At 39.9% G+C, this 72,089-nt stretch overlaps 3 protein-coding genes across 4 annotated transcripts in view; all 3 read right to left on the bottom strand.

Moving 5' to 3' along the window:
* LOC118839795 (zinc finger protein 260-like) overlaps window positions 1-16,056 on the bottom strand; it is an 18,845-nt gene extending 2,789 nt beyond the window's left edge. The window contains exons 1-3 of the mRNA XM_036747317.1: window positions 16,026-16,056; window positions 15,635-15,730; window positions 3,965-4,107 (exon numbers count right to left, since the gene is read on the bottom strand). Coding sequence (XP_036603212.1) covers window positions 3,965-4,107; window positions 15,635-15,675 — 184 coding nt within the window. The 5' untranslated portion in view covers window positions 15,676-15,730; window positions 16,026-16,056. The remainder of the gene's footprint in view (window positions 1-3,964; window positions 4,108-15,634; window positions 15,731-16,025) is intronic.
* A 9,542-nt stretch (window positions 16,057-25,598) lies between these two features.
* LOC118839796 (zinc finger protein OZF-like) lies at window positions 25,599-51,626 on the bottom strand. Of its 2 annotated transcripts, XM_036747318.1 has the most exons (5): window positions 51,560-51,626; window positions 51,056-51,132; window positions 38,622-38,748; window positions 38,236-38,331; window positions 25,599-27,965 (listed from the first exon to the last, which is right to left on the bottom strand). In XM_036747318.1, the coding sequence occupies exons 2-5, from the start codon at window positions 51,086-51,088 to the stop codon at window positions 26,671-26,673; spliced, it is 1,551 nt and encodes a 516-aa protein (XP_036603213.1). In that variant the 5' UTR covers window positions 51,089-51,132; window positions 51,560-51,626; the 3' UTR covers window positions 25,599-26,670. The 2 variants fall into 2 exon arrangements, 1 of the variants encoding a protein (XP_036603213.1); XR_005009638.1 differs by lacking the exons at window positions 25,599-27,965; window positions 38,236-38,331; window positions 38,622-38,748 and adding exons at window positions 40,537-45,927; window positions 47,926-48,072 and having other exon boundaries at window positions 51,560-51,624.
* A 16,069-nt stretch (window positions 51,627-67,695) lies between these two features.
* Window positions 67,696-72,089, bottom strand: part of LOC118838508 (zinc finger protein 184-like) — a 15,612-nt gene continuing 11,218 nt past the window's right edge. Inside the window, exon 4 of the mRNA XM_036745823.1 lies at window positions 67,696-68,659. Within this exon, the coding sequence (XP_036601718.1) occupies window positions 67,785-68,659 (875 nt within the window). The 3' untranslated portion in view covers window positions 67,696-67,784. The remainder of the gene's footprint in view (window positions 68,660-72,089) is intronic.

The raw sequence follows: 72,089 nt of genomic DNA, 5'->3' as shown, positions 1-72,089 counted from the left end.
CTCTTTGGGGTACAGGCTTACAAGTGATATCATTGTGTAAAAGGATAGGCACAATTTAGTGATTTTGTGGATATAGTTCTTAATTACTTCCCAGAATGGTTAGACCAATTTGTAGCCCCACCAACAGTACATCGTTGTGCCTGTCTTCCTGCAGCCCTTCCAACAATTGTCATTTTCCTTTATTTCATCTTTTTTAATCTGATGGGTATGAAGTGTCAATTTTCATTTCTCTATTAGTGATTTGGAGCAATTTTCTTATGTTTGTTTATAGCATGAGTTTCTTCCCTTGAGAACTCCCTGTTCAAATCCTTTGACCATTTACTTATTTGGGCATGGCTGTCATTGTTATGTTTGAATCAATTTGTTATATATCTTGGATATCAAACCTTTATCAGAGAAACTTGCTGCAAAGATTCCCCACCCCAATTAACTACCTTCTCATTTTAACTGCATTTGGGCTTTTTTGTGCAAAAACTTTCCAATTCTGTATAGTCAAAACTGTTCATTTTATTCTCTGTGATCCTCTCTATCCCATATTTGGTCATAAACTCTTCCTCCGTCTATAGTTATAAAAAGTATTTTCTTCCTTATTTCCTTGGGGCAGCTAGGTGATACAGTGGATGAGATGCAAGACCTGGAGTCTGGAAGACTGGAGTTAGCATCTAATCTCAGACACTTATTAGCTGTAACCCGGGGCAAGCCTCTATTTGTCTCATTATTCTCCTCTGTAAAATGGGAATAATAGTAGCACCTATCTCCACAGTTGTTGTGAGAATCAAATGAGATAAGGTAATTTGTAAAGCACTTCGCACAGTACCTGGCACATAGTGAGCACTATAGAACAACAACAAGTTTTTAATGAGTTTTTTAAAATATATATTTAGGTCATTACATTTAGAGCTTCCTGTGATATGTAGTATGAGAACGTAGTCTAAACTTAATTTCTGCCAGACTGCTTTTCCATTTTGCCAGCACTTTTTGATGAATAGTGAGTACTCATCCTGTTATTTGGGGTCTTTGGGTTATTGAACACTGTGATCATGTCTTTTGCTTCTGTATGTTGTTTACCTAATTTGTTCTACTGATCAACTTTTCTACCTTTTAACCAGTACCAAAAAAAGTTTGATGAAAATTGCTTTGCAGAATTCTTTGAGATCTGTCCTTGCTAAGCTTCCCACTCCCCCTGCCCCATTATTTCCTTTGAGGATTTTGACCTTTTTTTTGTTCCTTCAGATGAGATTTGTTCCATTTTTTCCTAGCTCTCTAAAAGTAATCCTTCAGGTCATCCTGTTGAGGGGGCTGCCAAAACAAGATAGCTACAGTCCATTCAAATCCTTATTACCCATCTAGCAAAAACCTGATGTTTGTGCCAGACAGAATGATGATCAAGAAATGCAAGTAGAAACTACAATAAGTGACATCTACCCCACCACCACCCAGAACAACATAGAGACAGCCAGCACCCAAGCAAGGGATAAAGGACCCTCCTTGTGTGACCAGAGATAGGACATTTATAGCCTGCAAAGTTCTATGTCTAGAGTCAGTGAGAACAGAGGATTCTCCTGAGAAAGCCTTTGGATAGGGACCCTGGGAGCCTAGGGAAGCAGCACTGAGCAGCAACCAAAGGGCAGCCAAAGTTTACGGGTTCTGAGATTCCCAACCCTCTGTCCTGAGATGCCTGAAAGGGCCTTGAAGAACTTATACCCAGTGGGGTGACAGAAGGGAGGGCTGACTGGGGAATAGGTCAATCAGAATATATGCCATCTTGGAGTGGGGGGAGGGTAGAAATGGGGAGAAAATTTGTAATTCAAACTCTTGTGAAAATCAATGCTGAAAACTAAATATATTAAATAAATTTAACAAAAAACAAAAAAAGAACTTACACCCTCAACCTCTTAGCGAAGAATTGTGTCTCAGATTTTCCTGAAAACAACTGAGGCCATTTGCTAAGAGCTGTCTGTTCTCTCTTCCTCCTCCTCATGTCATATCACCCAGATGTCTTCAGCCACTATCTTCTCCTTCTCCTCTGTCTCACAAACAGGCTGCCTTTCTCCTTACTAAGCACACCTCTCTTCATGCACAAGTGATTCCACTCTATCCCATTTTCTCCAGCACACTGTCCCCTTCATCATCACCATCCTCCAACTTATCTTCAATCTCTCCTTCTCTACTGCTTGTTTCCCTACTGCCTACAAACATGCCCATGTCTTCTCCCATCCCCTAAAAGCCTCATTTGATCTGTTCATCCCCACTAGCTATCATCCCATGTTTCTTCTCCCTTTTGTGGCTAAACTCCTTAAGAAGGCCATCTGTAATTGATGTCTCCATGTCCTGTGCTCTCATTGTCTTCTTCACTCTTTAGAATCTGGCTTCTGACCTCATCATTTAACTAAAACTGCTCTCTCTTCACACTTACAAATGATCTCTTATTTGCCAAATCTAATGGCCATTTTAAAAAACTCATACTTCTTGACTTTTCTGTAGTCTTTGACACCATTGATCACCACACCCTCTCTGATACTCTCTTCTAAGTTACACTATTCTCTCCTGGTTTTCCTCCTAGCTATCTGACTACACCTCAGTCTCCTTCACTGGATCTTCATCCAGTTCACATCTGCTAAAGATGCGTGTCCCCCAGAGCTCTGTCTTGGGCCCTTCTCTCTTTGCTCTCTATGCTATTTAAAGTCACGGTTCAGAGACTAAAGCTTAGCACAGTGTTAGGCACCCAGTGGCCACTAAATGCTTGCTGAAAGCTAGAGAGATGATTAAATCAAAGAAATCACCAACTAGTAGTAAAAAAATACTGCAAATCTGACTCCATAACAACTACAAAAGAAAGCATGGATTTTCCACAAGAATTAAATGAATACCTGGAAGAAATGAAACAAGAAATTAAAAGTGGGATAAAAGCTCTGGAGAAAAGATTTAGAAGGTGTATACAAGCTTTAAAAAGCAAAGAGTAAATCTCATTCAAAAAGTCTCTGAAAATAGACCAAGTAGAAATCAAGGACTCCATGAGAGAGCAAGAAATATCAGAACAAAATCAAAAGATTGAAAAAAATAGAAAAAAAAATAAGATATCTGATATAAAAAAAAAACTCACCTGGAAAGCAGATTAAGGAGAGATCACTTAAGAATCATCAGACTTCTTGGAAAACATGATTTTAAAAAACCCAGCTAAATACTATTTCAAAAAATCATAAATTAAGTCTGCTCAGATTTATTAGAGCCAGAGGGCAAAACGAAGACAGAATGTACTATCATCTCCTGGAAGGAACCTCAGAAATGTCATAGACAATATCCAGACCTCCCACATGAAAGAAAAAATACTGCAAGCATCCACAAAGAAGCAATTCAAGTACCACAGAACTATAATAAGGTTCACATAAAACTTGGCAGCTTCTACTAAAAGGGGAGTAGATCTCAGAATACAATATTTCAAAAGGAGAGAGAGACAGGTTTACAAGCAAGAATAACTTACCCTGCAAAGCTGCATATAATCTTACCAGGGGCAAAATGAACCTTAGATGGAATAGTGGACTTTCAGGCATTTTTGACGAAAAAAAAAATCAGGGCTAAGTAGGAACTTAAAAGTACAAACAAGAGTCCAAAGGAAACTGGAAAAAGTAAATCCATTTGAGTAACCAGGAAGAACGATATCATGATATGTTATAACATTTTAGTAGGAGGAGAAGAAACAAGTATCCCCTCAGGACCTTAATGTCTTCAAAAAGTATTGAAAGAGTTCAGTAAGAAAAACAGAGATCTTGGTGGTAGATTGGTTCTGTCCTATGAGTTTTAATAGGGGAAGAGAAGGGAGTGTAAAAGGAGCAGTACACTAGTGTAGAAAGGAAGAGAGAGATGGCTCATGTTACTATTCAAATCTGGCATGCTTGAGAAGAATATATAAACATGGAAGACAGGGTGGAGAAGAGAATAGGCATCACATGAATCTCACTCTTACCTGAAATGGACAGCGGAGGGTTGATATCACAGGTACACAGTTTGGTGGAGAAACCCATCTGATCCAACAGGGTAACAATTGGGGATAGGTAGGAGGAGAGTAAGAAAGAGGATAATACCAGGGAGGGAATAGTCTCAATGATCCTGAAGGGAAGATTAGAGAAGGGAAGGGTTAAAAAGGAACTAGAATCTATGAGGGTGCCTTAGATTGCCTCTTAGATCACTGAATAATCGCTGTGTGAAAAAATTTTAAAAAGACAACTACACTTAGTGCCTGCTTTCCTTTTCTTGCCCTCTCTTCTAAACCTATTTTGAAATTGTTGTATATAATGTAATAGAGTATCATTTTATCTTAGGCAGTGACAAAAAGAGAGGATTTCAGAGAATCCTGGGAGTAGGAATTGATGCGGAGTGAAGTGAGCAAGACCAGGAGGACAGTTTCTACAGAGACAACATTGTAAAGAAAAACACCTTTTAAAGACATAAGAACTCAGATCAAAGCTATGACCAACCATGTCTCCAGAGGACCTATTATGAAGCATATTAATCACTTCCTAACAGAGGAGATATAAGGTGCAGAGACAGACATTTTTGACATAGCCACACTATGGATTCATTTGGCTTGCTGTGCTTATTTATTACAAAGGTTTTGTTTTTTCCTCTGGGGGAATTGGGATAGGGAGGGAAGAAAAGGAAGTTAGCAATAGCGATCTCTTCTCCCACTTGCCCCAAAAAGGCCACTGTACCAGTTTTTTAAATGTACACAGGAGTACAGAAGGAAGTTCAAAAGGAAGCACAGTCAAGTAAGGCAGCTTTGAAAATAACATGTAGTGACTTACATGGAAATGTGTTTTATATGACTACACATATATAACATGTCAAATTGCTTGCCTTCTCAATGAGTGGGGAGGGAAAGGAGGGAGAGAATTTGGAACTCAAAATTTGAAAAAAAGAACGTTAAATTGTTTTTACACGTAACCGGGAAAATATTCAATTAAAAAAGAAGAGAACATGTAGAATTTATTATATATATATACATATTTAAAAAGCAGTGTAAAGTAGATATCCAGTTTAAAGGAGTCCTCTTTTAATGTTTTGGTGTGTTTGGAAATGCTCTTTTTTTATTGGTTAAGTTGGTAATTAAAAAAAAATAATTCTTTGGTAGTTTCATTGGCCTGGCACTAGATAAGTAAATTAATTTAGGTAGGATTGTTTTATATATTAGCACAGCCTAACTACAAGCAATTATTTCTGTAAAAGTGCTTTGTAATTGTGTCCCTATAGTCCAAAAGTATCTCAGTAACTAAGCTTCCTAAACAGTTTATAAATTTTGTAGTTATTTGAAGGGAATTTTTCTATCTTGTCTTGCTGAGTCTTGTTGGTGCTGCTGGTTTTTTTAATAGCAAAGACCTGGAAACTATAGGAGAGCCTAGAAGTTGGGAAATGGCTGAACATATTATGATTTATGATTATAATGGAATATTATTACACCATAAGAAATGGTGAAAGTTTCAGAAAAATGGGAATTTTTCTAATGCAGAATGAAGTGAGCAGATCCAGAAGAATAATGTACTGTATGCAATAAAAATGTAAAGAAAAAAAACTTGGAAAACTTAATGACTAACCATGACTCCAAAGACTAAGGATGTAGCATACTACCCACCTCCTAACAGAGGAGTGATGGACCCAAGGTCCCAAATGAGACATACATTGTTGGAGACAGCAAATTATTGGAACCCAACTATGTTTATTTGTTACAGGGACTGTTTTTCTCTTTTCTTTTTTTCCCTACTGTAGGGATTTGGGGACAGGAAAGGAGCTATCAATAGTGTTTCCAACATAACAGAAGAAAAGAAAGATGTTATTGAAATCATTAGGTCACTGAAACATTTAAAAATGCACAGAAGAGAACAGAAAGTCCAGAAGAAAACAAAGACAAGCGAGACAGCTTGGAAAGTAACATGTTGAATTTATTATATATTTTTTAAAAAGCAAATTATGTAACAAGTGATGTTTCACCTATAATCCCTTTTGTTCTACTTTGTAAATGGAAATGTTCTTTTTCTTTAGAGAGTTTATGTTCAGAATTTTAAAAACAAAATTTTTTTTTGAAAGAAAAAGGCATTTAGCCCTTGGAAGAAATAAAATGGAAGTAAAAGGGTTTTCTCTGTTTTTGCCGGGCTATTGCTATGTGACAGTGGATATGCTTTATCTGTAGAATTTCACATTGCACTGTTTGAAGAAAGATGACTCAGAGAAATCCATCTGAATAAAGATGAAGGTTTGGAAACCCAATGCACAAATGAAGGGCAGCTGTACTTGGTGCTTCTTCTTCTTGCACTCGTTTCTACACCCTGTATTCTGACCTCCCTCAAATGAAACTGGTCCCTTCAGAATTACCACTGATCTAATTGTCAGTGAACTTTTGTCAATGCTCATCCTTCTTGACACTGACTACTGATGCTGCTGATCAATCACTCCCTCCTCCTGGATACTCTCTAGTCTCCTGGTTCTCCTCTCATCTCTTCAAATCTTCTCCGTCTCCTCTGCTGGATCTTCATCCTTTCTCTGCCCCACTTACTGTGTGTACACCCCAAGTGACCTTATGAGATTCCATGGGCTCAATTATTACCTCCTTTGCAACTTCCAAATCTGTGGACACAGTTCTAATCTCTCTCCTGGGCTCTAGTCTCATCACAGGCTCATAGAATTAAAGCTCTAGAGTGAGAAGGGCCTTTGAAGAGCAGTTAGTTCAATCCTTTCATTTTATAGAAAGGGAAACCAAGGTCCAGAAAGCTTCAGTAGCTCTCAATTACCACTGGGGAACAAAAGAAGGCTTGGCCTTCAACGCTGCTCAAAATCTACTAGTCCACTTTTTTTCCAGACTGATTACACATGATTTTCCCTCAGAGTCAGACATTCTACCTTCCATCTCTGTAGGAGCAGTGGCACCTGTTTTATGTAGGTCAGCCTAGTCCTTGAAGGGGGAAAGAGGGCCATTTTGCTTCCTCCCTGCCTAAGGTAAGAAATCACAGCCCAGGGGAAGTTAGGGTCAGAAACTTCTCTTTGCTTCTTGCTCCTCTTTGAAGAATGCTTTCCAGCCTACTGACTCTGCAAGAGGAAGTGAGTATTATTTTACTTTAACCTTATGTCTTTTCTGATCATTTTTGATACCACGTTAATCAAGTTGATTTTAATTATGTTTTGTGTTCCCCAAGGATTTATTGTACTCTACATCTGGAAAATGCTTTAGATTTGGCCTATGATAATTCATGCTTGGCACACTCTTCCTCTTCATCTCTGCTTCTTGGAATACCTAGCTCCTTTCAAAGCTCAGTTTTCTTTCAAGAATTCTTTATATTTTCAAAACAATCTGGTACTGGCTCAGAAACGTAGTGGTGGATCAGTGGAATAGATTAAGTACACAATACATTATAGTAAATGACCATAGTAATCTAGTGTTTGGTAAACCCAAAGATCCAAGCCTTTGGGACAAAAACTTATTATCTGACAAAAACTGCTGGGAAAACTATAAAACAGTATGGTGGAAATGAGGTATAGACCAACATCTCACATTGTATACCAAGAAAAGTTCAAAATGGGTATATGATTTAGACATAAATGGTGATACCATAAGCAAATTAGAAGAGTATGGAATAGTTTACCTGTCAGATCTACGGAAAAAGGAAGATTTCAGGACCAAGCAAGATACAGAGAGCATTACAAAATGTACAATGGATACTTTTGGTTATATAAAATTTTAAAAGTTTTGCACAAACAAAACCAATGCAACCAAAATTAAAAGGAAAGCAGAAAACTGGGGGGAAAGTTTTTGCAGCAAGTATCTCTGATAAAGGCCTCATTTCTCAAATATATAGAGAATTGAATCAAATTTATAAGAATACAAGTAATTCCCTAATTGATAAATGGTCAAAGGATATGAACCAATAGTTTTCAGACAAAGAAATCAAAGCTATCTATAGTCATATGAAAAATGCTCTAAATCACTATTAATTAGAGAAATACAATTACCACCTTACACCTATAAGATTGGCTCATATGACAAAAAAAGAAAATGATAAATGTTGGAGGGGATGTGGGAAAACTGACACTAATACACTGTTGGTGGAGTTGTGAACTGATCCAACCATTCTGGAACTATGCCAAAGGGCTATAAAACTCTGTATACTCTTTGATCCAGCAATACCACTACTAGGTCTGTATCCAAAAAAAGTTTTTTTTAAAAGGAAAAGAACTTATTTTTACAAAAATATTTATAGCAGCTCTTTTAGCAGTGGCAAAGAATTGGAAATTGGAGGACGCCATCAATTGGGGAATAGCTGAACAAGTTGTGGTATATTATTATAATGGAATATTATTGTGCTATAAGAAATTACAAACAGGATAATTTCAGAAAAACCTAGAAAGATTTACATAAACTAATACAAAGTGAAGTAAGCATAACCAGAAGAACATTGTACGCATTAACAGCAATACTGTATGATGAAGAACTGTGAATGACTTAGCTATTCTCAGAAATATAATGATCCAAAACAATCCCAAAGGACTCATAATGAAACATGCTATTTGCCTCAAGAGAAAGAACTGATATTGTCTGAATACAGACTGAAGCATACCTCTCTCTCTCTCTCTCTCACACACACACACACACACACACACACACACAGACACACACAGACACACGAACACACACAAACTGACTAAAATGGAAATGCTTTACATGACTGTACATGTATAACCTGTATCAGATCGCTTACCATCTCAAAGAGGGGAGAGGAGAGAGAAGGAGGGATAGAATTTGGAACTCAAGACTTAAAAAAATAACAAATATTAAAAACTGTTTTTACATGTAATTGGAGAAAAAATAAAATATTATTTTTAAAAAGAAGTCTTTACAGATTGCCCAAGCTGTTAGTGTCCCTTCCCCCATTTCTTGTGATTTTATATATCACCTGTATTTAATTATCTGTGAAGCTGTAGTAAACAGTAGCTCATTCCTTCATGCAGAACCATGTCAATTATATGTTTCTGGCTCCAGCACCTAGCACAGAGTCTGGCCAAAAGAAGGTACTTAATAAATAGTTGCTGTTGCGCAAGCCTGCTAAAGGCATGTCATGGTAGTGATGGGGAATGTCAATGATCTAGACACCTGCTGAAGCTCTCCTTCTGCCCAAAGCAGAACCATTAACAATTTCTTCACTTGTTTAATAATGTTACCCTTCAAAAACAATGGGCCAGAGGAATGGAATTCTGGATCTGACTCTCAGCAACAAGGAAAATCTGGTTCCTGGATGGGAATGACAGGAATCTTGGTGGAAATGACCATTTCATCTTAAAATTTATATCAGAGAAGTTGAAAAAACCCAGAAAAAGTCCAACATACATTCTAGATTTGGTAAGAGCAAATTTCAAAAGGATCGAGAAAAGAACAGGCAGGATCTCATAGTTTAAAATTCTATAGAGGAAGTGGGTTCAGTATGGGTGAGAAAAATCTTGAAAGTCAAATTCTGAAGATATAAAGATGAACAATTCAAATGTAGAGGGAAAAAATATGGTTGTCCCAATAAGTCGATGCACAGGAAATTCACTAACCAACTTGTTTTTAAAAGATGTACAGAAAATAGGAGGAAGGGTAGTTAACAGAGGATAGAAACAAAAGCAGACAGAATCCCATTAGAATTGTGGGAGGCATGCTGAAGTGTAGAAGGGATAAGGGGGAGGCATTAAGGCAAAGAAAGTCATGTACAACAGAAGGATTTTTTAAAGCTATATTAGGGAAAGAGAAAATTGGATTTTTTTTTTTTTAGAAAAGGGATGGCCAGGTAACAAATGAAAAAATAAAGAAGGCAAAATTCAACTTTTCATTCTGTTTTCTTTGAACACAATGATCTTTGGACTTTAAAGATCAGAACTAAAACGTCTTATAAGGTTGTTGGTTTTTTTTAAACTCTGAAGTAAATGCCAAATAAAATGAACATTTTAAATTGCACGATAGAACAGAAGAAGGGGGTTATATATAAAATGATCTATTGTATACAGCTTGTTTTTCTTTTTAAGAACATAATAAATTTATCATGTAATTTTCAAAGCTGCCCTACTTGTTTGTGATTCCTTCTTTATAAGGACCAAGACAAGTAAGAAGACAGTTGAACAACTAGCTGCCTTTTATAAGTTCAAGTCACCAGGGCCAGATGAGCTATACTCTTGATAACTGAAGAGAGTGGCAGGTATCAATACTGAACCAAGGTTGATAATGAATGAAAGGTGGTGGTGCACAGGTAAGACACTACCTCTCACACTCACTCTCTATCACCATGCACAAACCCCTTAGGTTCTCTGGGTCTCAGTTTCCTCATCCCTAAGATGGAGATGATAATATACCTGGAGTAACTTCATCCCAAGGTGCTGAAGCTCAAAGGGGATAATGTGTAATATGCTCCATAAACTTTAAAACATGACATCAAAATTGGTTATGATTACTATCATTCCAGCACTGAAAAAAGCAAATATCCTGATTCCCAAAAGAGATAAGAATGAATCTCAAACCTATATGCCCATGATCTTGGTCTTCAGTTCTGAAAAATTCTAAAGCATATTATAAAGGTATTATTCGTGAAAATCACAGAAAGGGAGCAGTGATCACAAAAGGCCAGCTAGCATGGCTTCATCAAGAACAGGTGGGGCTTTCCCCCAAGATGGCCCCGAAGGCGAAGAAGGAAGCCGTTGTCCCCACCAAGACAGAGGCCAAGTCCAAGGCCTTGAAGGCCAAGAAGGCAGTGTTGAAGGGTGTCCACAGCCACAAAAAGAAGATCTGAACATCCCCCACCTTTCGGCGACCCAAGACACTAAGACTTTGAAGGCAGCCCAAATACCCTCGGAAAAGTGCCCCTTGGAGAAACAAGCTGGATCACTATGCCATCATTAAGTTCCCCCTGACCACTGAGTCTGCTATGAAGAAGATTGAGGACAACAACACCCTAGTCTTCATTGTGGACGTCAAAGCCAACAAGCATCAGATAAAGCAGGCGGTAAAGAAGCTGTATGACATCGATGTGGCCAAGGTCAACACACTGATCCAGCCTGATGGAGAGAAGAAGGCCTATGTCCGACTTGCTCCAGACTACGATGCTTTAGATGATGCCAACAAAATTGGAATCATCTAAACTGTGTCCAGCTATCCCACTCCACCTACAATAAAAAGTTTTCCAGTAAAAAAAAAAAAAAAGAACAGGTGGGAAAACTAAATCAGGCAAATGCTGTGGATATCATTTACCTAGGTTTAGCAAGAGTTTCTGACTAAGTCTGTCATTCTGTTCTTACAGGAAACATGAGGTGTGGATTAGCTGGTAATAAAACTAGGTAGATTTGGAATTCATTAAATAATTGAACCCAAAGTGTAGACGTTAATCTGATGAAGTTACTCCAGGTGATCTACGTCAACTTGGAAGGTCACCAATGAAGTGATCCGAGGATCTGCACTTGGTACTGTACTAATTAACATTTTAATCAGTCATTTAAAGAAGGCATATGTGGAATGCTTATCAAGTTTGCCAATGACTAATCTAGGATGGATAGCAAATTCAAAAACATCTTGAAAAGTCAGAGCTACAGGTCAAATTAAATGAAGCTTGGTTTTTGTTTGGTTTCCTTTGATCCAGATAAGTGATTTAATGTGTATAGGAAACTCCTGAGCTTTCTTTCCTCCCTGGCTATGTTCAGGGGGAGAAACAAAGACTAAAAGTAGGGAGAGAGGCCTTGGACCTTTCTCACCCCATGACAGTATCTGGCCCTCTCTCTTTTTTGTGTCTGACTCTTTCCTGCTTTGAGATGAAGAAGACTGGAGACAGCTATGATATTGTGAGCTTCAAAAGGTCAGGAGAGTACACAACCAGCATGCTTGGTGTTTTCCATTTGAAGTATGGCTCTCGCTATTTCTCTCCCAACATATACATGTTCAGTTGACTTTGATATAGCGCAGCAGTATCAGACATGTACTCTCTTCCGTCCATTGGTCATAACTCATTTGGAAGTGAATTTGGTGGCTGAGTCTGAGCCCATTCTCCCTAGAGACCTAGGGGGAGAGAGTATCCCCAGGTGTTGGGGGAAAGTTTTCCATTTCTAAAATGGAAATTCCAAAATACTTTCCAAAAGTATTTCCATTCTTACTGTATCTTCAAAGTAAGTATACTTTTGTAATAGGTAATTGATGTTATTCGGTTAAATGGAACTGAGGCTCTAACTACCGGCTGTTAATCATGTCAGGGAACACAGCAGAATGGAGATGTGACCCAACATCACTATAGAAAGATATCACCAACTCCCAGGGGATATTCCTAGATCTGATGTAGCTGGTCTGACTCTTTTGCTCCATGTGGGGCTTGGTCTGGAATAAAATTGGGCCCTATGTGTTTGCAGGGAGCCCCAGGAGAGATGTGGCACTTGAAATTTTAGTTATTGGACACCTCTATTTTCAGGATCTACCAGAGGAAAACTGGCACTTTCTTTCTCTTCATCACAGGATGCAATTGTTATTATTAGCTCGCTGTGATTTTTTCCCAGTGTGTTTAAGTTCCTTTTGAGATCATTTTGCAGTCTTTTCATCTGTTGAAGGTTTAAGTACTGATACTTGCTATATTCTGAACATTGTACAAGTACTGGTTTTTGAGGCTAAGATGAGAAGTATGAACTTTGTATCACTAAGATGCTGGTGCCTAGCTAAGAAAGAAGAAAAGCACCCAAAAATTCTCAGCGAGAAAACAGCCTCAACAAATGCAGACCTGTACCTGCTCTACAACTTACACTCTTAAGAGAGTTGTCTGGAGCAGTGAGGAGTTAAGTGACTCAGGAATTAAAACAAGGTCTTCCTATCTCCTATGCCACACCGCCTCAATGAGATGAAATGAACCAAGGAAAAACAGAGTCTTACACTAGGTTTAAAAAGTTGACTGAACAAGAATAAGATGCAGGAGAAATTGCCAGAGCACCAGTTCCTATGAAGAAGATCTGGAGGTTTAATGGACTGCAGGCTCCCCAGTGTGATATGGAAGGCAAGGAAGGAAATGCAATCACAGGCCGCACGGAAGGATGTGCATATAGCTAGAAATATGCAGGTGATCTGACTGAAGAGAACACACCAAAGATAAAGGGTTCAGCTCTGAGAGCCACCTCTTAAGGAGAGAATTCTTCAGAAGGAGAGTGTCTGGATTAGGGCAACAGCACCACAGGACCTCACACTTATGACCTAGTAGGATTGTCTGAAGGACCTGGAGACCTGGAGTCCAGAGGGGAAGGTCCCCAGGGACATGACTGCTATTTTCAACTATCTGAAGTATATAGAAGAACTGGCTCTACGCAGCTCCAGGAGGTTGAATTAGGAATAATGGGTCCAAGACGCAAAGAGAAACATTTAGGCTTCCCATAAGGAATAGCACCCTAACTAAAAGAGCTCTGCAGAAGCACAATGGCCTGACTTAGGAGACAGTAGGTTCTTCCTCTCTCGAGGTTTTTAAGAAAAGGTTGTGATAGAGGGAATTCTTTTTTCATATAGATTATGTTAGAAAGAATGGTAGCTCCTTGAGCACAGGGACTTTTTCATTTTTGTCTCTGTATCCCTGACCCCTACCGCAGGGCCAGGCACTCAGTAGACATTTAATAAATGCTTGTTGACTGAGCAATAACCATTAAGGTCATGTTACCCCTGGAATTTTATCACATAATGTAATTATATAATGTAGTAGTAGATTTTGAAAGGATATATGAAGAATGGGAAACCTTCCGTGAAATGACACAGAGTGAAGAAAGTAGAACTAAAAGAATAATATATACAAAGAGGCAAAAGGAGAAGGAAGCACATTCCTGCTACGGTGGCCAGACCCCACCAAAGTCAGTGACTAGATCCAGAATGTCCAGGCTAGGGAAGAGCAAGTGGCCATGCCCGCCAGAAGCCAAGACACAACCTGTCTCCAGAGGCCAGTCTTTGACCACATCCAATAGACTTCACTGCATTTTGTTTGCAGCCTTTCACGTTCCCAGTTGACACAGTAAAAAATCTGAAGGGTTACTTTTGAAAACATTCTTCCAAACTTTAATTGTTTTACCTTCCTCCTCACCTCCAACACCTGAAATTCATGGCTCCACTCAAATACTACCACAGCATATCTACACAAAGCCTTTTCTTATCTCTCCACATTCTGCCTCTCTGTATCAGGTGATAGGGATCTTCCCCTCCTTGAATTATCTCATATTCACCTCTCTGCATAAATACTGTATCACACAGAAGAAATAAGGCTCCTTTGTATCCTTAGGGTTTAGCAAATGATCGATAATAAATGTTTACCTAGGTAAGTTGAGAAAAAATAAAAAATTCAGTACTTGTTATTAGCCAAGCATCAGTGGTGATACAAACAGAGGAATCAACACAGCCCTAGTTCTCAGAGACCTTATACTCTGAATAGGGAAGAAAACACATAAAACGAACTTCAGCTACAAGGCATGTGCAAAGGCCCAGGATTCAGGAGATAGGCAGGTGGCAAGGCCCAGGGATCCATAAGTTACACAGGCAGGTTGGATGACAGTGCCTGGCGACTGCAAGGGATAGAGGCAGGGCAGAGGCCTGGAAGACCTCAGGAGTCAATGGCAGGCTAAATGTCATCCTAAGTAATAGAGCTGTTGACATTCATCTCATCCAAGCCATATGAGCAGTCAAGCAAGTAAGGGGGAGGGAAGCCTGGGCCCAGGAAGGGTACTCCTGAGATTAGTACAGTCTATTAGTCCTGGATGGATTCTGGGATGACCATGGAAGGGAAGGAAGGGGGAAGACGAGGTGGAAAGGGAAGCACTGACAATGATACATAGAGAAAGAGAAACACTTTTCTCTGAAACTGGATGGAAGAACAAGCAGAAATGGCAAACTATGTATGCAGGGAAATGAGTCAGAAGAACAAGCAAGTGTGCTGATGTATATGATGTAAGGACAGATTCTGATAAACCAGATAGTGTCAAGAGGATGACAACCAGGATGGGTCTTGATGTTTTAAAGGGAGAAGAGGAACCTCACGTAGGGAACATCTTGGCTGTCTTCTAATATTTAAAGCTGTCATGTAGAAGAGGGACTGGAGCTATGCTGCTTGGCCCCGCAGGACAGAGCTCCAGGTACAAAGAGCTGGTAAACACATCCCATACAACGGGAATAAATGGGCTGCCTTGAAAGGGTGGGTTCTGCCTCAGTGAAGGTATGAAAGCAAACGCTGGAAACCTGTCGGGTAAGACATGGAATGGATTCTGCTTCTCTGTTTTATAAAGGCACGGGTTGGATTAGATGGCCTCTGAAGTCCCTTCCAATGCTGAGAACACATAAGCCTTTCTCATTTCAGGTCTCAGGGCCTCAGTGGCCTAATCTAGAAAAGCAGATGGAGGAGATAACATCTTCCTAGATCTGCTATTCAGTGATCTTAGGGAAATTGGCTGGCTGAAGTAAAGGCGAATGTATCTGAGAACTCTCCAACAGGACAGATGCAGGCTTTCTCCCTGAGCCTGGGAAACTTTGAGGAGAGGACTTCAGCCAATACTTCAAAGACACTGCCCCTGAATCACTATAAGTCTGTAGCTATTCCTTCAGTGACTCCCACCTGCCTGGTTTTCAATCACCCACCTGGAAAGGCATCTCCTGGGACAGCTCTCTCTGGAATCCATGGTGCTCCTCCTCTCTCCAAATGAGAGATGATACCTGGTTTGTTAACAGCAAGTCCTGCTCAGGGAAAAGAAATGGGAAAGTGCTTTGAATAGAGTCTCTCTGGGTCCCAGTAGTCTCATCCATAAAATAAGGGTTTGGAACTAGATAATCTCTAGGGTCGTCCCTTTCAATGCTAAATTTGGGATCCTTTGAGCCCCAATATCACACATTTCTAGAATATCCCTGCCCACCAAGCCAGTTGAGCCCACAAAAGTGAGCCGAGCACTGGAGATACCACAGAGCTTCTAGTAAGGAAAAACATGAAGCCCCAATAAGCAAATTTGGAGTCAAAAAGGAAATCTGCCTTTACCCAGGGAGACAAGGTTCCTGTAGTTCTCCAGCGTCACCTCCTTGAATAAGTTCCTCTGAGCTGGGTCCAGTTGCCTCCATTCCTCCTGGGTGAATTCCACAGCCACATCCTTGAAGGTCACTGATTCCTGAAACATCCACACATTCCTGCTTATTCAGGGATCCTCCCTCATATGGACCTTCTGGGTGACCAGAAGTTAGCCAGCTGTACAAGAAATATCTCTCACAACAGTTCAGGGTCTGAGTATTCCTCATTGCTGCCTTGTAGACTCTCTACCTCCCTCCAGGGCTCAGCCGAAACAACACTTCCTGTATGAAGCCTATCCATTCCTGGCCCTAGTTTCTAAGGTCTACTTCCTGGGGAAATTAGTTTTTCTTTAATATACATACACATATATCTATCTGGTATTTACTTCTCAGGGCTGTGACATCCTCTTACCTCCTACGTCCAACAATGTAAGCTAATAAAGAACAGGGTCATAGTCAAGCAATTAACAAGTATTTATTAAGCACCTTTGAGCCAGGCAGTGTGCTAAGCACCAGGGATACAAAAAGAGGCGAAAGATAGTCCCTGTGCTCCAAGAAGTTACAATCTAATAGAGTCTCTGCTCTCTCTATGGCAAGCATAAATGAGTTATTCCTTAGTTTATGGAAGTTACATTCTATTGGAGAGAACAACAGGTACACAAATATATCAAAATGTTTGGGATGCAGCCAAAGCAGTCCTTAAGGGAAAATGTATATCTTTAAACACTTACTTATCAACAACAGAAAGATAAATGAATTGGGCATATAATTTTTTAAAAAGACTAGAAAACAAGCAAATCTTAAAACTTTTATACACACAATAAATACAAGGTAATTTTTATGGAGAAGGCACTAGCAACTGGATGTGGTCAGGAAAGTCTTCATGCTGGAGGCAGTGCTGGAGCTTAGATTCAAAGGAGGCCAGGCATTCTAAGAGGTGCAGATGAGGAGGAATGGAGGATTCTGTGAAAAGGAATGGAAATGGGATATGGAATGTTGTACGTGAGGAACATTAAGAAGACCAGTTTGGCTGGACCAGAGAGTGGGTGGAGGGAGATACTATCTACCAGGCCTTGGAAAAGTGGTCTGGAATAAGGTAGTGAAGGGTTTTTAATGACGAAGGAGCTGGGATTTGCTGCTGGGGGCAATAGAGAGACACCAGAGGACCTGAACAGAGGGACGGGGTCAGAGTGGTGGCTCTGCAGTATTATATTCACAGCTTTGCGGAGAATGTATTGGAGAAGGGAGGCAGATCAATTTTTAAGTTACTGTTCAAAGCATTAACTAAGTATTAACAACAATACCACTGGAAAGACGAACAACCCTGAATGATTTTAGAACTCTGATCAATGCAATGGCTAACCACAATTCCAAAGGACTGATGATAGAAGGCACTGTCCACTCCTGACAGAGAGATGAATTCAGAGTACCATTTGAGACATAATTTTTGGACATGGCCAATGAGAGAATTTGCTCGCTTGGTTATGAGTGGTTTTGTTTCTCTTTCTCAATGAAGATGAAAGAGAGGAGGTGGGAGACGGAGACAGCAGATTGTCATGAATAAAAAAATTAAGATGCAATTTTAAAAAGGTCTATTTAACTCTGCAGCACACTGAAAGAGCAGTGCTCTAGGATTTAATGTTCTTCACAACTGAGTGCTTTGAATCACACATTTTCACTTAGTTTGAAACCTGTTATTCACACCCACATGAAAGCAGTTCACACCTATACAAAAGCTAACATGATCGCAGCCACTTCTTCAGGTTGTTTCCTAAACCCTCAGATACATCCGAAACGCGTAAGATCATACAACCTACTCAATCTCGCTATTTTGGAGAGATTAAATTGGGAAGTACTACATTTCCAAAACCACGTACACACCATGAAGACACCAAAAGCTTTCATAGTGACAGAAATCATAGACAATAGAAGTATCCGGAAGCTACCCAGGGTACAAGAAGAATTAAGTCTGCATAGTTTAAGTGGAATATTTTATATAGGCTTTTAGGAGCTTATCTGGAAAGACTTCAGAATGACAGGCCAGGGACCTACATGATAATTTACTGTGTCTTTCAGTGAGGCAATTGAAAGACCAAAGGTACCTCACTTTGCTTCTCCTTATCATCATTCTTTTTTAAAAAATTGATTTTTGTTTTTTTATCACCTTTATTTCCAAATAAATAGCTACTCCCTCCCCAATTCAATTAGCCATTCCTCATAATTAAGAATAAACAAGAGAAAAAATGCAGTTCAGCAAAACCAATCAACACATCAGCCAAGTCTGACTATATACACAATATCCCACTAATAGTTCAAGGAAAAGGAGACTAAAGTCTGACCAGAGGTCAGAGGTCTTCTTTCAGATTCAGACACTGAAGTTTGTTATGTCAATAAAAAGTCTTCCTTACCTCTCTGCAAAACAAAAGTCCACTGTAATGCACCATGGTTCCTTTTCAATTCAAACACTTCTTATGAAGGGCTGGGGACAATCCTGAACTGCCTCTGCACAACAGAATATCTAGCGATAAAAGTCCTCAGAAGAAATCCTCTATCAGGTGCAGCTAGGTGGCACAGTGAGTAGAGCACTGGCCCTGGAGTCAGGAGGACCTGAGTTCAAATCCAGGCTCAGACACTTATTAACTGTGTGACCTTGGGCAAGTCACTTAACCCCAATTGCCCTGCCTTCCCCTCCCCACCCCCGCCCAAAAAAAAAAAGAAATCCTCTATCAGAACAACTTGTCACTGCAAAGTTAGTGACAAGTCACAAACAGCATCATTCTCTTGATGGAGTTATCCATCAGAACTATCAGTCTTAACCCAACCTTGAGTCATGTGTATAGTGTGTTACCATGCATTCTTGAAGATTCTGTAATCCCACACCCTAAACAAAAATAGAGATAAAATAAAAAAGAAATGAGGGAGGGGTATAGGGAATCAGAAACAAGTTAGAGCCTGACACTCAAATGAATCCTATCTAGGTCCCAGGCATTGGGGGAATATCTGGGTCTACTAGTTTAAGTGAAGCTAAATCAGAGTAATTAAAGAATTCTGTTGGTTAAAGGAGGATCGAGCAAAATGTCCTCTCCTGAGTTTTTGTTAGGGAAAGAAGAGACAGCAGAACCTTTACAAACAACATCACCTGATGAATAGGTGTCCAAATGGAGGTGACTGCTGGGGGAGAAAGTGACACTAAAATACGGCAATTGACCCCCCATAAAATCAAAGGAGGCCGTTATAGAAGTCTAGGCTCTGCTCTTCTGGAGCCAGCCACTCTGCGCCTCCTCATTCCAGGCTACTCTGGCTCCCCTATTACACTTACTACTCAGTCTCTCTTTTCATCCTTCTCCATCATTGGCCACAATGTGTTTCAAGCTATGCCTCTCTCCACCTCTGTATAGCTAACATGATTGCAGCTATGTCTCCAGGTAGTTTCCTAAACCCTCAGATACATCCAAAACGCATAAGATCATACAAAAAGGGTGGCCTCACGATCTATATTGTGGCTGATGTGTGGAACTGTAGTACTGTCTACAGAATTGATGACATGGATTTGCTTCTCTCTATCCATGAAACTGAGGGCTCCTGGAAATTACCAGTCTTCCATACTTTTATTTATTGGGTTGTGATTATTGTGACTTGTCTACAGCACTCCCACCCCATCTTACAAATATATATTTAAGCTACTCGGGAGAGGCTCATAAATTTTTCTCTATACTTCAAAGACTCACTTGAAGAACCTGGAATGCGTTCTGGAGCAGAACTATTTAGAGGGTAAGCTGCAAATGGTATCATCTTTACCTTCATATACATTCATTCCTAAGTGCCACCCTTCACCCTGCCTAGATAACTTCAGCATTTGGTTATCATCCTATGTGTCTATCCTGCCCTTCCCTGGATCTTCGTTCACTTTAACATTCACAATGTGTCACTAAAAAGTCAAATGGGTCATTGTCATTCCATTCATTCATCACAATGAGCCATCACATAGCATGGCCACGGCCTAGACTCCATCACATGCCACTGCTTCATACAGAAACATTTCAAACTGGATGGTCCCATTTCTCACCCCAAATTCTTTTTTGATTAGTTCTCTCACTCTACAAAATCCATTATACTGATTCTGCATCCTCTCTGATACCTCAATTCTCCCATTGGCATCCGCCATTCAAGAAAAATGCCATCAGCTTCCTCCTAACTTTATTTCCTCTGTGACCTGGTGTCCTTGGCCAGCTACTTTAAATATGCTTCAGGTATCACATCCATCTTTTTCTTTTCATGCATTCTCTTCTTAGCCCGCTGGTATTTGGTTTCATCCAGTGTTGCAGAGACACCTCTTTCTCAACGGACCACGGCTCCTACAACTCGCCCTCTCATACCTCTCTCCTGAATAGATATTCTTGCTTCCAATGCTCAAGAAATAATAATAAAGTGAAAAAGTTTATAAAGCTATATGGAAGTGCTATTATCGAGGAACCAAAGCAGACTCACTCAGGAGCACTCACATAGTAGGTGACTGGAGCAGAATTCAAACTCATATTTTCCTAACTCCAAGTTCAGCACTATAACCTGGGACCCGCCTAGTTGCCCCTCAAAGTTCTGCTCTTTGAAGAGGTGGAAACTGAGTATTATCTGTGTTCCTTATGCTTGTCCACATTCTGGGCACAATTGAACTCATCTACCATCACCTAAGGTGAACTGTCTGCTACAGCCAACCCAGGCTCCCTACTGATTCTGAAAGATGCTATGGTATAACTCTCTCTTCTCCACTACCCAAAACCTAACTATCCCCAGTACCCAACCCAGAGCAGCCCTCAACAATCTTTCCCTGCTAATCTGAGCACTCACCAGTATCTTTTTCCTACCTCACATAGTACTTAATCTCTTTATGAACTGATTTTAGTACTTCAACAGCAGACATTATTGGGAACAGCATGAGTAATGCATATTAAAGAATTAGTCTTGTTCTAGTCTCCATAATGAAACGCAAAGCTCCTTATTTGAAAGGGCTATCAGGTATACTTATTTTGCATCCTTTACAGCATCTAGCTCAGTACCACGACTTAACAGGTATGACTGTCTTGACCAATGATTGAGGGTTGGAGAAAGAGAAAGCTAGAAAAGCTGAAAGCAACAATTATCACGTCAGACTCTGTCTCTTGGTTTCCACTATATGGGAAAGAAATTGGTCTGTACTCTAAAAATCAAAGTTTAATCATTTTGGTTATGAAGAAACTCCAACTCACCTGAAAGCTAGTTGGGGGGCCAACAGGGACCATTTCCTTCTCCTTTTAGAAAACAACAGAGTTCTCAGAAGGCAGATCTGTAAAGGAGAGATCAAGCATGAGTAAGACAGGCTTTTCTTATCACTTCTAGCACCAGAAAGAATTCATGGGACTATTGATTTTGGGCTAGAAGGCATCTGAACGACCAGATCACCCTGTTCCTCACCCCTCTACCCAATTTACAAATGACAAAACCGAGACTCAGAGGAGTTCCATGATTTGCTCAGGGTAAGACAGGGAAGCAGTCCAAGGGAAGCCCCTCTCCTGTTCCTTTCCAGGACAAAGGAAGCTGAGCAGCCAGCACCCCCATCCTCTCTTCCTTCTCCTCCTCCCTCCTCCCAGACTGAGACTCAGAGGCGGAAAAGGAGGAGGGCTTCTGACCAGGTAGGGTCCCCCAAAGGCCGCCTGGGTGCCCCAGGAGCTGACCAGGTGACACTCACCAAGGAGGGACAGGTTGCCAAGTGCCTAAGGGAGAATGGATGAAAAGAACTGCCAGTCTCCAGCGACAATTTCTTCCAGTCGCTCTCCAAGGTACCAGCTGTAGTTCCTACGTGTCCACAGCCTCAGGCCTAGGCAGAAAGACCCAGAGCTTTTCCTGGAGTTGTGGGAAATGTGGTCCTGAGGCCAGGGGAAGCTTCTGCGCATGACCCCAGATTGTGCAGCTTGGGAAGAGCAGCATTATCTCTCCCCGCCCCCTACTCCCACCCGCCTTTACACCTGAGGTCCCAGCAAGATCCAGGATCCAAATACTTTCTGCATTGTATTGCTATTTTACTTTTTCTTTTTCCCTTTTGTTTTTACCCAGCTTTCATTTCCTTTAATGCCCCTCCCCCTCATCGCCAACTCCCTCCTCTCCCCCCAAGATAATGAACAAAACAGATAACTAAAAGCAACCAATCAACAAAGCTCTCTATTTGACAGCATGGCCACAGCCACTATACACAAGTCTAGGATATCTGTGCCACCCCCCCTCCCTATGTGATGAGGACCATCTTATATCTCCTTACAATTCTTTGGTATTCAATGGTATTTTAGCAGTATTCCTTACATTTTTTGTGCTCACATATATGAATGTGTTCTTTTTTTCCCCCTGAATATATGTTCTTAATATACAATTATTGGATCTTTAAGTCAAGACAAAATATTTTTTAGAAAACCCAGGGGAGTATGTTCATCTCAAACCTTCTTCACCAAATATAAAACACCTTTGAAACCCCTCTTCCTCCCCCAAGAATAAGAACAGAAAATGCAGGGGAAAAATACAAAGAAGCAAAATTAGATTCACCTGGGGAAAAGGAAAGAACGTTGAATTGCAGCTTCGAACTGCACAGACCCAGGACTGGTGAGTTTTCTCCTCTCAGCACCTTCATCCACACTCCCCTGTGGATACTATAGATGAAATGCCACCAGGAGAATTAAACTGGGTATCACGCTTATGAAGGAAACACTTCAGCTGAAAAATGACATAGCTAGCTAGTTAAAAATTGAGAAGTTGGTCTAAAATATCCCACGGGCAGGGGTGAAGGAGAATAAGCATTTCTATAGCATCTGCTCCATGTCAGTATTATTTCACTCGATCCTCACAACAAACCTGCTGGTAGGTGCTGCTCTTAGGCCCATTTTACAGTTGAGCAAACTGAGCCAAAGAGAGGTGAAGTGATTGCCCAGGTTCATAGAGCTTCTAAGTGTCTGGGACAGAATTTAAACTCAAGCCTGACTCCAGGTCCAGAGCTCTATCCACCACGCCACCTAGTGCTTCTACCATGCAACTGCAAGTGGGAAAAAGCAGGAGGAGGCTGCTAGAGGGCGTTTGATAAATTGGTGTCCTGAGTATCCGGCCTCGTTGTCTCCTGGACAGACTCCTAGCTCTTTCTCTATTAGTGCCCTTGAGAGGTGAGATTTCCCCACATCATTCCCCCACTGCTAAGCATCAGCAACTACTGCCCCAGTTCCACTTCACAAATTAACACCTACTAGCTCTTACAAAACGGCAGCTAGGTGGTTCAGTGGATAGAGCGTGGGGCCTGGAATCAGGAAGACCTGAGTTCAGGCACTTGGTGTGTGACCCAGGGCAAGTCACTTAACCCCTATTTGCCTCAGTTCTCCATCTGTAAAATTGAGACAGACTGGAGGAGGAAATGGCAAGCTACTCCAGCAACTTTGCCAAGAAAACCCCATGGACAAAGTGCACAGGGTCACAGAGAGTAGGACACAACAGAATGACTGAACAAAAACAACAAAGCTTTTAAAAAGGGATATTTACTTTAATGATATAGCAATAACTGAAATACAAACATTCCCCTGCACATGTATCCTGGGAACATACTCTCTCCAAAACCACCCCGGTCCCTAGGGAGAGTGAATTCAGCTTTAACCAAGTTTCAAAATGTCACTGGTCCCACCCAAGCTCACATCCAAAAGGAAGGCAGGCCATCACTACTGGCTGAGACCTTGTCTCAGCTACTGCTGGGCTAGCTCTCAAAGATAGCTCTTCAGGGCCTCAAAGCTTGACTGGCTGGCCACAAACCCTGGCACAGACTCTACTGAGTGGCTCATTCCCCTGGCCTTTCAACACCCGAAAAGTCATAGCCTCTGATCTTATTCATCTCTAAGGAAAGAATAAACACAAAGGCAGAGAAGCCAGGCCATGTGTCTGCCTCAGATGAGGAAAGTCTGAGGCCTCTTTCCTTACAGGATTCTCTCTCTCTTCCTATCACAATTCTATCAGGCAGTAAGAAGTCACCAGAAGAGAAGGGCCAGAATGTAGATAACTAATGCCTTTTGGAGGCCCACCCCATCCATTCCAAGTTTCAACTAGGAAATGAAAGTGGCTTCTATTCACCTCATAGTCAGCAGACTAGAATGAGTTACAGAAAGTTACGTGCTCCAAAGCCCTCACAGATGAGTGAGACAGAACCTGCAAACGCTGTTGTTCCTTGGCCTTGGAGAAAATGAAGAAGACAAAGAAATATGGCTTCCTGGTCTGTTAGGGGCAGGAATGCATGTGGGGAAAGGAGGAGGAAAAGGAGAATGATTAGAACCAGAAATCTGACCATCTAGCTCTTAGAAATGTGGCAGGCCACTGTTCACAAATGATGCTTCCTGTGGTGAAGGATGTAATGGGGTGAATCCTTTAAAGATGGCTAAATGGTATCAGACATGAGTAAGGCAGCGGTTGTATAGTGAACAAACCTGTGCAGCTTTTCTCCTGCACTCAAGAGGCTGATGAAGCTGTGGATGTAGGAATGCGTGACATCAATACAAATATAAAAATCTCTAAGTGTTGGTTACAAAATGACTGTGCTGAACATAATGGCTTGGCTTGTGGTTGTTCATTCATTTCAGTTGTGTCCGATTCTTTGTGACCCTTTTGGGATTTTCTTGGCAAAGATCCTAAAGGGATTTGCCATTTCCTTCTCCAGTTTATTTTACAGATGAGGAAACTGAGGCAAACAGGGTTAAATGACTTGCCTAGTCACAGAACTAGTGTCTGAGGCCAAATTTAAATTCAGGTTTTCCTGACTCCTGGCCTGACATTCTATTCACTGTGCTACCTGAATATAATGGCAGATACAGTCTATTTTTGGATAACCATGCTATATGACTTACAATTTTGAAAGACTGACCAGACGATCACCCAAAATGAAGTTAGCCCTTTAGACCCCAAACCCAAGAAGAGGGTTAGTAAAGGTGTACTTGTAAGACATTATAGGGATTTCCTAATTAATATAAAACTATAAATATATAAAAAGAAAGGCCCATGTCTGATGTCATACTCTCAGATACTATTCACTCTCTCCATCCCAATAAATTTTATGTGCCCTTATCATTCTGTTGGGGACTCTAGTATGTCTACAGCATAGACCTTACTTAAACAGAACCCCTCCACTCCTTAGGCCTTCCTGGGGGAAAAAGGTGAGACACCTCAAGCTGCCTTAAGAGGGGCATAACTTCCAGGAGATGATGAATCTAGTGTTTTCTGCCCTCATCAGACCTCCTCTGGAGGACAGTTCTTGGCACCAAGAGAAGGTGGAGAGTATCCAGATAAGCATTTATTAAGCACTTACCACGTGTCAGGCACTGTGCTAAATGCTTTACCAGTATTCTCTCCTTTCACCTTCACAACAATCCCGGGAAGGAGGTGCTACCATTATTGCCACTTTACAGTTGCAGAAACAGGCAGACAGCTGTTAAATGACTTGCCCAGGGTCACACAGCTAGGAGTGTCTGAGGCCAGATTTAAACTCAAGTCTTCCTGACTACAGGCTCAGTGCTCTATCCACTGCTCCACCAGCTTGCAGCAGCTAGAAGAGTTATGGGCCACATTAAGTTCATGATGTAAGAATTGAGTGAGAGAGATGGATGTGGAGAAGAAAAGACTCAGGGAGAATATGATGGTTGTTTCCAAGTATTGAAGACCTCTTCATGTGGAAGAGGAACTAGCCTTCCCAGAGGGAAGAAATAGAGGAGACAAACTGAGGCCCAATGTGAGGAAAAGACTCTCAATAATTGGAGCTGCACAAAAGTGCAACTGCCTCGAGGTGATGGGCTCCCTCTCCTTGAAAGGTCTATGTTACGGTGGGGATTCCCTTCATTTATAGATTTGGTCTGGATGGCTGCTCAAGTCCCTTATGACTCTCAAATTTTATGACTCTGTGTTGAGGTGATCAAGTGTAAAGAGGAAACTTTGATTACATAAAATGGAAAAGTTTTTGCAAAAGCAGAATCAATCCAGGTAGACTTAGAAAAAAAGTCAACAGGGCAGGGAAGGGAATTGAAGCAAACTTCTCTGATAAAGCATATTCAAGATCTAGTCCAACCTCCTCATTTTGGAGATGAGAGAACTGAGGCCCAATGAGATCAGGTGATTTATCCAAGGTCCCACAGGTTATAAGTTATATAGATGAACTTTGAAGCAAGGCTCTCTGGCTACAGAAGCTGTTTCTCTCCCATGTGAATGCTTTCATGTTTAGTAACATCTTCAGAAAACCCAGAAGATTTCCCCATATTCATCGCAAATGGATTCTCTCTAGTATGAATTCCCTTTTGTGCAGAAAGATGACCATGCTGAGGAAAATCTCTCCCATACTAGTTACATTCGATTGTTGTCTCCAGTAGAAAATCTCATCTTTAAAAAGTTTTCCATGCTCTTGTAGGATTGCCCAAATTAATTACTTTCAAAAGGTTTCTCTCCAATATGAGCACTCTCATGGTTGGTAAGAGTTCCATGCTATTCCCAGGTTTTACTACAATAATTAGATCCAAAGAAGTTCTCTTTAGCATGAAATCTCTTATGCTCAGTAAGTACCACCTAAAGGATTTCCCATGTACATTACATTAGAAAGTTTTTTCTACAGTATGACCTCTCTTATGGGTAGCAAGGTCTCCACTCCACCTAAAAGCTTTCCCACATTCACTACATTCAAAGGGTTTCTCTCCAGTATGAATTCTCTTATGTGCAGTAAGCTTTATACTCCTTCTAAAGCATTTCCCACATTCATTACATTCAAAAGGTTTCTCTCCAGTATGAATTCTCTTATGCACAGTAAGATTACCACTCTGTTGAAAGGATTTCCCACATTCATTACATTCAAAAGGTTTCTCACCTGTATGAATTCTTTTATGTTTAGTAAGGTATCCAGAACACCTAAAGGATTTCCCACATTCATTACATTTAAAAGGTTTTTCACTGGTATGAATAATCTTATGTTTAGTAAGGTATACAGAACACCTAAAGGATTTCCCACATTCATTACATTCAAAAGGTTTCTCTTCGGTATGAAGTCTCTTGTGTCCAGTAAGGTGTCCAGGCTGTTTAAATGATTTCCCACATTCATTACATTCGAAGGGTTTCTCTCCAGTGTGAATTCTCATATGCTTAGTAAGGTCTCCACGCCACCCAAAAGATTTCCCACATTCATTACATTCAAAGGGTTTTTCACTTGTTTGACATCTCTTATGTTTAGTCAGCGCTCCACCACACCCCACAGATTGCCCACATTCACTATACTCAAAGGGTTTCTTCCCAGTGTGATTTCTCTTATGTTCATTGAGGTCTCCAGACCAGCTAAAGGATTTTCCACATTCATTATATTGAAAAGGTTTCTGTGCAGCATGAATCACTGGATCATTCATCAAGGATGAGTTGCTGCCAAATACTTTTCCACATCCATACAATTTTTCTTTAGTATTTTTCTTTTGATGTTGAATAAGGTCTGAATGGCAACTCAATGGCTTTCTGCCTTTATGACACTCATAAAACTTTTTCTCAGTTGAGATTCCATTGAGTTTACTTTTATCTAAGCACCGTTTGAAGTTTTTTCCATGTGTATCACATTTATGTAGACCTTTCCCTGTAAGAACTCTGTGTTGTGGAACCAGGACTGACTCCAGACCAAAGCCTCTTCCAAAGGCTTTACTCATCTTAGCATGAAACTTGGACACTTTCCTGTGGATGACTTTTGCTTGAGGGGATTGTTTTTCACGTTTGCCATTCTGTTGCTCTAAGTTAATATCACACTCCCACACTTCTGCAAACTTGGAATCCCAGGGATTCTGGAGGGTCTCTCCCACAGAAATGGGGAGCTTTGGAGTTGTCTCTGTTGCACACCTAGTCTCTGAACTAAAGTGCTCTGAAAGAAAGAGTAAAAGTGTGAATATATGCAATATTTTCTTGGAGGAAGATGTTTTATCGGCTAATCAGCTCTGGATTCTGTTTCTTCTATCAAAGAAAATTATCAACAACCTAAAAATAATAAGCTATTTAGTAAAGAGCATATGGAAGGCTAAGACACGTGGTCTCCATGTCTTAGCCTTCCATATGCTCTTTACTAAACCATTTCAAGTATCCTAGATTAAATGAATTATATTTTAGAGTACAGAAAAACTAATTGTATACTTCAATACTGAACCACTGCTGATAATTTTTAGAAAAATGTCTAAATTATTTCATGTGCAATCATTTTTTATTATACTATGTTATAGAATCTTGTTTTATCCCATAAATTAAAAATAAAATAAATTTGAAAAAAAGAAAAATGTCTAAGTTTTCAGTAAAGACAGATAGGCTAACATCTGTTAAGCTGAATCTTGATCAAAATTGTATAATCTAAAAACTGATGTTTTCCAGGTTGTTAGGAAAGAAAATGTTGACCACTAAGACCCATGATGAGTATATTAAGAACAATCTTTCAAAAAACCCAGACCTTTTATCTTAAATTAACACAGTATCTTGACTGGTGATTACTGAATGATGATGTCAATATTTATCTAAATTCCACATCTCTCCTGTCAGATTGGCTAAAATGACAAAACAGGAAAATGACAAATGCTGGAGAGGATGTGGGAAAACTGGAACACTGTTACATTGCTGGTAGAGTTGTGAACTGATCCAGCCATTCTGGACAGCAATTTGGAACTATGCCCAAAGGGCTATAAAAATGTTCATACCCTTTGACCCAGCAATACCACTTCTAGGGTTGTATCCCAAAGAGATCACACAAGTGGGAAAAGGACCCACAAAAATGTACAAAAATATTTATAGCGGCTCTTTTTGTAGTAGAAAAGAATTGGAAATCATGGGGATGCCCATCAATTGGGGGATGGCTGAACAAGTTGTGGTATATGAAGGTGATGGAATATTATTGTGCAATAAGAAATGGGGATGATACGGACTTCATAATAACATGGAAAAACCTACATGATATAATGCTAAGTGAGCAGAGTAGAACTAGGAGAACATTATACACAACCACAGATATATGGATTCTGTGATGACTAACCTTGATAGACTTCCCTCTTCTCAGTAATACAAGGTGCAAAGACAACTGCAAAGGACTCATGATGGAGAGAGCTATCTACATCCAGAGAAAGAACTATGAAGTATGAATGCAGATTGAGGCTCACTGCTTGCTCTCCTTTTTTTCCCCTCTTTTGTTTGTTTTTGGTTTTTTTTCTGGTTCTGTTTCTTCTTTCTCCTGATTCATTTCATTGGTCATAAAATTCTTCTTTACAACTTGACTATTGTGTAAATAAGTTCAATGCAAAGTTATATGTAGAAGATATATCAGATTCCACGCCATCTTGGGGAGGGAGGGGGAAGAAAATCTGGAACTCAAAATTATGTGGAACTGACCACTGTAAACCAAAAATAAAAAATAAATTAAAAAAATGATGAACAGGCAGATTTCAGAAAAACCTGGAAAGACTTACATGAACTGATGCTGAATGAAGTGAGCAGAACCAGGAGAACATTGTACACAGTAATAGCCTCATTGTGTGATGACTAACTTTGATAGACTTGGCTCTTCTCAGCAATGCAAGGATCTAACACAATTCCAAACGACTCATGATGGAAAACGCCATCCACGTCCAAAAAAAGAACTATGGAGTCTGAATGTAGATGGAGGCATATTATTTGCTCTCATTTTGTTTTGTTTACTTTCTTCTTTCTCGTGGTTTCTCCCATTGGTTCTAATTCTTCTTTACAATATGACTAATGTGAAAATAGGTTTAATATGAATGTATATATAGAACCTATGTCAAATTACATGCTATCTTGGTGTGGGGAGAGGGAAGAGATAGGGAGAAAATTTGGAACTCAAAATCTTATGGAGGTAAATGTTGAAAACTAAAATTTAATAAATAAATTTAATTTAAAAACCCTTAAAATATTTATCTAAATTGCAGCCAAGTATTTGACAAAATCTCTCAAGGTAATTATTTAGACAATTTAGAGAAATACGTGATAGACAAAAAGTATAAGTAAGTAGTAATTATTTAAGATCACTTACCCCCCAAAAGTCTTGGGAGGGACTGCTGAGAACTGTCATGGAGGCCTCTAATGTAATGCTTTGGGGTCTACCATTCAACACATTTATCAATACCTTCCGAGGTTTTCACATAGCTTAGTGAGGCATATATCCAGTCTCGAAGCCAATGAGACCTGGGTTCAAGTCTTGCTTCTGACTCATACTAGCTATGTAATTCTGGAACTCTGGGGAGAGGTCACATAGCCTCTAAGTGCTTCAGGTAACTGCCAACCTGAATTGGAAGATGGAGTTTGTTCATTTAAGACTTCCTTGAACCAATAAAATCACAGGTCCTGACTCTATTCCTACCTAAAAATATATGGAAGTAAGTTGATCATTTCTATGGATGACCTAAAGTTGTGTGGGAGAGCTAATAATAATAGCTAACACTCATATAGCATCTACTATGTGTCAGGCACTGTACTAAACTTTACAAACATTAAGCTTTACATTAAACTGTACTAAGCTTTATAAACATTATCTCATTTGATCCTGGGAGGTAGAAGTTATTAGTATCCCCATTTTACAGGTGAGGAAACTGAGGCAAGCAGATTTTAAATGACTTGCCCAGGTTCACAGAGTTAGTAAGTATCTGAGGTCAGATTTCAGCGCAAGTCTTCCTGACTCCAAGCCCAGCGCTGGATTCAATGATCCACTTGGTTGCTAATGCAATGGAAGACTGACTTGAGATTTCAAAAAGTCTCCACTACTAGAAAAATAGGCTGTTAAAAAAAACCCATAACATTCAATCAGAATCAACCCTGCAGTCAGGTTCAAAAAATCATCTAAATTAGTACAAGATTGGAGAGCTGTGGTTGGATAGCAGGTTCTGTTCTTAAGCTTAATCTGAATGAAACTAACATCATATTCTGTGGCCATTAAAAAGATAACAAACATATATATAGAGACAGAGACAGAAAGACAGAGAGGAGAGAAACAAAGAGAAAGAGACTGAAAAACAGAGACAGAAGATAGACAGATAGAGACAGAAAGAGAAAGACATCTTTCTATGTCTGTGTGTATATCCCAGAAATTAAAAAGATTATTGTACTCTGTCTTGGTTAGACCATATTTAGAGGTTAGTGTTCAGATCTGGGAACCATATTTTAAGAGGGATAGGAACTAATTGTAATTGTCCAGTATCAAAATAGTGATTCAGTATCTGGGGACCAAAGTAAACATGTTATAACTTGTAGAAGGTTTGATGAGGGATAGGAACACTATATTGTCACATAGAAGACAACCCATTAACTCTCTGGAGCAGAAGAGGGCAATACTATGCTTTGGTTCCAATAGCTGTGTTAACAGGTCTCAGGAAAGAACATGTCCAAGAAAAGGCAAGAGAATGGGATGGGAAGCATAGAGACAAAGCAACCAGAAAAGTGCCAACACATACCGGAGAGTGGCATCAAACATCTATCACCTGCCTTTGTGGTATGTCTATTACTCTGTCACTTTGATGTGACAGACAACCACAGAACTTCAGAGCTGGAAAGGACGTCAGCAGCCATCTAGTCCAATGAAGATGCAGAGAATCCCCAGTATGGCGCACCTGACAAGTGGTCATCTAGTCTCTGCTTAAAGTCATTCAGGGAGGGGAAATCACTCCCTCCAGAGGCGGCCCATTCTATACTTGGGTAGTTCTAACTGACAGAAATTTGGGGGAGTTTTGTTATTGTTTTTTCTCCTGACAGGAAGCCTAAATTGGTCCTTTGTGATCTCTACTCTTGCTGCTAGTTCTGCCTTGAGGCCCAACAGAATCAGTCTATCTTTCCTGTGAGCACTTTTCAAGTACTAGAAGACAGCTACTATGTACACCCTGAGCTGTCTCTTCTCCAGGCCACACCTCCCCATTGGCTTCAGTTAATCCTCCAATGACATGGACTCAAGATTCCTCAATACTCTGACTGCCCTCGCCAGCTTTCCTCCACCTCTGTCATGTTTACAAGTGAACACAAGAATACAGGGTAAGAGGGAAGTGTAACTCAAAATTATCAATTTCTTACTTCCTCCAGAAGCCAGGCCCCTCACTGCTGCCTGAGACCATAGGAGGAAGCGAGGCAGCAGAGGAGATAGAGAACTGGACTTGTAATTATTGAGACCCAAGGTCATATCCCACCTCAGACACATACTATGTGACCCAGGGTCAAGTCACTTCAGCTCTGTTTGCTTCAGTTTCCTAACTCTAACATGGGAATAATAATAACACAACTCCCATGGTTGTTGTGAAGATCAAATGTGTAGGCTTGATCATGTGACTTCCTAATGCCCCCAGGATAAAATAGTAACTCTTCCATTAGCCTTTAAAGCCCTACACAACGTCACCCCAACCTACCCTCACTGGACATTATTCCCCTCTCACACCATTATTCATCCAAACTGGTTTTCTCTCTGTCACACATGAAACTTCACCTCTTGACTCTATGTCTCTTCAATGGCTATTCCTTCATGCCTGGAATACCCTCCTTATTTACCTCTGCCCCATAGAGTCCCTATTTATAGCCCTATCTATCGAGATTGATGTAGATATACATAGAGATGGATATAGCTACATGTGTGCGTGTACATATGTATATATAATAGAAATATCCATTTGTACACATGTGTACGTATATATATAGATTTGCATTTAACTTCGTGTTTGAGATGTATATAATTTTATATATACTTGTTCTCATCTCCACTAGAATATAGACTCACTGTGGGTAGGGATTTTCATTCTTTACATTTGTATCCCTAGTACCTAGCACATGGCAAGCAATTAACAAATATTTGTTGATTAACTGACCAAGCTAAAGGAAAAAGTTGGAAAATAAACAAGAGCTGTGGGAGAAAGACCTGGAAAGGAAACTAACAGCACGGCACAAGAGGTTCAAAACCTTACCCAAGCAAAGGACTCTCTGAAAATCAGAAATCGACCAAACAGAAGTTATTGATGCCATGAGACAAGAAATACTAAAAAGACTGAAAAAAGAAGACAGTATAAGGTAGGTTCTAGCAAAAATAACTAACCCAGAAAACAGACTGAAGAGAGATAATTTAAGAATCACTGGACGACCTGCAAGCCATAGGCAAAACAAGAGCCGAGGCATCCTATTTCAAGAAAACTGCCCAAATATTTTAGAGCCAGAGGGCAGAGTAGAAATACAAAGAATCCACTGGTGACCTACTGAAAGAAACCTCAACACAAAAACTCCCAGGCACTGTGCTAAGTGAGGAGGACACAAAAAAGTTGCAAAAGACAGTCCCTGCCTTAAAGGAGCTCATAATTGAATGAGAGAGACAACGAGCAAACAAATATGTACAAACAAGCTGTACATGGGATAGACAGAAAATAATTAAGAAAGAGAAGATTGGGAAAGGGTCCTGTAAAGATGGGATGTTAGCTGGAACTTAAAGAAAGCCAGGGAAGCCAGAAGGTGTCAAAGAAAAGTTACTACTGAGGAGCCACAGTTAGGATCCCACAGTATCTAGCAACCTTTGCTGCCCAGTGAAATATGATATTCTAGAAGGCAAATGACATAGACTTACAACCAAAAATAACTTACCTAGAAGAACTGAGTGGGAATCCTACAGGGGGAAAAACAGGCCTTTAATGAAATAGAGAACGTCTAGGTATTACTGATGAAAAGACAAGAGATAACTAAAAACTATGAAATAAAAACAGAGGAGTCAAGAAAAACAAAGAGGGGGGAAACTGATCAACCCAACAACTAACCAGGATTCCAGAGCGTTCATCATGAAACATGTTACCCACTTTGGGACAGATGAGTTCAGGGTACAGTCTGACACATTATTTGTACATAGCTAATGTGGGAATTTTTAATGCTTGACTAAACATATCTATTTACAAGGATTTTGAGAAGAAGGAGTTTACTGAAAAGTTAAAATTAAGTTTATTAAAACAAAGGTAATTTGAATTAAGCTAAGATTAATAAGGAAATAGTTAACTAGGAAAAAAATCTTTGCAGCAAGTTTCTCTGATAAAGGTCTCATTTCTCAGACATATAAGGAAGTGATTCAAATGTATAAGAGTTAGAGCCATTCCCCAACTGATAAATAGTCAAAAGATATCAGATTTCAAAGGAAGAAATCTGAGGTATCAATAGCCATATGAAAAAATACTCCAAAACACTAATAATTTGAGAAAAGCAAATTAAAGCAACTCTGTGTTTCCAACTCATACCCCTTGGCTTGACAAAGTTGAGAAGAAAAGGAAAACAATAAATGCTGGAGGGTAAAAGGCACATTGATATACTACTGGTAAAGTTGTGAATTGGTCCAGTCATTCTGGAAAGCAGTTTGGCACTATGCCCAAAAAGTTACTAAACTGTACATGTCCTTTGACACAGCCATACAACTTTATACCCAAAAAAAACCAAGATAGAGGGAAAGGACCCCTATATACAAAAATATTTATAGCAACTCTTTTTATAGTTGGCTAAAAACTGTAAACAAAGGAGGATTCACCAACTGGGAAATGGCTAAACAAATTATATCATAAGCATGTAATGGAGCATCACTGAGCCATAAGAAATGAAAAAATGGATGGTTTCAGAGACACGTGGGAAGACTTGTATGAACTGATGCAAAGTGAAGTAAGCAGAACCAGAACAATTTATATAATAACAACACTATAAAGATAAACAACTTTGAAAGACTCAGGAGCTCTGACCAACGCAACGACCAATTATGATTCCAGAAGATTTACGACGAAGAGTGCTATCCATCTCCCAACAGAGTGGTGAGAACTTCGAGATGCAGAATAAGACATGTATTTTTAAATAGCCAATGTAGGACTTTGTTTTGCTTGACTCTGAATATTTCTTACAAAGGCTTTCTCTCTTTTTTTTTTTTCCAGTGAGGGAGAAGGTGAGGTAGGGAGAAGAAAATAAATGACTTGAAGAAAGAAAAATTTGAAAAAAGACATTAAGAAAAAAAAGAAAATAAAAGAAATTATGACAGGAAAAGGAGAAAAAACCTGGCAATAGTTTGACACGTATCCTGATTTGGGAAGAGCAAACTTTAAAGGAGTCAAACAAAAAAAAATAGCTAAGAGACTAGAGACTTCCCTTTGATAAGGAAGTAGGTTTAGTTGGGATGAGAAAATTTCAAAAGAATTAAGATTCTGAGGACATAAAGAAGAATAATTTCAATGTATAAGACAAAGGAAGCTGTCTAAAAAGACTGATCATGATGTACAATGCAAACCAAATTAGATTTTGAAGGAAAACTAAAACAGAACGAGAGTTAACACAGGATGAATACAAAACCTGGTATAATCCCATGCGAAGAGTATCAAGTATGCTGAAGCTCAGAAAGAACTAAGGCTGGCAAGGAAAGCCACGGCAATAAAAAGGGTTTTTAAAAGCTATATTGGAGAAAAAGTAAATCAAAAACAGAAAGGATGCTTCCTCAAGATGGAAAAGTGTCAAGTGAAAAGGAGAGAGAAGGCAGAATTGTTTTCTTTGACAAGAATCTTAGTTTGAAAAGACCAGAACAAAAATTTTAAGATGAGTTGATGACCAAGATAAGGAGGCAGTAGAAGGAGAACTTAGAGAGTTAAATTCATCAAAATCAAAACAACTAAGCCCTCAGTTACTGAAAGAGGTAGTAGATCTGACTGTTGGCTTACTACTGGTATCAGGAAAATGATAGGAGCATGGGCAAAGTCTTAACTCTGACACTTTCAGTGTGACTATGTCAAGTCACTTGAGGTTTCTGAACCTCCATTTCTTCATTTTTGAAGTAGGGATAATAATGCCTTTGATACCTACATTAGGAGGCTGGGAGGCTTAAAGCCTAAAGGGGAAAACGTATATAATATGTTTTAAAGCACTTTAAAGTGCTTTATAAATGTCAGGTACTGTAATTATCAGAACACTGGAGAAAGGCAAATGTTGACTGATTTCCAAAAGAAATGAGAAAGGAGTCTAAAACCCATAAGCCAATGAATTTGATCTTCATTCCTGGAGAATTCTAAAGCATTAGAAAGGGATGGCTAGCGGAACTCTAGAAAAGGAAGCAGTGATCACTAAGGGCCAGCCAGCAATGCATCATCAAGGTCAGATTTTTTTTTCTTTTTTGTAAGCATCATTACATTGATAAATTCCATGAATATTATACATATTACGTGCTGATGTTTTAACAAAGTTTCTCATGTTACTCTTATGGAAAAGATGAGATGTGGGTTAGGTGGTAACATAATTACAGATACTTGGAATTAGTTGGACTCATAAACATGGGTCCACGGAGACCTGGAAGTTCCCCCGTGAAGTGCTTGGGGATCTGTACATGGTAATGTGCTACCACTTTTATCAATAATCTGAATAGGGACAAATGGAAGACAGACAAGTTTGTCAATGAGAGAGAGCTAGCTTGGACAATAAATGGCCTGGATGCCCATCTGGACTGAAAAACAATTTGGAATTGTTTGAATCACACATCATTTGAATGAGATTAAATCTTGGGGAATATACTTGTGATTTCATTTCTTGACAAGAAAACTCCTCCAAACAATATAGTTAGGCACCTGCTTTTACACTCTAAGAGAGCTGCTTGAAATTCTGACTAAGTAAATGACTCGCCCAGGATGACCTAAGCAATACACAGAAGGAGCTTGAGCCCAGGTCTTCCTGTCTGCCAAGGCCAGTTTTATCTAGTGGACCATAAAGCCTACATACGATGAAACTTCCTAGGGATAAACATAGTCTTGGTCTTGGTTTTAAAAGGTAAACTTTATATTTATAAGATGACTAAACAACAGTTCATCCAAAAAAGATATGAGGGTTTCAATGGGATCAAAGAAAGGAAAAGATCCATATGTACAAAAATATTTTAGCAGCCTTTTTCTGTTGTACCCAATTCCTGGAAACAAAGTGGTACCCATCAGTTATGGAATGGCTGAACAAATCATGACATAGAAATGTTCTAAGGGGACACTTATAATAAAAAATATGAAGGGTTGTTTTAGAAAAGGTTCTTTTGAATTTCCATTATCTCCCTTATCTCCTCCAACTCCTAGAACCCAGGACTTCTTTCAAGATTCAGCTCAAGTGCCATCTTGGTATAGGTGCAAAATCTTTCCTCATCTCTCAAATTTCTGCATCTATGGACCAGTTAATAGAGAGCTCTCATATTCAACTATCTGCATAAATTATGTATTCCACTGAAGAATATATCAAGATCCTTTGTATGCCCAGAACCTGGCATATAGTATGTATTTAATAAAGACTTCTTGATATGAATTGAGTAGAAAATAAATGACTTCGAGTTTGGATAGAAGGATGAGGAAAAATGTCAGGAACCATGAAGCAGTGGAAAGAGCACAGGGCTTGTAATCAAAAGGCCAAACAAGAGTTGTACTACTTTCCAGGCTGTTAGGAAGAACAACGATAAATTAGATAGTTTCTTGAGGAGGATATCAAAGCTAGGGGAAAAAAAAACATCAATTCCTGCTGAACTATGGCTAAAGGGAGAAATGTGACCCTCATGTGGGGACATGCCAGAGGTCTTGGAGTATTAGAAAGGCTGTCAGAGAGAAGAGAGACTAGACCTATCACACTTAGCCCCAAAGGACAAAGCTACAGGTGAGAGGTGTAAAGAAACAAATCTCCACTTGATGTCAGGAAGAACATGACTAATAACTATGAGAGCTGTCCAAAAATAGAATGAATGGGCTGCCTTGAGAAGTGGTAGGTTCTACCTCACTGAAGGTATTTATGCAAAGACCAAACAACTGGAAGTTATGATGTAGATTGGATTTTCCTTTAAATATTCCCTTCCAGTTTGGAGATCACATTTTAAAATTTTAGTTCCCAGGGTCTATTTCCAATATATATAAAAATGGTGGAAATTATATCTAAGGTCCTGTCCAGGGCTAACATTCTGTGATCCAGTGGAAACTGGTTTGTTGGTATGAAAATAAGAGTACAATCAAATACTGAACTTGATCAGAGGTGAGCTTTCTCCTTGGGCCTGGGAAAATCTTAGGAGAGCACCTGGTCAAATATGAATGAATACCCCTGAATAACCAGAAGACTGCAGCTATTCTTTGCAGTGACTCCCACCTGCCTGGTTTTCAATCACCCACCTGGAAAGGTGTCTCCTAGGACAGCTCTCTCTGGAATCCATGGTGCTCCTCCTCTTTCCAAAAGGAAGATAATACCTGGTTTGTTAACAGCAAGCCCTGCTCAGGGGAAAGAAATGGGAAAGTGCTTTGAATAGAGTCTCTCTGGGTTCCAGTTTCCTCATCTATAAAGTAAGGGTTTGGGATTAGGTCATTCCTTCCAATCTAAATTTGGGATCCTGTGAGCCCCAGTAACACACATTATCTGGAACATCCCTGCTCATCAAGCTCACTTTCATGAGCCCATGAAGTGAGCTAAGCACTGGAGACAGCACAAAGGATCTACTAAACAAGAATGTGAAGATATCCCAATAAGCAAATTTGGAGTTAAAAAGGAAAGCTGTCTTTACCCAGCGAGACAAGGTTCCTATAGTTCTCCAGCATCACATCCCTGAACAAGTTCCTCTGAGCAGGATCCAGTTGCTTCCACTCCTCTGGAGTGAACTCCACAGCCACATCCTTGAAGGTCACTGATTCCTGAAACATCAATACATTCCCCTTCACCCAGAGATCCTCAAACATATGACTGTTAGGGGAAGCCAGAAACTAACCACATGCATATATAGGGAGTATCTTTCACAACAACTCGGGGTCTGAAGTTTATCTCACCTCCTTTTTGTAACCTCCCTTGCTTCTTCAAGGTTCAGCCTAAGCAACACCTCAGCTCCTCTAGCAAAACAACTATTTTGAACCAGTACCCCATCCCACCCCCAGGGAAATTAGTTTTTATTCACCTCGTATATATTTGGTATTTACTGTGTTCGTAAGTGTAGATTAGAGCCACAATGGATCAATCAAAAGGCATTTACAAGCACCTATGTATCCAGATAGTAGGAAAACAAAGACAAAAAGGAAAGAGTCATTGCTCTCACTAAAAGAGGAGTTTTAGGTGCAATCTTGGAGATGGAGTCTATCATGGAGGACTACTTAGCTACAGAATTAATACAAGAAGGCACCAGCATTTACAGATGCCTGGAAAAGGCTACATGTTGGAGGTGGTATTCGAGCTTAGTTCCAAAGGAGAGGAATTCTATGAGGTGGAGGGGAGGAGGGAGTGCACTCCAGGTACAGGGTACTGTATGAAGAGGAGTGGAAATGGGAGATGGAGTCCTGCATGTGAGGAACATAAAGAAGGCTGACTTGGTTGGACCAGACAGTATAAACAGGGGAATAAAATATAAATGTTCAGGAAACAAAGGTTGGGGCAAAGTAGTAAAGGTATTTCAATGTGCCACAGAGGATTCTATATTTAATCCTAGGGGTAATAGAAAGCCAGAGTTCATAGGACAGAGGCATAACAGTTAGAATTGTTCTTTAGGAAAATGACATTGGAAATTGTGTGGAAACTGGATTGGGGAAAGAGAGATTGAGAGAGAGAGATAGAGAGAGAGAGAAAGAGAGAGAGAGAGAGAGAGAGAGAGAGAGAGAGAGAGAGAGAGAGAGACTGACTTGAGGTAGGAAGGTAAATTATTAAATAAATGGTCAATGAACTAATTTACTGAGTATCAATTATGTGCTTAACTTTGTATTACTCTGTAGCATGATCATAGAGCAAGGTTCTATGAATAACAAATATCACTTAGTTTGGAAGATGCTCACACCTCTATAAAAGCAATTGTACAATTTGACTGGTTATGCCTTACCTTTTTAGAGATTAAACTGTTAATTAAATTGTTACTACTTTTCCAAAACCCTAGGCACCAATGGAGAACTCCAGATGTTGTTATGGTAACAGAAATTAGAGAAACAGAAGTACCCAGAAGCTGTTTTTCAAGTCAGAATACAGAAAGAATCAAAGATACACAGTGAAAGTTGGTATACTTCAAAGAAGGCTTTAGAAGCCTACTTGGAAAGATGCTAGCGTGACAGTCCTGTGACATACTTTTGAAGTCACTGTGTGCATCAATAAGGGCTTTGAATGAAAGGAACCTCATCTTATCTCTCTCTATCCTGATTCTTTAAAAATCTCTATTCTTATTTCCAAATATACTGACACTCCCCAATTCAGTGACTTATCCATGGAACAATGAAAAATAAGAGGAAAAAAATGCAACTCGGCAAAATCAACTGACAAAAACAAATCAGTCAAATCTAACAACATATGCAATATTCAACACTCATTGTTCAAGAAAAAGGAGATGCAAATCTGATCAGAGGTCAGAGGTCATCTTTCAGATTCAAACACCAATGCTTCCTGGGCCAAAAAAGTCTTCCTTGCCTCTGCTGCAATAAAACTGCAATAAAGAGAAACTGAGGCAACAAAGGTCCAAGCACATTCAATTTATTAGCAAAACTAGCAACTGCAATAAACAGGATCCAAGGCTCCTGAGTAGCCAAGGATGCATCTGACAGTCACAGCAGCTCTTTTAGAGTCAATTTCAAGAAAACTGATCAGCCTACACAATCTTGGGCAAGACAGGCATATCTTACTTCTGACTGGTTGGGGCTAAGGTCACTAACCACAAATTACACGAGTCACCAGGTGGCCTAACATTTGGACCAACATCCTCTGGAAAGCTCCTGTGGTCTAGTTGATGCTTTCTGAGGGGGCATGCTATTTATTCCTGATTGAATTGAAATTTTGAGTGGAAAGTACATAGGAAAAGGAAACTAACACTCAGGGTTGTTTTCTTGGTTACTACGGAGATCGTAGAACAAAGTCAAGTTGTCTGTCCTTGTGGTTATTAAAATGTACATGGGGATACAAAAACAGGGTGGCTTAGCCAGCAATGCATGATTACTTTGTTGTTAGACGGTGACTTGTGTTAAAAATAAGGAGCTTGCAGCTGTAGGCTTAAGTTCAACTTCACAAACTAAAGGAGAGTGACTAATACACAGCAACCTGATCACCCAATACATAGTGAATTAAATATTAATAAATAATACAAAATAAAATGGAGTATCAATTTTTAATTCCACAATTTCTTGCTTTGATTTTTGGGAGACATGTCTCCCATGAATGACCATCTAAAAACTAAATCAATATAATTTGACATGATCAGCATCCCTTAGCAATGGGGATACTGTATAGGTATGCAAAATCAGGCTGAGAGAGGAAATTCACATAAACATCATAAAATACGGAAAGCAATAATTACAGGGAAAAAACCACCATGGGTTAACTTTGTCTCTGCAAAGTCACCCTGTGAGAACACTCTACTGGTACATACAACATTTTAGAGAAGGCCAGAGATTAGTATGCCCACTTCTCCCAGTCAGAAAACACCCAGGAGAACCCTCCAAATAAGGATCATCCCACAAGGAATTAGCAGCAAATGAGAACAAGGGGACTTAGGACAGGAATAGGTATCCATGATTCGAGAGTGCTTTCATAGAGCTGGTGACAGATTCAACACCCATGGGGTCCAAGGGGCATATTATGTCATACTTGACAATGAAGTCCAATGACAGCATTATTCATTATCCAGTTGTCATGACAGGGGGCTGTAGGCAACAGTGCTGGACTGATGGTAGTGCTAGAATTTTAGCACAAATCCTTTAAGACCAAAAAGTAAGTGGGCTGATCTACAGCTTACAACCTTAGTACCTATGGCCGGCGCATTGACAAAAATTTTCAGGGGGCAGTCCCCTTTGGTACAAAGACAGTGGCGCATGGAGGAAAAGAGAAGTGAGGACATTGACAAAGTAGTTTTGCTGGGTCACTGGAAATTCTTGATGTAGACAGATGACAAAGTCCAAAGGTCAAGTTATACTGCAGTCCACACTTGTGGAGGGCTTTCAGCTTGGATGTTGGAGGCCACAAATGTTGCTCCTTCTTCCAGATCTGCTTCTCAGGTTCCAAGAGCATGCAGGAAGACTTACTACAAACTCAATACAACTTAGTACAACAACTAGTTCATATGGTAAAAAACCAGTTCAAGCCTTATGGTTCTGATTTTATTAACAACAGACCTATAAGAACATCAAATTAAGAACCCTTAATTCCCTGAAACTTCCGAGAATTTCAGTTGCCGTTTTCTATCTTTACTTAAACCCTATATTTGATCTTATAAAGAGTCCATGAAGGTCTGAACTGGAAAATAAGATCTTCTTTCTCTTAAAATTGTAAGATAAATACTTTAAATAGGAAAATAATTATACTCTCTTCATAACTATTGATAGTTTATCAATGCAATTTTATATGTTGAAGTCCTTAATGCAATTTTGAAAACTTTGTCATATACATCTGTCAAATCTCCCTCTCATTCCCCTTATGACAATATTATTACTATAGCATATACATGAATATAGCTACAAACCAGACGAAAATCATGGAAGATCTTTCATATTTATATAACTCAGTTATTTCAGTACTAATAATTGATTACCTGCCATAAATCTCTAGAATATGGTTCCACTTTATAAGCTGAAATGTTTCATTCCAAGAGCTTATTTCAGAAATTTGCTATGAAAGGAAAAGGAGGGACATAGTTATATTGAGAAGCTGCAACAAGGGAAAAACACACTAAGCTCTATTTCGATTCCACACCAGAGCAACAGTTAACAGCCAATCATGCCAAAGCTCCGTATTATTCACAGGGTACCAAAAGGCTCAAAATTATCCAGGTGGGAAAACTTCCTGTTTGAAAAGGAAGCAGCTCAACTGGAAATCAAGTTAAGAGGATCCTACCTTCACCTTCGCAAGGTTGTCCTCTCAACTTTCTTCCAAAGGCAAATATCCACCTGTAGCAGTCCTCTGACTGCAGAACAAGGCAGCCCTTTGAATGGTGGATTATTGGGTTTGTGATCGTAACAGAATACTTGAATCTAAAACTCAGAATTATATCAAATTAATGTCCCAGAAGACTTAACCTTAAATAGCAAAACTTCATGAACCATATGTTTGGGCAGAATATAAGTAATCAACAGCATTGGTTACAAATCATATAGTATCCAATGATAAAGTTTTCTAAATTCAATATAGTTTCTGGAGGAAAAAAATTCACGAGTGATAGGTTTTAATATTTAGTATATAACTTCCCAGTTACACACATACTTCACCATTCAAACAATAAATTATGACTATCTAGTTAAAAGGTTAATGGTTAAATATAACCCATCGAATATTTAGTCATTTTATTAATTTTAGTATCTTTTAGTAGTTCAATTTATAAAATACAAAATCAAGTAAGTCAAATTACCTCAATTCAGTCAATTAAAAGTAACCAGTCAGTTTTAAAAATGTACAACATTAGCTCTTTCACAGAGTCTACAAGATAGCATAACTTTACTGAAGCACAGTTACGAATTCAAATCACAATTCTGGCAGGGGGAGGGGGGTCCTCAAACTTCTCATTAAATTATAATAAGTATACATTTTAGGGAAAAAGGTACCACATTATCACAAATTTCAAACACTGTTACATTCATCTTAACCGTTCAATAGTGAAGCGGCTTCTCTAATAGCACTTCACAATATTTTACAAAAATTTTGCATAATAGTATATATTTAAAAGCACAGTCATTTAATTAAAAGAGAATCCACCTTTTTAATTACATTTCTAATACAACACAAGAAATAATACATAATACAAGAAAAATCAAAAGCCTGAATATAATGTTTTAATCTCAAGTCAAAGTACGGCATGTTATAACCTCCAAAGTTATTTAATCTAAAACCCAATAGCAACAGACAATATATAGATAGTGCTTACTATGCCAAGCACTTTATAATTATCTTTTTTTCCAACAACGACTGGGATGGATGCTATTTATTCATCAAAAGAAAACTGTGGTGAAGTAATTCACCTAAAGTCAAGTAACAAATTCCTGATGTTTGATTTTAACTCATTTACTTAATGCATTCATTTTTCTGGCATATTGCCTTTAGCAAATGCATTTGGTATTAAGTTCTCTGATATACCACAATTATAATTTAGTTTCAGAACAAAATTTCAACCAGATCAAATCTAGATTTATAATCCCTAATGAAAATATTTATTTCTCAATTTTCCCAAGAGCCTACTGTTTTCAGGCAGCTTATGTTTTAATTTTACAAAGTTAACTGGCTTAAATATAACCACACAAATCGAAAAGTGATGGTGAGACTATAATTGCTAAGAATTAATTAAAACAATTAAGTGTAAATTAAATAGTACTTTTGATTGACATAATACTTTGATGTTTAAAAAAATGTTATAACAATTTTACTAGCTCTTTGATAGTGAAGCAGATTGTTATCTTCTCTGAACCAATTACATTTGCCTCATCATCAAATTTTCAACAATGATTTGTATTAGAAAAATTCTTTGATTATGCCTTCACAATTTTGCCTTCAAGAATTAATCTGGGTCTGATGAAGAATATAATTTTCCATTTCCTTCCAAATCACTTAAAAAGCCAAATCTGTTTCTTTCTTTTTTTTTCAACCTAACCTACATATCCTTTATCAGAATACTGGGATTTGTTTTATCAATTTGTACTTTATAAAATATGGGATTACACTTCCAACTGATAACAATTTGTTTTAAATTGTAAGCTTCATAATTTCATCTCATAAAATGTCTATTTGTTTCAATACTGAAGACAATGAGACAAGGAATAGCCTGAAATAATTCACAAATTTTGTTTGCTTTCTCAAGACTTCAGTATTTTATACTAATATTTGTAAGCTATATGTTCCTTTTAATTTGGTCTTTTGTAATCTGAGCACCCTGTTAACTCCTTTGTTTAATTCTACCCTCAGTAACTCTAAGTTGAAAATATTATTTTAGTATTTATTATAGTTTTATCAGTACAAGTTTCATAGCATTTCTAATTAACCTAATATATTTCTGTTGTGTCATTCAGGAAGAACATTAAATTTTACTTGCTCTTCACCTGCTCCCTGATTTGAAAACCAGTTTTCCTTTCTCCATGGTCTGACTACAAGCTGTGAACTCTTTGGAATTCACTAGTTGCAGTTCCCTTTTCTTTAATCAGTAAACTGTGGTCACTCCCCAGAGTGACCAGTAAAAGAAAATTTTACAAAAACATTTTAGACACAGTTTGGAGAATTATAATATGGGAAACAACTTTTGGTTTCTACTTAGTTTATAATGCCATAAATTCCTGCAGATTGGAGACAAAGATTCCTGCCTTCTTATTTCTGTCTCTTGTCTGTTCTCCCACTTCCTCCCCTCCCTTCCCAGAATGGTCAGATGTAGAAAGGGTCAGGGAGGGGGAGGGACAGGGAGAGAGAGAGAGGGAGGGAGACAGAGAGAGAGAGAGAAAAAGAAAGAGAGAGAGAGAGAGAGAGAGAGAGAGAGAGAATGAATGAGACTTTCCATTTGAAGACTTTTCAGAATTCTGCAGAAAGTTTTTACCCTCTATATTGTTTTCCTTTCAGTTGATCAAACTGTAGGAAAAGGGTTAATTTAATTATCAAGACAAAAACACACATGAGCAAACAAAATGTACTTGCCAGAAATGTTTTTCCCTCCTTTAGTTTAATCAAAAAGTCAGTGTGCACAGTTTTACTGATTATAACCTCAAAGCCTTTAATTGAACATTTCTTCTTTGTACCAGATCAGGGACCTATCTGGATTTTAATATATTTTAGACCAGTCTTTACACAATTTGATAGCTCTATTTTCAGTCATTTTGAATTTACCTAACTGTAGAACCAATAATTAATTTGATCGAGGTGAAGTTCTCCAATTCATAAGTTTAACTTATCTAGAAACAAAAACATAGATGATAAGACAGATGGAATATTTAATGACAGTTCTCTTGATTTCCTTAATGATCCTATACAACTGTGCTGGCAGCGCCAAACTCAGTGTGGGTACAGCTGAGCACATTCTATCACTGAGAGCCACCCAGGAAGACCAATAATTAACCAATAATTCATTTGATATGGGTTGGAGCATTCAATGGCAAATCCTAATTTTTTGCAATATACAATAATTGAAGGTGCCAGTTTTAGGCCAAACAGTGTCTCAGCTGAATTTCTAGCAATCTTTGACCAGGGTTCACATAGTTAACAGTGTGCACCTTCACCATTCCTGGCTATACCAATAACTTGCCTTGACCCCCAAAATTTAAGCAGTTCCTATAAGGGGGTTCCCTTGGGAACACTGCCCTCACTGTCACCCATAAAAGGATATTAAATGGAAATTCTGGTTGCAGCAGTCACAAATGACCCCATAGTGGGGTTCCCATTGCTTGAGGAGAACTGGTAGACTTCCACGGGGTGTCTCCCACCCATCCTAGTAAAGACAAGTAATGTGAGGATTCTTTGAACAGAAAGTTGTCTCAAGCTGCTTCACTTTTCCCCTTTGGACAGGTGTTTGGAGATGTTTTAATAGTTCCTAATTAATTTTTGGAGTCTAGTTTCTAATTAAAAGATTTGTCCAATTGTATAGGGATACAGTTCCTGGGCTCACCCTTCGGAAAGAGAAGGAAAACCTTTGGCTAGGGGTTTATCCCAAGGAATCACTGTCCAATGGTCATGTAGTTCAGCTGAGTCCCTTGGCCCTTGCTTTCTACTATGGTTCATTTCCCCTGGGCAAGCAGGTACAGCTGCCTTAGGAGTCTTAGTCACAGACCTGGTCCTCAGCTCATGATTCTTTGGTAAGTCCACAAATTTTTAACAGGGAATCCCTCCTGGACATTCTAATTGGTAGCCCTTGCTATCAAGGCAGCCAACACAGTGCCATGTTTAAGACAGTCTGGGGGTTGCAGCTACCAATAGCAGTGTCCAGATGGGTAGCCAGTTTATGCCTAGGGTCTAACAATATTAGGGGGACTTGGGAACTGCCTTTATTTGTAGCAATTAAATACAGAGACTCCTCGCTTTACATAACTTGCATTACACAAATTTGATTTTACGTAAAGACTTCTGAAAGAAACTTCAGCCAACCACCAGTGATAAAAGCTAGGTGCAGTGGGTGGGGAAGAGGCAACATATTACAAACCTGTTAGCTTTACGGCACAATATTGTGCATACTTTATCATTAACTTTACCTTTTATTTCATAATTGTTTTTTATTATCATGGTACGCTATTTAATGCCTACATTTTGGTACATTTAATAACATTCATAAGGTATTATTTTCTGTATACCTTTGTTTTATAGGCTGAGTGAGGTGGGTGGGTGAGTAAACTCTAACCCTAACCCTCTGACTCTAACCCAAAAATTGCCTCATTTGCATTACATAAAAATTGTTTTATTTTGAGGTCTACAGAATGGTCCACTTGGGTAAATCAAAAATTCCATATGATGAATTTAAGCACAAAGAATTTTATCAGCTGAAAAGCTATTTCACTTTGACCAACGAGAACCAAAAAAGGAAGCCACTGATGTTACAAATTTTGCTTCTAACTTCACTTCTTTTTCTGAGAGATTTTAGTTTCAAATTTGAAATCTTCATTCAAAGTTAGGGTGCACAATTTTCTAGAAAGAAATCATTTCAATGCCAGACTTGATACCAATTTAACTCTACTTGTATAATAACTGTCTAGGTGTTCCAGAGACCTTCCTAGGTGCAGAAGAAACTTCTCTATCTGTAAAAGAGATTCCTTTGCTTTTTGGAGAAGTAAATCTTCTTCCTCTTCATGCAGGAGAGATTTTTCTATCTGCAACAGGGATTGTTCTACTTGAACCAAGGATTGCTCTACATAAGACAAAAAACTTCCATTCTTTTGACAAGGATCTCCCATTTAGGAGCTTACCTTGGCTAGGAAGAATTTAGGTTAGGCCCGAGGGGGAGTCCGTCCTCCGGGGCAGTCTTTTGAGAAGAATTCTTCTGAGAAGCAGTCCCGGGGGCTGGAGGCCCTCACTCGGGTCCCATCTGGGTCGCCAACTGTCGTGATAACAATCTGCGATAAAGAGAAACTGAGGCAATAAAGTTCTGAGCATATTCAATTTATTAGCAAAGCTAGCTAATTGCCAACAAACAGGATCCAAGGCTCCTGAGTAGCCAAGGATGCATCTGACAGTCACAGCAGCTCTTTTAGAGTCAATTTCAAGAAACTGATCAGCCTACACAATCTTGGGCAAGACAGGCATATCTTATTTCTGACTGGTTGGGGCTAAGGTCACTAACCACAAATTACATCAGTCACCAGGTGGCCTAACATCTGGACCAACATCCTCTGGAAAGCAACATGGTTGGCACTTTCTAAGGGAGAACAGGGACCCTGTCATCTGATTGACGCTTTCTGAGGGTGCATGCTATTTATTCCTGATTTGATTGAATTGAAATTTTCTGAGTGGAAAGTACCCAGGAAAAGGAAACTAACATTCAAGGCTGTTTTCTTGGTTACTAGGGAGATTGTAGGACAGGGTCAAGTTGTTTTTCTTTGTGTTTATTAAAATATACATGAGGAAATAACAACTTAGCTACTGATACAAAATATGTTTGATTACTTTGTTTGTGGAGGTTTACTTGTGTTAAAAATATGGAGCCTGCAGCTGCAGGCTTAAGTTCAGAGACAGCGTTCAAATTCACATGCTAAGGGAGAGTAACTAATACATAGCAACTTAATCATCAATACATAGTAAATTGATTAAGCCTTAGTAAAACACTACAAAATAAAGGGGGGTATCAATTTTCAATTCCACACTTCCCTAGGAAAAAAAGTCCATTGTAATCCATGATGGTCCCTTTACAAACACTTCCTGTAGAAGGACAGAGAGAAACAGTCCTGAACTGTCTGCACACAACAATATCTGGGGATAGAAATCCTCTGAAGAAATTCTCTATCAGAACAACTTGTTTAAATTTAGAGTAGCAGGAGCCAATGACACCTTCCAAGGTTAATGACAAGCCACAAACAGCACCATTTCATTGATGGAGTCAGTATTTTGGAAAACTATCAGCCTTAACCCCAAACTTGAGTTGTCTGACACAGCAAAGTCATGTGATAGTTTAGAATGCTCTTGGTATTAATGTGCATTCTTGGGCATTCTGTGATCCCATGCTGTAAACATAAAATAACGATCAATAAAGAAGAAATGGGGAGACATAAGGAGCCAGAAACAAGTTAGAGCCTGACTCTCAGATGAATTCTATCCAGGTCCCAGCCATTGGGGGAATATCTGGGCCTACTGATTTAAATGAAGCTAAATAAGAGTAATTAGAGAATTCTTTAAAGAAAGATAGAGCAAATGTCTTCCCCTGAGTTTTCACTAGGGAAAAAAGTGACTGCAAAACCTTTACAAATAGCATCATATGATAAATAGGTGACCAAATGGAGATTATTGATAGGAAAGAAACTGACATTAAAATGTGGTGCGAATGACCTCCCCGAAAAAATCAAAGTAGGCTGTTATAGAAGTCTTGGCTCTGCTCTTCTGGCGCCATTCACTCTGTGCCTCCTCATTCTAGGCTACTCTGGCTTCCCTATTATACTTACCACTCCTTCTCTCTCTTCATCTTCCTCCATCACTGGCCACAATATGTTTAAGGCTGTGTCTAGCCTTGCTTCCCCAACCTCTATCTTTTTTACTCTACAGTTAACCTGACTGAAGTTGTATCTTCAGGTGGCATTGCTGGAACTCTCACTCAGACACATATAAGATGCAAAAGATTATACAAAAAAGGTGGCCTAATGTTCTACACTGCAGCTGGCGGATGGAGCTGTAGCACTGAGTACAGAATTGATGACAAGGCTTTGCTTCCTTCCTCCCTCCATGCTACTGAGGGCTCCTGGAAATTATCAATTTCTCATACATTTATTAATGGGATTATCCTGTTTTACCACTTACCCTCCAACTTAAAAAACACATATTAAAATGTGCTGCAAGAGCAAAGGAGAGAATCCTAAATTCTTTCTTCTAACCCAAAGGTATAGTTACTTGAGAATCATGAAATCTACATTTTGGGCAGAATTCCTCAGCAGTTACACAGCATATCGTATCATCTTTGCCATCACTTACCCATTACCAACAGTCACTTCAAGAATTCAAGCTACTAACTTCCTTTTTTACTGCCAATGCTACAGTAACTTTCATTTAAATCCCAGCATATGCCACAGCTGCTCTCTCCTCCTCAAAGGCCCAACCCAGACACTCTCCTAATGACCAGCAGGCGCCATGTCCATATTTTTCTTCTCTACATATTCTTTTTTTAGTTTACTGAAATTTGCTTTCTATCCATGGTACTTCGGAAAACTTGGTCTTTTTCCACCATAATACAGACCCTAAAACTTGCTCTCTAATACGTTTTTCCAGATTAGGAATTTCTGCTTCCAGTGCCAAAGCAAACAATCTGTCCCTTGTAGAGGTGAAAACTCAACGTCTTCGGCGTCCTTTGTGGTTGTCCACGATCTGAGATCACTTAAACTTGTGTCCCGCCACTCCCTAACAGAAATTGTCTGCCATCATCTATCCACACAAGGTCCAAAAGATGACTCTAATACCCACCTTTCCAATTAGCCTAAACCTACCTCTCCCTCAGACCAACTCAACGAAACCTTCAAGAATCTTCTTGTTTATTTGAGCCTCCACCAAGGTCCTCCTCCAAACTGATAAAGCATTATTGGTGCCTCTGTCTGTTTATTTTAGCACTTCAAAAACAACACTGGAAAATGCTCGAGTAACGCCTACTCTTGATCTAGTTTACAAAATGCAATTTTAAATTTATAGGAAAGGACTGCAGCTAGTTCAGTACCAGGGACTCTGTGGACATGAACGTCTTGGTTGGGTATCAGAGGAAAAGGAAGCTTGATAATGGAAACTATTCCTTATGGAATGAATCACTTATCCGCATGATATAGTTTCCAAAACATGGGAAAGAAGTCGGTCTGTACGCTCTTAAAACCTAGGTTTCGATTCCTTTGGTCACCACCTCCAACTCACCTGAAAACTGGCTGGCTGGATGACAGGGACCATTCCCCCTCCCTTCTGGAAAACAAGAGCGATCTCCGAGGGCAGATCTGCGAAGGAGAGATCAAGCGCCATGAGCGAGGGCAGCGTTACCCGGTGCCTGCGGGCAGGAGGCCATGGTCCGGAGCCGGACGGCCCCTGGGAGACCCTGCTGGACACCGAATTACAGACGTGTCCAGAGAGGCAAAGCCCCTCGAGGGCCCGCTGCCCCCAGGACGACGAAGGCTGAGGGTGATGGAGCCCCGCCCGGGGCAGCCAGCGCCCCCAGGCCTGGCTCATCGGCAGGGGCAGGGAAGGAGGTGGGGCGGGGGTCAGCCCTCCGTGCCCCGACCCCAAAGGAAGACAAGAGGAAAAAGCCGAGGGCGGCGCCAAGCAGGAGGAACCTCGAGGCTAGACTTCCGACTAAGTGAGGGCGGGGGCGGGGGCGGGGGGGCCGAGGCCTCAGTCGGGATAACTGACCCTTCAAGAAATACTCACCTAATAGAGACAGGGCCGAGGGGCTTAGCGCTTCCGCGAGGGGGAAGTAAGGCAACGGAAGTGACAACAGAACGCTTCCTGTTCCGGCAGATCTCCTGTAGGTTCGCCTATCAGGTCTAGGGCACAAGACCTATGGTTTCGCCTGGACTTCTGGGAAACGTAGTTCTGAAATCAGCGGAGGCGGCTTCGGTGAATGCGCAAGCGCCGCCCCGGCTCGGGCAGAGTGCCTGCCGAAGGGCTCCCTCTGCTGGGGCTAGTAAGCACCTCTCGCTGCGGAGGAGCAGGCTTGCCCTGGCTTAGCCAACGCTACTGTAAAGCTAGTGAATTGTCTGTTTCCACCGCCATAGATGTCATGTATATAACAGTAATGGCTAAAATAACGATTACAACAAATTCTTGTGGTTTTTACTTTCATCATCAACTTTTTCTTCCCTTTCCCCATTTGTCTTGCCCAGCTGTCATTTCTTTTTAACACTCCCCACCCCCCCCACCCCCCAATTGAACAGCTTTATATTATAAGAACGACAAAAAAAGCTCTACCAAGAGGTGAATAAAAGGGTTTTGGGTCAAAGGTTCCTTCCCCTGAATCCAGTTTCACTATGCAGTGGTGACATCCTCTGCACCACAGGGTTCATGGGAGATGAGACTTCTGGAGAAATGTACTCCAGAGGATGGCATACCCTGCCCGGTGATGCCACCTTCAAAACAAGAAATGATTCAGGATTTGATCGCTTGGCTCTGGGTAAAGGCAAACGTTATCTGGTGACCAACCCGTGAATCTGGTGAAGACTCCAAACAACTGCATCAGTTTGGGCCAGAAGAATTTTTTTAAAGTATAGTTACTACCTTGTACTGTGGCATATCAAGCCTTTGAGAGGACCCTACCACTTCATTAAGATATAGGCATTGCAGCTGTTAGTTGGAGTGCCACAAGAAGCAGAGGGATTTGAAGGGAACGAGGCATCTTAATTCCAGGCCCAGCGTTTTGTTCATAGTATCAGTGCAGACTCCACTCCTACTAATTTCATGGGTAGTTTAATTATCTTTATATTTTCACAGATATAATACATCATCATTTGATCCAGGACCACTACATTTCTTTACTGAGATCTGTCCCTACCCATGTAAGATGCTATCAGCTGCTGAATCTCACTTAAGACAAACTTCCTGTGAGTTATCAATCCCTAAGTACTACCAGCACTGAAATAAAGATGGACCAGACCAAACATGTTCACCTCACTTTAGGAATTTCATTGTGAAGGCCAACCTGTATTTTCAAAACCTTGAAATTTCTAGGAGAAAAAATAATCTTGGTGACCCATATATGTACCACGATCAAAATAGGATATAAGTGAGAGGCACAGTCAAGATGGCAGAAGAAACCAACATCTGAAGTGGACAGTTGTTACCAAGACCCCAGGATGAGAAAAAGACAAGAGCTGATGTAGAGCACCAACCCAAGAAACTGGATGTGGGCTGAAGGTTTACAATTCCTCCCTGTGTGAACTTTTCTTTTTCCTCACTACTGTCCCCACAATCTCTCTAAGTTCATGGAAGTAGCAGGGGTTTTTTTTCCATTCACTTTTATGTTGTACTTATCCCCCTAAGTTGTGATTAATGAAAATTTTGTTATTCATTTAAGTTTTGATTGCAGGGATAGTCGCCTGAATTGTCATAAAGCCAATAATAGGAAATGGCATGCGTGGCAGTCTGAGGACTACTAAGGTGGATGTCTGTGCCTGGGAAAGGTTATGGGGATGACCTAGGACACAGCCTAGTTAGGATCCTCCTGAATTTATTCCCCATTGTGTTATTTCCTTTCTGGAAAAGGAAAATGCCCACCTGGTCAATCCTGAGCCTTGCCTTTAACACTCTAACTACATTACTGGCTGTCAGAGATGACTCATGCCTGGGATCAAAGAGAGCTTTCCCCCCCGTTATATGACTATGTCCCTCTTTTTCTTTTTATAGCAAATTCCTATAATCAAGAAATTTCGCAAAATCAGGTTTCAAATGAATGTTGCTCATTGGCATTCAAGGGTCGTTCTGACCTTTCAGGCGAAAGGAGGGAATATGAAGGGAATTGTGATTTTTCATATTAATTGATATAATATGTATAATGAATATACTAATAGGTTAGATTTTTAGAATTGCCTCTTCTAGCTTGAAATGACCAATCAAACCTTGACAACGGTTGCAATCACTGCATTCTTGTGCCTGTGTACCATAAGTGAAGTGTAGAACCTGTTTCCCATCACAGAACTCTGGTCCCCCAAAGACTTGAGCAATATTGCTCCCACAGGACTCCAGAATTGTTGAATTGTCTTCCACTTGTGGGCTTGTCATGGGAAACCACTCTGGCCCTAGGAAACAATCGTTTGTAATCTGCCTTCCCCACTCCCTTCCCATTGTGATTTATATATATAATCTCTGTCTTCACTTCAGCAAGGTGGAATTCTAATCAGGAGAATTCCCAATTTGCAAATCTGTTCCTCATAATGAAACTAATTAAGCAGCTGTTTCAACAATCTTGCTAGCAGCTAATGTGGCCACGTAAAACCAACAACAACCAGCACACAGAATGCTGCAAGCCCAAGTTCTTTTGATCTGCTTTACTAAGGAAAGCAATGTTAAGGGGTTAACAATCTTACTTTGATCCAACATACAAATATCATTCACTTAGTTCAGGGGAAAAAGCCAGCACCCTGAACTTCAAAGCAAACACAAACAAATTACATCAACAGACAGACCTTGTCTGATTCAAATCTTAATGCATAGTTACCAGAGTTTAACAAAGTCCGAACATCTGGGTTTACAAGCTGGAGGGCTCTTAACTACAGCTGCCCAGAGTCTCCACATCAGCATACCACCAAGAGTGAGAGCCCTTCACAAATAGCTCTGTGCTCTCTTTTTATACACTCTTTAGCGGTCATCAAATGTCATCTGAGCGACCAGAACTCAGACTCCTAGTATTGGCTCTGGTCTTAGCAACTCCCCTTAGGACCCTGAGGGCTTCACACCCACATAGGTTTAGCACCTAATAGATAGGGGTTTGGGCCTGGGATTTAGCACCTAATAAGACTCAATCAAAGACACCCAACTTAATTGATATTACAGCAGCTATCTGATTACTGGCATTTTGTCTCTGGCCTGCCAGTGCTCAGTAAAAATCCTGTTAACAATATAATTCTCAATTGTTTGTGGCATTCTCACAAAAACTGATCATGTATTAGGGCATAAAAAACTAACGAAGAAATGAAGAAAAGCAGAAATATTAAATCTATCTCTTTTCATACCATGAAAGATTTAAAATTATATTACATTGAAGCAAAGATTAAAAAATAATTGGAAACTAAATGACAATGCTAAAAATGGGGTGGATCAAAGAATAAATCATAGAAACATTAATTTCATTCAAGACAATAACAACAGTGAGACAACATGCCAAAATTTATGCCTTCCAATTTCCCTCTTCTTCTTCTAGAAGATAATCTAGTACTAATCTGTGTTTATAGTGCCCTGGGCCTCATCCTTAATAGGCAGAGAAATTCTCTTAGCTTCATCTGGCCTTTGATGTTGACAGAAGAGAGGCAATTCCCAGGTTTACTTAGAGAACAAAAGGAGAGGATGTTAGCTCTTAGGTATGCTGATTAGCTTGATGAGTGAAAATGTTTATTTAACACCCTCCCACTACTTTCTTCATAACCAATTTATTTTCCTGCATTCGCTGCAAGTCAGAAGACTTTCTAGTATGTATAGATCCCTAGATTTTGTAAGTCGTGCATTACATAATTTCTGTAGAAACAAAAGTTTTAAACATTCCTCACAATGGGGATAAAAAAGGAGGCAACACAGTGCCTGCCCTCAAGGCTTCAAGGAGTTCACAACCTTTTTTTTTAACTGAAAATGCTTATATTTTTTTCCAATTACATGTAATAACAATTTTTTACATTAAAACACTTGAGTTCCTGTAGAGGGCCGGCTCTGAGATAGTCCGTGGTGAGAAAGGGACATGCCAGGTTTTCCTTTAAGCCTGAGCCTGTTCTAGCTGTCCCTGAGTGTGTGCAGAACAGCATGTGGAGATCCGGCTGTCTCTGCCAGGCAAGACCATACAAAGATAAGAGGATGTGGTCCAGAACCACCCTTGCAGCTGTGATCTGCATGGGAAAGAACATTAATGTTTCAATAAAGTTAGCATCTATAGAAGTAAGTAATGACATGTCCCACGGGCTACGTGAGCCACATTGGCAGGATGTTCCAGTAAAGTAACAAAGCAATGCAACGTTTGGTCCACTTATCTGATTTCATAGAGTATATAAACTGACCGCTCTGCTCAATAAACGGAGCTGTCCTATACTCTCTCGCCTGGCCCATGCTTTTCTTTCACTCTCTCTGGCAGCACACACAATGCCACCCCTGGAAGTGCCAAGTTCCAAATTCTCTTCCTCCCTCCCCTACCTCCTCCTTGAGAAAGCAAACAATTTGACATGTATTATGCATATATGTATATTCACGCAAAATATATTTCCATATTAGCTATGTTGCAAAAGAAAACACATAGAAAAAAACCCAGAAGGGAGATAGCATTTTTCACCATATGTCCTTCAGAACTGTCTTGGATCATCGTATTGCTGAGAATAGCTAAGTCATTTACAGCTGATCATCATACAATATTGCTATTACTGTGTGCAGTGTTCTCCTGGTTCTGCTCACTTCACTTTACATCAGTTCACATAAGACTTCCCAGGTTTTTCTGAAATCAGCCTGCTCGTCATTTCTTATAGAATTCCATTACATTCATATACTACAACTTGTTCGGCCATTCCCCAATTGATGGGCATCCCCTTAATTTCTAATTCTTTGCTGCCACTAAAAGAGCTGCTATGACTATTTTTGTACATATTAGTCCTTTTCCTTTTTTATTTTTCAGAAATTTCTTTGGGATACGGACCTAATAGTGGTATTGCTGGGTCAAAGGGTAGAAACAATTTTATAACATACAAAGTAAGCTAGTTACAGGATAAATAGAAAATGACTACTAGAGGGAAGGCGATAGAATTGAGAGATTGGGAAAGACTTCCCGTAAAAGGAGGAAGAGACAGAGGGAGAAGAGTGAGAGGGGGACGTGGAGGAGGAAGAGGACCGGGAAGAAGAGAGGAGGCGAAGGAAAGGGGAGCAGGGGGAGGACATGAGGGAGGGGGAAAGGGAGAAGAGGGAGAGGGAGAGGAGGAGGAATAGGAGGGCGGGGCTCAGCTGAAGGAGAGGTGATGCTGGGGCGGGGCGGGCAAAAAGAGAGAGCAGAAAACCCTCAGGTAGTCAGTGAGGCCTGTGAGGTCGCTCTCCAAGGTGCCTAAGAGGTCCTAGTTACCTCCCAGGGCTTATACTCAAAAAGTCGGGACTTAGCTTGGACCTCTGGGAAATGGAGTTCTGAGCCTAGGAGAGGCTTGTGCGCATGCTCCGCGGGCGCCTGCTCAGGCCTGGGGGTGGGCGGGCTTCCCAGAAGAGGCCCAGCCAGCTCTCCAACTTACTCCAGGTGTTATTTCGCCTTTACCACCGCCCTGCCCTCCCCTACCCCTGCATCCCATCCTCCCCGCCCCCCCCCCGGCCCCTTTCCCCCGCCTCCCCCCCCCAGACAGACATACACACACACCCTCTATGGTGTGGTCTTTCATTCTTTTATTAAACTTCCCATCTCCAACACTCAGTTGTAGTATATGTCAGTTATAGAGTATATACTGTTGTCATTCATGTGAGTGTATTCCCTTAATCAGGGCGGCTACGTGGCACAAGGTTAATGCCAGGACTGGAGCCAGAAAGACTCCTCTTCCTGAGTTCAAATCTGGCCCCAGACTCTTCCTACCTGTGTGACCCTGGGCCAGTCACTTCACCCTGTTTGCCTTAGTTCCTCATCTGTAAAATGAGCTGGAAAAGGAAATGGCAAACTGCTTCTTTGCCAAGAAAACACCCAAGAAAACAAAGAGTAGGACACAACCAGTGGTGGGATTCAAATCAATGAACAACCGGTTCTCCATGGAACCGAGCCCCGGCTAACAACCTGCTTACAGAACTCAACCTAAAATTAGGTACCAGTTCTGGCGAACTGGTGTGAACCTGCTGAATCCCACCACTGGACACAATTGAAAAACGACCAAACAACAAATCCTATTAATAAACAATCGGTATGGGCTTCAGTCAAGACGGCTAAGAAAAGCCAGGGAAGGCAGAGCCGCCCAAAACTTCATCAAGCATGAACCACCGTTGAATCCCCATGTCTTCCCACCAAGCATGGTGAGGGAAAAAGCAGTAAGAGAAATACAAAGAGGCCAAGTTAGAAAGCCACCTGGCTAGGCCAGCCCCCCGCCCAAGAACAAGCCCTTGTGTGGTTTCCCTCAGCACCTCCACACTTCTCTCTCCTCTTACCTTATCAAGTTGTGGGGCAGGAAGTGCCGAGGACCTGTCCCCCTGTCTCTTGCTTCCTAAACACTTCACATTCAGAGACAGAACATTCAGTTCAACAGACAAGCCCAGCCAGAGAAGCCCCTTTTGTATGGGCTTCCATACCCAGCAAAGGGCTTTAGCAGAGGCTCAAGGAATTGCCAGCAGCCCCTGTCCCACTTCAGCTATGGTTATTAGTGATTCTGTAATACAAGGAAAATTAGGAACCCCTGAGTAACCCCTAGCTACTGACAAGCCCCCCCAGAAAGAATGGATTCAGATATCTTTGGTATTTAGCAAACCCCTGGGACTCCATGGCTCCTTCCTGAAATGTCAATAGATAGGACCATCCCACTGAGAGATAACCTGGCAGATCCTGTCTAGCAGATATCCCTGAGACTCCTTGGTTCCTTCCTGGAATGTCAATAGATAGGACCATCCCACTGAGAGATAACTTGATAGACCCTTCCTGGGAGATATCCCTGGGACTCTGTGACTCCACCAAGGAATGTAAATGAGATTATCCCACTAGTACGATAACCTGACTGAATCTTTTGATCAGCCAGGACCTTTGTTCCTCTTCCCCCCTACTCTGTACCCCCATATCCTATATAAGCCAAGCCATCACCCCAACACATTTGCCATTGATTTGTGGTGCCGTACCCCGATGGCCGCCGGCTAATAAATTCTCCACTTAAAACTTATACTCTGTGGTGTGTCTCGCTCGCTTCTGGTACAACATTTTGGAGGCCCCAGCGAGATGAGGCGGTATTTCGTGTTACCGCCCTGGAGACACACACGGAATTACGGACCTCAACAGGGAGTCTCTGCCCCCGATCCACCTTCTCTCACTTCAGAGGGCCGGCTCCTGGGGATTTCTTTTCCTAGGACTCTGATGTGGAGTGATGGTCTCGGAGAATGGACTCTTTGCTGACCTGTCCCTTTTCGGCCTACGGAGAATTCTGGTTTTGTAGACCTCTAGAGGTAAGGTTTTTCTGGTTTGGGGCTAGCCATTTGGATCTCTGATACCATGCTAAACCCTGACGAGGCTGTGGTACAGAGCTAGGAAGCTGGGACGCCACCCTTCCTACTGGGGTGTGGGAAGATTGGGGGTCGTATCCTTGAGGAGGAAATCTTTCCCCTGAGAGGACTTGTTTAGCCTTCAATCAGCTCATGCCATTTGGTTTTCTGTTGTGTTTTGGGTGTGGGGAGATTGGGGGTCGTATCCTTGAGGAGGAAATCTTTCCTCTGAGAGGACTTGTTTAGCCTTCGATTTCACCCACACTGTGTGGTTCTCTGTTTTGTGTTGGAGTGTGAGAGAGATTGGGGGTCGTATCCTTGAGGAGGAAATCTTTCCTCTGAGTGGACTTGTTTAGCCTTCGATTTCACCCACACTGTGTGGTTCTCTGTTTTGTGTTGAGGTGTGAGAAAGATTGGGGGTCGTATCTTTGAGGAGGAAATCTTTCCTCTGAGGGGACCTGCTTAGCCTTCAATTCGATCCACACCGTGAACTTTGTTGTGTTTTGAGTTCGTCTCTGTTCGCGTGTCTGTGTTAATTGTGAAATGTCTATGTTTTGTTGAAAAAAAAAAAGAAAAAAAATCTGAAACATAGGCAGCCAGAGATATCAGGCTGTCAATAGGGAAACAGACTCCCTTCCTTGTGGCTCCCGTTTGGCCAGCGTGGAACTACGGGGAATAGGTTAAAATCTGGCAAATTCTGGTTTTTAAATTGTTAAAAGTTTGGAAATTGGTTAGTTGAATTTGGGAAGAAAGAACTCCTGAAATTGTAAATCCATTCCAGGAGCTCACTCTTGCTGAAAACATCTCCTCCCAATGAATGCCTTGTGGCTAAAACCTCAGTTAAAGTCTTCAGTGGGACTCTCGCATTTGTCCCAGTCCCCGATTCCCTTAGATTCAAGTACAAAAGAGGTTTTTGGGAGTGAGCAAGGGGTGAAGTTTTACTTGAATTACAATCATTGAGATCTTTTCACTAGGGCTGCAATAAAAGTTAGAGCAGTTAAATCAAACTCCTCTCCTCCCAGATCAGATTAGTAGAGAATGCAGGAGAACTGTAGGAAAAAACTTAAATCGCCCTCCCCACCGGGCAATGAGGAGAGGGATAGAAATTCACAGACTGACAGTCAGTCCTGTGCCCCTGAGTACCTTTGTAGCCCGTCTTTGTGGTAAAGTTTAAAAAGTAAAATTTGTGAAAGAGAGAGATAGAAAACCTGTATAAGGAATTTAGGAGGGTTGTAGAGTAGCAGCTTGAGATTACCTGTCTAGTCAGGAGTCCATGTGCTCCTCTTGGCTGCCATGTGCTGCTCCTGGTCTCACCCTTCCCCCACCCTCCACATTGAAAGGTTATCAGAGCTGAAGCTAATAGGGCTGGTTAGTTAGTGCTTGGAAGGGCAGGCTCCTTGCCCTCAAGGAGCTGCCAGGCCCCACCTAGGGAGGAGCCCCTTTAGAAAACTAAAGGGATTTTTTCCTGCTCTTATCTTCCTTGGGAGTCCGAAAAAAAATCCTTTTAGGCATTTTTGTATAAGATGAAGCTTGGAAAAGTGGGTGCAAAATTAAGTTTCTCTTTCTTTCATAAGTTCATTCATGGCCAGGCAAAAGTTCCTATACCTGGGCCAGAGGTAGTGGTGCTGAAGAATATACAGCTAAATAAAGTGTATTTGGGATGTTAATGTATTAGTATATGTGATACATGTATTATATATTAATACATTAATATATAATACCAAAAGTAATAAGCTGAATAATTTCTATATGTGGAAATCTGGAAATGCAATAGATGTCATCTGAAAATTATTGTTTCTGTATTTCTAAACTTGCATTGTGTTCCCAAAATTTTCTTAGATTGTGAAATTTGAGAAGACCATTGTGGGGTAAGAAATGATATTATAGCAATTTTAAGCTGATTTTGATATATGTGAATTGGGTTTTTAAAGGGATGTGATAAAATTTGGAACTGTTATATGTGGTTATAACAAGTAAATAATTAATAATACTGATATTTAACCGTGGGAACAAACTTTCTGTGTGAAAAAAGTTTTCTATTATGAGAATATATCTGGTGATTTAAAGTTATAGTTTCAAATAATGATATGAAAGATTCTCTGTGCAAGGAGATTTAGAAATGTGTTCACCTAATTGATAAAAGGGTTGTTTCAAGTTTTAAAATGCATAGTTATGTTTAGGGCACTGGTACATTTCTAAATTGTGTAATTTGACAAACAGATGTATCAGCAATATTGAAAAATGTGGTAATCTTTTACAATGCAGAGAGTATTGGGCCTTAGAAATTAAAATGTTACCACTACTGGTTAAGAATCAGATTTGATTTGCTTATCCAACTCAGTTATGATCACTAGATTGGTAATTAATTGGAATCTGTTTCAAGTTTTTGATAAGTGCTTGTAGTGTACTTATTTCTAAGTTAGTTATTATATACAAATTGGTTAACATCGCATTACCTGTGCTGTTAGAGAATAATTTCTCTTATAATCTGGATGTTGTTAGATTAAGAATCGTAGTTAATTAAGAAATTGAGGTTATTAACTGAAACAAGAACTTTTGAAACCATCTAGTCATGAATTCTTATCAATCTTGTGTGAGTTTTCTGTGTAGAGGAATTCTTATGGAAAAAGCTTTTTTAAGTACTGGTAAACCTTATTATTGTGATAATGCTAATTAATTGAGTATGTAATTTATAGAAATTAAGTGTCCTCCCATTATAACACTTTTTGATTAAGGAACTTTGTAATGTCTAGGAATTCTGTGCAATATTTGAGAGTGAGGACATTTGGCACCAACTTAGTTAATGAATTCCAGCATTTAAGGGTTAATTTGCTTTAAGGAAAAAGAAGGAGATGTCTATCATTTTAAAACCTTCTAAATAATTGTGTTCAGGAAAGTTTAGTGAGCATGCCTTTTAACATCTGGATAAAAAATCCTTGTTAGAATTATTAGAATTAATGATTATTGGGGCAGCTAGGTGGCACAGTGAGTAGAGCACCGGCCCTGGAGTCAGGAGGACCTGAGTTCAAATCCGGCCTCAGACACTTGACACATGTGCTAGCTGTGTGACCTTGGGCAAGTCACTTAACCCCAATTGCCCTGCCAAAAAGCAAAAAAAAAAAAAAAAACATATGAAAAAGAATTAATGCTTATCTATAGAAGCAACTAGGTTTGAAAGATTTGGAAAGGTGAATTAAGGTTGAGGGAAAATAGGAAAGGCAAATAAGAAAGTTTGGGGACAAATGGGAGTTAGCTAAGCCTCTCCTGTCCCGAGAATGATAGTTTCAGAAGGTCAAAGTAAGTTGGAGATGAGTGTGAGGAAGTATTTAGAAGATGGAAAAGTTATGTAGCTTGATTTGATAATTATTAGCTCAATAAAATTTGGGCAGTCTTATCTGAAGGATATTTATTTGCTATTTAAGATTTTATGGGACTACAATTTAATATTGTCTTAAGCTCTGATTACAGGACTAGGTCACATGAAGCCAGTAATGGCACGGCAGGCGTTACAAGCTGAGAATTTTTTAGGTGGGTCTGCCTGGGAGCAGTCATGAAGACGACCTTGGACACAGCCTAGGTAGGATCTTCCTGACTTTATTTCCCAACTCTGCTGTTTCCTTTCTGAAAAGGAAAGTCCCCACCTGGTTACTCCTAAGCCCTGCTTTCAGCACCTGGTGACTATAAGATTGGCTATCAGATATGACTCGTGCCTGGAATCAAACAGAGCTAAGGAAGTAAGTTCTTTCCTTCTGTTAAGATATATGACATAGTCCCTCGTTTCTTTCATAGCAAATTTAAATTATCAAGAAGTTTTGTAAGCACTATGCTAAATCTGTTAGGTAATAGATAGATGAATACTGAAATATCTCTGAGTTATTATAATAGGATACAGGTATGAATAGCTTACAATTTTAACTTAGGTTCATGACCAATAAGACATTGAAATAATATAGGGATAACATCCTCCAAAAGGGGAAAATGATTAGGCAAATCAAATAAGGCAAAGATGTAATGTGATAAATGTCTAATAAAAGGAAGGGATAGCGAATTTTGAAAAAAGGCAATTGATTGATTCCCCTAAGAATTATGTACAGATGTGTATGATTGGCTCTAAAAATTTATCAGTTCTGGAAATTCGAGCTGTTAAGTGTGTTTTGGTAATAAGATCTTAAATTTGGATGCTAATACAAGAAAATTGTATAAGATAATGGTACAAGTGAAAATATATCCCCTTTGTAAAGTATCTGTAAGTTATAGTAAGTTAAAATTGTCTGAGAATTTCTAGATCTGAACCAGAGAAGCAGAACTCTCTTTTACTATCAAGGGACCAGATAACTACAATCAGGCATCTGGGATTTTAAAATACTGCTTTAAATGAACATTGTGAGGAGTGGACATCTGGGCCTATAGAAGACCTCGCCCTGCGGTTCCAAGAGCCTGGGAGGGACAGCACCGGACGCGGACGGCTTTCTCACGGGATCCGGAACCAGAACCTGAGCAAAGACCTGTTTTTTTTCCCTTCTGCGTCCTTGTGTTCCCAAAACTGTTTTTCCTGAACTTTTATTATGTTCCCTCTGCTTACTTACAATTAGTTTACAATTCCTGCCCGTCCCTGGGGATGTCCAAATACAGAAAAGGGAAAACCTGACTCCACCTAGATAGGGATTTTAAAACTTCACCTTGTGGAAAATAGAGTTTTTTCCATACCTTTAATTGGTCTTTAGGCGAAACTTTCAGTTTGCCTTTGACCAAAAAGGGGGAAATGTGGGATGTTTTATACCATTTTTTTAAATTTCTGGAGTGCAGTACCGGGGGAGGCTCCTTGGACTCTCCTTGAGTCTTCCAACTAGGTCTGGCCTTCCCCTGGGGCCAACGACCTAGTGTTCCTTTTATTGTCACCCCTGCTTTGCGTTTTTGGTTGGCCTCCTAATTTTTATTGCTATGCCCCATCAGGTCGTTCCTTTTTTTCAAGGATTTGAAATTCCCATGAAGAAAAAAAGTGGGGAATGTAATACAAGGAAAATTAGGAACCCCTGAGTAACCCCTAGCTACTGACAAGCCCCCCCAGAAAGAATGGATTCAGATATCTTTGGTATTTAGCAAACCCCTGGGACTCCATGGCTCCTTCCTGAAATGTCAATAGATAGGACCATCCCACTGAGAGATAACCTGGCAGATCCTGTCTAGCAGATATCCCTGAGACTCCTTGGTTCCTTCCTGGAATGTCAATAGATAGGACCATCCCACTGAGAGATAACTTGATAGACCCTTCCTGGGAGATATCCCTGGGACTCTGTGACTCCACCAAGGAATGTAAATGAGATTATCCCACTAGTACGATAACCTGACTGAATCTTTTGATCAGCCAGGACCTTTGTTCCTCTTCCCCCCTACTCTGTACCCCCATATCCTATATAAGCCAAGCCATCACCCCAACACATTTGCCATTGATTTGTGGTGCCGTACCCCGATGGCCGCCGGCTAATAAATTCTCCACTTAAAACTTATACTCTGTGGTGTGTCTCGCTCGCTTCTGGTACAACAATTCTAACCCCTTACCTCCCGCCACCCTAAATGGCTTAGACTCTGACTTCCCCCTTTCCCCTCCTCTATCTACGCAGGCACAGAATGCAGAGCTTCCCTGCAGACTAAGGTGGAGAGAATTGAGGCTGAGATAGAACTTGCAGCCCACAACCAGGCTCCAGAAAACTGCAAAGGGGCTGAGACACCTTTCTGGAAGTCCTGCCTTCTCCCTCACCTCCATTCTCGAAATGACTCACAACCTAGTGGGACCCTCCGCCTCTCTCATCCCCCAACCAAAAAGAACACAGGCAGTGGAGTACTTTTCCCTCATCTCTGAGTGAAATCAGGCACAGAATCCCATGAAAAATGGGACATTTACCACTTTCACCCCCGCACATCAAAACAAATGGCAAGCCAAATAAAACGTTTAACTATACAAAGAACTTCAATGAAAGGGACCTTAAGAGATGCCATCTTCCAGAAACCTAAATCAACATATTGCTGGATGGGATAGAAATAATGCCAATAAAAAATTAAATAAGATCATAACCTGACTGAAGCAAACACTTCCAACGCAAAACGGTATAATCTAAAATGACGATGTTAGTCTAAAATATATTGTACAACTTCAAGTGAGAAAAAAGAGCAGGGATGCCAGTAATGGTATTTTGATAGTGGAATAAAAGTTAGAAAATACCAAGAGATAAACTAGAAAATAAAAATAAGTAACAAATGTCTAATAATTCCCAATTGGTATACATCACCAATTCAAGTTAAATTCAGAAAAGAGAAACAGAAATGCAAAAGGAAACATTAAGATAGTTGGGACGCCTCAACATACCACTACCAAAATGTAACTAATAAAAAAATTCAGGCAAAATTACAGATTTGCAGTAATCAGTCCATAAATTGAAATTAATAGATGGAGGAAAAAAATGAGAGAAGTAAGGAATAAAAAGTCTTGTACTTATGTAACATTCAAACTATACTACAAAACAGTAAACATTAAAACACTATGTAGCAGTGGCTACCAAAAAGAAAAGCATATCAATGGAATAAATTAGATAATTAATGATTCAGGAACAATCAAACAGAAACAAAGTGTTCAATAATCCCAAGGACACCATTATTGGAGTAAATAGAATCTTTCAACTAAAAGTACTGGAGATTGTAGAAAGGTGTCTGGTAGATGTTAGATTCTGACCAATATTTCACACCAAAATAAGCTTCAAATAGATATATGGTCTATACATAAAAGTTGTTATATTATACATTAATTGGAACAAGAAAGGTGATTCCTTTAACAGTTTGGGACAAGAATTCTGAACTAAAATTGTGATCAATCTATGTCTTGGATAAATGTATAGCTGGTACACTCATCAGGATCCAAAAGGAACTTACCAGGATAGAGCACTGGGCTGAATCCAATAAGATTAAATTCAACTGGGAGAAGTATAAAGCCTCACACTTAGGTACAAAAAAATCAACTTGAGAAGTATCAGATAGAGGGAGACTGGGTGTACAGCAGCTGTTTCAAAAAAGATCTAGGGGTTTTACTGGAATGCAAGGTTAATAAGAGTTAGCAGAATGATACGGCAGCCAAAAGAGTTAATGAAATGTTGGACTGCAGAGCTTCCAGGAATAGTACAGCAATAGCCCCTTTGTACTCTGTCCTTGTCAGACACGTTTAGAATCTTTCATTCATTTCTGAGAACCAGGATTGAAGGGTACTAATAAACTGGAGATGTCCAGGGCTGGGCAACCAGAATAGTGAAGGGCATTGAGTCCAAAATACAAGCATCACTTGAAAGAAATGGCATGTTTAGCCTGGCTAAAGGTTCTGGGAGGATATAATACCTGTCTGAGTATTTTAAAGGCTCTCATTGAACTCTTTAAGGCTCCATAGAGCAGGGATATTTTATTTAGCCCTGGAGAGCAGTATCAGTTTCAGAGAAGCCAATTTAGGTTTGGTGTCAAGAAAAACATCTTAATAATTAGATCTAACCAAAAGTGGAAAGTCCTATCTCAAGAGGTTCACCCTCCTTGGAGGTACTCAAGATCAACTGGAAAACAACTTGATGGAAATGTTGTAACAGGGATTCTTTTGTGTATGATTTGGATTATATGGTTACTGAGGTCTCAAATCTCAAGTTTTCTGATTCTGGACAGATATGATCATAAAGACAAAATGGATGATTTTGATTATGTAATATACAAAGTCAATGAAGTTAGAATTAGAAGGGAAACAATTAACTGGGGGAAAAATCTTTGCAGCAAATTTCTCTGATAAAGATTAGATATCTAAGACCTAACCCAACTCCCTCATTTTGCTCATATTCATTACATTCAAAAGTTTTCTCTCCAGTATGAATTTTTCTTAAGGCCAATAAGATTTCCATGCTGATTAAAGGATTTATCAAATCACTACACACAAAGGATTTCTGCTCCTCATGAAATCTCTTATGTTTGGTCTAAATTCCCACAATCATCACACCCAAAGGGTTTCTCTCCCAGCTGAACTGCCTTATGGCTAAATAAGGCTTCCATTTGATGAAAGGTTTCCTAACATTACTTATATTCCAAGAGTTTCTTCCCAGTATAAATTTTCTTGTGGACAGTGAGATGACCATTCTGTTGAAATGATTTCCCACAATTATTACATTTGAAAGGCTTCTCACCATTATGAATTCTCTTGTGTTTAATAAGACCTCCACACCACCGAAAGAATTTCCCACATTCATTACATTCAAAGGGTTTCTCTCCAGTATGAATTCTCTTATGGGTAGTAAGGTCTCCACTCCACCTAAAAGATTTCCCACATTCATCACATTCAAAAGGTTTTACTCCAGTGTGAAGTCTTTTATGAGTAGTAAGGATTCCACGCTTACTAAAGAATTTCCCACATTCATTACATTCAAAGGGTTTCTCTCCAGTATGAATTCTTTTATGAGCAGTAAGGTCTCCACTCCATCTAAAGGATTTCCCACATACACTACATTCAAAAGGTTTCTCTCCAGTGTGAATCCTCTTATGTGCAGTAAGCTTTATACACCTTCTAAAGGATTTCCCACATTCACTACATTCAAAGGGTTTTTCTCCAGTATGAATTCTCTTATGTACAGTAAGACAACTCTTCTGTTGAAAGGATTTACCACATTCATTACACTCAAAAGGTTTCTCACTGTTATGGATTCTCTTATGTTTAGTAAGGTATCCAGAGCACGAAGGACTTCCCACACTCATTACATTAAAAGGATTTCTTTTCAGAGTGAAGTCTCTTGTGTCCAGAAAGGTGTCCTGGCTGTTTAAAGGAGTGCCCACATTCATTACATTCAAAAGGTTTCCCCCCAGTATGAATTCTCCTATGTTTATTAAGGTCTCCACGCCGCTTAAAAGGTTTCCTACATACATTACATTCAAAGAGTTTCTCGCCAGTTTGAACTCTCTTATGTTTAGTAAAGTCTCCATTGCCATAGCAACTAAAGGTTTTCCTACACTCACTATATTCATAGGACTTCTCTCCAGTGTGAATTCTCTTATGTTCACTTAGATCTCCAGGCCAGCTAAAGGATTTTCCATATTCATTATTTTGAAAGGGTTTCTGTGCAGCATGAATTATGGTTTGATTTTTAAGAGATGAGTTACTGCTAAACACTTCTTCACATCCACATAATTTTCCTTTGGCATTTTTCTTGTGATGCTGAATAAGATCTGAGTGGCAACCAAATGGCTTTTTGTAATTATGAGAATTACAAAGTGTTCTCTTAACAAAAATTCCATGCAGTTTACTTTTGCCTGAACATTGTATGAAGTTCTTTAGATGGGTGTCACATTGGTGCAAACTTTTCCCCATATGGACTTTGTTTTTTGGAATCAGGATTGACTCCAGATCAAAGTCTTTTCCAAATGCATTTTTCCTGTGGGTGATTTTTACCTGCTGCGATTGTTTTTCATGTTTGCCATTCTGTTGCTCTAAGCTCACATCATATCCCCAGGGTTCTACAAACTTACAATCCCAGGGACCTTCCCTCCGGAGTCTTCCCTTGGCTGTCTCTCCTAAAGAAATGCCATGATTTGGAGCTGACTTTCTTGTTTCACACCCAGTATCTGGACAAAGACACTCTGAAAGAAAGAATAAAGTTATATATCGTATTCTCTGTGTTATGAAAAAGAAAACTGCTTTAAGACTTAGATTCTATTTCTGCTATCGAAAAGAATGATCAGCAATCTAAAACTGGGAGAACATTGTCCACAACAAATTAAAGGCCAAGGCATGTGAGAAGATGGGAATATCTACATGGTTTAAATCAGTTCAAATATCCTCTACTGAAAAAGCCAAATTTCAGGGTACTGAAAAATTACACACGTCATCAGAGAACCATTTAGAAAAATGCTTTTGAAATATTTTGTTTCAAAATGTTTAAAAAAATAAGTTTTCAAAAACAACAAACATACTGATTTTGGAAATCATTATAAGCACAATGGCAACCTCAAACACAGTTTTCAATCTAAAAAGTCTTGTCTCCTAGGCACTTAAAAAAGGCACTGGTCAAAAATAATGGCTCTGTTAAGAACAAACTATAGTAATAAATAAATAGTTAAATAACTTTGCCCCCCAAAATCTTAGAAAGCGTGAGAGAAGCATCTAGTGTAGTGCTTCAGGACTCTGTATTACTCCAATGTATTTATCAACACTACTCAAGGTTTTCAGGTTGTCAAGGATAATGTACAGAAAGTCAGGGAACGTATGAGGTGTTCAAGGAAGACCAGGACCTCTGGTGTGAGGATCTTACTGAGCCCTTCCAAAGGTTGCTCATTCACCTTTGGTGTCCACCTTTCACCCAACTTTCACTTGTGGCTCCAAGAAGCTGTAGCATGCACAGCAGCCACACCCTGGTAAACTGTATCGGCAGACAGGCTAAACCAGGTTGAGGGTAACTGAGGGGCCTCAAACCCACCAGTGAGTTAGTGTCTATCTGTAGCATTCAAAGACTTCCCCCAATGGAATGGGTGGATGAGAACAATTTGTTCCAGTGGCCATAAAGATAGCTGAAGCAGGGACGGTGGAGCACTTAGAACTTGGCCAGGCACCGAGGGTGCCGAGGTCATCCATTGCATCCTGGGCCACTACCAGTTGTTTTGACTTTTGTCCGGCCATTGGATGACTCAGGAAGAGAGAGTAAGGCCAATGACTTCATGCAACTCTGCCTCACTTAAACCCAATTCACTTGCAAGTCAACACATCACCCATGATATTGTTGGTCCTTTTCAAAAACAATAGATAAACAACATAGAAAGGCAGCTTCAAGGTCAGGAAGACCTGCCTCCTTGACCTACTTCTGATACATGTTAGTTGTGTGAACCTGGGGCAAGTAATTTAAACTCTCAATGTTCTAGTCAAGATTCAGAGAATGTTGTGACTTGTAAAAGAAGATAGAAATAAAGAGGGAGAAAATTCCAGGCACAGCCAGTGAAAATGCAGTGTCAGGAGATGGAGGGCAACAGTGAGAAGGTGATCGAGAGTTTCAAATGCCATAGAGAGGTCAAGAACAATGAGGATTATAACAAAGTCATTAGACAATCAAATGATAATTTGTAACTTTAGAAAGAACAGTTTAAGTTGAATGGTGAGATCAGAAGTCAAACTGCAGAGGGTTTAGAAGACAGTAAGAGGAAAGAAAACAGAGATATTGAATCTAGGGTGCCTGACTGAGAAGAAAAGGAAAAATATAGGATAATAGTTAGCAGGGATGGTTGGATCAAGTGAGGGTTTTTGAAGGATGAGGGAAACATGGGTGTATTTGTGGGCCACAGGGAAATGACAGGAATATTAGATACAGAAATAATAATGAAGGCAATCTTCTGGAAAAGACAGGATAGGACCAAGAATAGAGAGTTTGGCCTTGGTAAGAAGAAGGGCTACCTCTTCATGAATAACTAGAGTGAAAGAACAGATAAGGTACAGGAATATGAGGTGGAGAGGAAAGAAGAAAAGGGAACTCAAGTTGAATGGCTTCTGTATTTTTATAAAGTAAGGTCCTCAGCAGAGAGGGCTGGAGAGGGAGTGCTGTGGGAGGCTTAAGGAGGGACAAGAGGTTTGTTAAAAACCCCTGGGGAGTATGGGATAATGAATCCAACTAGTAATGAGTAGAAGGATTACCTTGTTGCAACAAAAGCCTAGTGGAACTTAAATAGCAAACTTGTAATGAACTCAGCACAGTTTGGTGATTTCTTCAGTTTCATTCACTAGCATACAAATGGAAGCAAAAAAAGGGGGTGGTAGGAGTAATTCACCATCCAGAGTTGGGGTTTAGTGAGGAATGAGTGGTGTTAGGACAAAGGGGCAAAGAAATCCAGAACTGAACTGGCTCACCTAGGAGTCAAGATAGAAAAGGGAAGAGAGCAGAACCAGGGTATAAGTGGCAGCCTGGAAAAGAAAAGAGGGTTGGATGGACTGGAGATAATGATGAGGATGAAGAACAGAGTTAAGAAAGGATAGAATAATTAATAGTCAGAGGTAGATTCTGAGAGATAAAGGAAAGTCATAGATCAAGAACATGGAAGTGGAACACTTGTGGGTGGTGTCAAGATCCAGGGCATGTCCAATTCTGGTTGTAGCTGAGGTAAAATGTAAGAATAGGTCATGGAAATTATGGGAAGCTGGGGTATTTGAGGAAGTGTCAATGTGGACACTGAAGTTCCTTAATATGAGGGCAAAAATTGGGGTGTAGACTATGAGCCAGATGCTGAACTTGTTGAAGAAGAATATCCTAGTGGTGGGGAGGGGTGGTGACGCAGATGCACAGAACCTGAGTTGGACGGGATCTCTACAGCATATTTTGTCCAAACTATAGATGGAAGAATTCCTACCTAATAAAATTAGAGAGAGTTGGAACCAGCTGGACTCAAACCATAGTTATTAATGACTCCATAGCAATTCTGAAGGTCTTCAGTGAAGTGCCTCAGGAATCTGTCCTTGGTACTATGCTATTTAACATTTTATCAATGACTCTAATAAGCTGGATGTGGAATACTTATCAAGTTTGTCAATGACAGAAAGATAGGATTGATAGCTAGCATGAATAAGAGTCTAGATGTAAGTCATCTTAAAAGGCTGAAATTACAGGTTAAATTGAAAACATGAATGAGAAGGTAGACTGGATCTCTAGTTTTCTGGCATACCAAATTCTCAGTGAGGAAACTCCACCAACTAAAGGAGATCAGCACCTACTTTTCAAATTAGTCTTAGAGAGTTGCCTAGGGCATTGCCTAGGCTAAGTGGCTTACCCAAGGACACATAACCAATATATGGCAAAAAGAGACTTGAACCCAGATCTTACCTCAAAAGCCAATAGGGATAAATACAGTCTAATATTTGAGTAAAGTCAACTTTACAAGCATAAGCTGGGAGAGGGTATGTAGATAACAATTCATCTGAAAAAGATATGGGGAGGGGGGAAAAGCTCACCTCAAGATTGGTAGAACGAGTGGGAGCTGAACAGCCAAACTGTAACACAACTACTTCAGTAAGACTGAAAAAAGAACACCAGAT

Source organism: Trichosurus vulpecula, chromosome 2, assembly GCF_011100635.1.
Source record: "Trichosurus vulpecula isolate mTriVul1 chromosome 2, mTriVul1.pri, whole genome shotgun sequence".
NCBI lineage: Eukaryota > Metazoa > Chordata > Mammalia > Diprotodontia > Phalangeridae > Trichosurus > Trichosurus vulpecula.
This window is presented reverse-complemented; position numbering and strand designations above follow the sequence as displayed.

Excerpts from the sequence above, each read along its gene's own strand:
- LOC118839796 (XM_036747318.1), bottom strand. The coding sequence starts at position 51,088 with ATGGTCCCTGTCATCCAGCCAGCCAGTTTTCAG. Across the intron at positions 38,332-38,621 it reads TAGGAACCTTGTCTCGCTGG|GGCTTGCTGTTAACAAACCA; the intron begins GTAAAGACAGCT and ends TCCCCTGAGCAG. Across the intron at positions 27,966-38,235 it reads CCTAGGAGACACCTTTCCAG|AGCACTTTAGTTCAGAGACT; the intron begins GTGGGTGATTGA and ends TCTTTCTTTCAG.